General features: G+C 43.5%; 1 protein-coding gene across 2 annotated transcripts; it reads right to left on the minus strand.

Moving 5' to 3' along the window:
• Window positions 1-4611: 4611 nt before the first annotated feature.
• runx3 (RUNX family transcription factor 3) lies at window positions 4612-54057 on the minus strand. 2 transcript variants are annotated; one of them, XM_041060488.1, is made up of 8 exons: window positions 53795-54050; window positions 53333-53443; window positions 34605-34846; window positions 33658-33814; window positions 32093-32197; window positions 18877-19023; window positions 12793-12867; window positions 4612-7911 (listed from the first exon to the last, which is right to left on the minus strand). In XM_041060488.1, exons 2-8 carry the CDS (start codon window positions 53388-53390, stop codon window positions 7430-7432), a joined length of 1266 nt encoding a protein of 421 aa, XP_040916422.1. In that variant the 5' UTR covers window positions 53391-53443; window positions 53795-54050; the 3' UTR covers window positions 4612-7429. The 2 variants fall into 2 exon arrangements, with proteins under 2 accessions (XP_040916422.1, XP_040916423.1); XM_041060489.1 differs by lacking the exon at window positions 18877-19023 and having other exon boundaries at window positions 53795-54057.
• Between the last annotated feature and the right edge of the window lie 18032 nt (window positions 54058-72089).

The raw sequence follows: 72089 nt of genomic DNA on the forward strand, positions 1-72089 counted from the left end.
CTGGCTTTGATTATCTCCATGGCAGCGTTTGATGTTTCAAAGTGCCAAAATGCCAACAAAAATAAAACTGCTTGTTTTGGAGTGATGATATAAGAGAGATGACGACAGACTTTTATAAAGCTCTTGTGTTTGGTGACACTTGAGAGGATGAGGGAAAAGATGTTTTTAATGTGTCGTGTGGCTGTCAGTTTATGGGTCAGATGAGGCTGTAGGTCTGTGGCGCTTCAGCGGTTCTCGCTGATTTCTTTACAGCCATGTGAGCCCTTACTGCTGAAAGGACATTAGTCATGTAGTTAGATAGTCAGTCCCAGAATGACCTTAGTTTTTAGAGGGACATAGTGTTAGGAAACAAAGAAACTGGCTGCCAGCAACTGAACATTGAATGTGTTTGACTTTGCTGCTTTAAGAGTAGATAGTGGGAACAAAAAGGTCTGTACGTTTGTAATGACCATCCACGTTCCCACATGATTCAAAACAGACTTGAGCAATCATCCTCATTTTGCTCACTGCTTGCGCAGATGGATGAAAAAAGTAAGGAAGATAGAAAGATAGCCAGTGTGTATGTGAACTGCCAATTTAGCGTGTTCCCCTGCTCAAGCAGGAAGTGAAAAGAGACCTGGTCCACAGGGATTCCTGTTTCCCTTTCTTGCCTTCTTGCCCCCCCTCACTCAGGACCCCACCGTGATAGGGAAAGCCTGGCAGAGATCTACATTGTGTGGTGTTTATGGTCTGTGTGTGTGTATGTGTGTGTGTTTTAATTTCCTGTTTTATAGAGGAAGCACTATCCACATGTACAGATCGTTATTCAGAATTTGTCTGTGAGAAAAAAAGGACAGAAAAAAAGACGTGTGAATTCTCATGAATCTGTATGGGAAATAACTTGCATTGTTTCTGGGAAACTCTCCTACTCTTAGTAAAAACATATTTTGGTTCACTGGTAAAGTGCAAATGCAATGTCAGTTGAATCTATGAAAGGCAAAGTAATTTAATTTATTCCAGTCAACAAAAAATCGTAAAAAAACACTACAAGCTATTATCCTCTCGGATCATATGTTCTGTCTTTCCTTAACTAAAAACTAACTAATCAAATTAAATGCAGATTGGTTAGACACAGAAAGCTGTGGTCATTGTGCAATGACAAGAATCTAAATCCAAGCCATTAGGGCATCTAAATGAAAGTTAGCTGCTGTGGTCTTAGCCAGAATACCCTCTAACCATGGTCCGGGCCACAGGTCCACCATGCAGTGGTCTGTTGGGTTTCCATAAAGGCCTTCTTCTGGTTTTGACTCATTTACATGTCTTGGGTTCCTATGACGAAATGAGAGAATAGGACGACTCAGCATAAGGCCAGTTATTTGTGTTAGTGCTTCCCAGTTAATGACAGTTCCTGTGAAATTCTTTGAGTCTCAGCTTAAGAAAAAAGCACCTTCAAGCTGCATAGTTAAAAAAAAACTACTCTTGCTTGGAATAATAATTTGTAATTGAAATGTTTTTTTCCCGCACAGTTCTAAAGTTTCTATGTCAATTTAAAAATAAATCTTCAGTGTATATACATTGGAGGCTTCAGGTTTCCATATCACACACTGCAAATTGGACCATGGGCTTTCAAAAGGCACAAAATCTTGAACTTAAACTGAGTTTTAAGCTGAGAAAATTTCCACACTTCATCATATGAATGTAAAAAAAGTCTTCTAGGGTCAATCCCAGCTCATATGCCTTTCACAACGTTGCACTCTAAGAAGAGAATATTTGCGTGAAAAATTAATGATCAAAGTCAGTTCATTTTAAATGGTTTCAGATCTCTTTTAGAGTGCTGTATTTTTCAGTGCTGCTGTGGAGAAACGACATTATGGTAGCTCTGCGTTTGGTGCTTTGAGATCATCTGACATCTGATCATTTAGGAGTTGCACAGGCAGTCTCAGTCACACGATGGTGACCTTAAATTTATGGTGGCAGCTCTCTAGATCGATCTGATAGTGAGACTGTTTCTGCGAGTGCCTCATGAAAGCTTTTCAGAGATCCTCTGGGTCTGAGCGGGAACGGAGTCCTGGGCCCATAGAGAGGTGCTCCACTGTGGGAACTGGGAGCTGCCTGGTCTATCGTAACACAGAGCGGTCTCTGTAGACCCACCATGGATGAGAAACTACCTTCACTGGGATCCCTCTGAACTGGGAGAGCCCTCTTTCCCTCTCTTTCTTCATCTCTCCCTCTCTCTCTCTATCTCCCGCTCCCTGTCAGCAAGGCAGCGCTAGTCATCAGTGTGAGAATGGTTGCATCACAGCTCTCGCGGTTTCTTAGCCCCTGGCCCCTGTGTTTCTCGGTCAATCTGTGGGAACCCTGATTTTGGACGGCAGCCTCTGTTCCCACCACCAGTCTGGTTAGAAAATAGACTTCTGGTCATGTTGCAGGCACCCAAACCAAGCCGGTTCTAGCCCGCTCCTTCTCACGGGTTCGGGGGAGGAGAGGTCAGCGGCTGCAGAAGAGGCCCTAATGGGTTTCGTATGCAGGTACCACAGAAGCGACGCGGGATACTGTGTTCATGAGAAATGAGAGGGCTTTAACGATTCTGTGCTTTTTCCAAAACACTCCCTCTCTCCCTTCCCTCCTTCTGTTTTTCTCTCTGTCCCCTGCAAATCTCTCTGTGTCTGTTTTTCATTTGGATCTATAAATAGTGCCTTTTCTCTCCTCTTTCTGATTAATTGAACATAAAATCGTATGAGGGACAAGGCTAAATTTTGAAAAAGAGAGAAAAATCTCTTAAGTGATTCTCATCGCTTTAGTTTTTCTTACGTGTGACCTTCACAATCATGCCTCCAGCCATCTTTATATTTCATCCACTTAAAAAGCGATTTTCTATGTCATCTTATAAACCAATTCATCATGCTTTTGACTACAATTATCTCCAGACAAGCAGCTTCATCCAGGCAAACACTTCCCCTCTTTTTCCTGGAGAGTTACAATTTTCGGAAGAGCAGCGTAGCGGGAACAGAGGGAAGATGAAAAAAGCAGTTCGGCTGATGTACATCCATGACAAAGACCGAGCCAGATGAGAGCTCCTCTGCTCCCCACATGTGGACGAGAGAGTCGGGTCTCACAGAGTGTGTGAAGACAGCTGGAAAATTCCCCTGAGCCCGGTCTAATTGAAAGCTTATCATCTTCTCTTTGTGCTTCCTGAGTGGTGGGGGATCAGCGAGGAGCGACGGAGAGAGCCGCTCTGTGATGAGACCTGGAAGAAATAGTTGGGAATGTTTTAAGATGGTGCAGATCTGTCATACACTCACACTGTGAAGTGGAGCTCAGACTGTCTGGGTGGAGGCTGGTGTGAGATCTATCAGCAGGGGATTGTGTGTATGAGGTTCTTGTGCGTGCATGGCAGTGCTTTGAGTGAGCAGAGTTAATTGAATACAGTGTGTATCAAGGCTGCGTGTGTGCGTCCTAGGGCTTTGTTGTTGTGCCAACACTGCCCCCATAGAAGGCCTGACGCACACACAGCAGAAAGCATACAGACGGAAAGAAAGAAAGGAGAGAATTGAATGAGAAGAAAGGATAAAAGAGAAAGGAAAGAGCATAGATACAGGAGCGTGTAAACAGGGGAGAATAAAAGAGTGCAAAATTGAAGCAGAAAAACAAAGCGTTTAGAAGTGAAAGCCCTTTCATGGTACATCAACAGGTGGCATTAGTTTAAGAGTGAGGAATTGTGGGTGTTGCATTTCAGGTTAACCACATGAGACATCTAAAGTCAGACCACCCCACAAGGTAGCATCTCAAGTGTTTAATCTTGTGGCTCGGCTTCAAATGGACCAAACAGATGCCATCAGCGCCGCATAAATTAACAACCACGTAACTGGTAAGATAGAGGGCTGACATTCCAAACTTCTCCTGTATTGTTTTTAACAAGTGACAACTTGCCGACATGTGCTAACATGGAGGCTGCCAGGGCAGCGCTGGATTCCTGAGCTGCGCTTTTATTGACGCTCTGGGTACCACCGTGTTGACAGCTGAGGCATTTTCGATTCTCTGAGAAGTGAGGGTAATTGTCAGTGAGAGTCTCACTAATGGGAGAGAAGAGTATAATTATTAAAAGTGGTTATTGGGAATGAAGTACCAGTGATCTGACAGGGTTGTGAGATGGAGGCAGTGGCATGTTTGGTATTTACTGTGTGAGGCCAAAGAAGAAGTTAGAAGAACAGAATTTGTTGGATCAGAATGTGCTGGCACCAAATTGAGTCCCATGAATGTTTATGGTGTTTTTTTTTTTTTTTTTCCCTGCTCGTTTATCAGCTGATGTGACGGTGTCTGGGTTTCTGGAGATGAATTATACCCTGTCCCTCCGTGCTTAATGTATTCACTCTTTACACCTCCCTCTGTTAAACCGTAAAAGACCTCACCATCCAGACTTTTGAGCATTGAGTTTCAAAATTAGAGACCTCTTATACTAAAGAACTGTTTTTATAGTAACATGAATAATGTTGAAGAATGTGATCGTGAACACTTGAACCTAAATCTAATGTGAATGTGAGTAGCTGGGACCTTTTTAATTAAAATTTATTTCAAATAACAAATGACATTATTTTTTTAAATGAAATGAACAGCGGTTGTGAAGGCAAAAAGTGAGACACATTTTTTAATTAAAATGATTAAAAACTACATTATCCGCAAATTGTACAAGCACTCAATATGGAAGCATTAACATTATAATTATATGTTGATGAGATTCTTAAATTAACATCACTGTCAGATGTACATGCTTTGAGCATAAAGAGAAAGGAAGACAGCAAGATGACTTAACATTTTGGTAAATGAAAAGGAGAGGGGGATTCTGTTAGAAAGAAATAAAAGAAAATGTAACATTGTGCTCTTTAATCCAATATACAATCAAGTACAATTCACTTGTACATTTCGGCGTTCTAGTTTTGCATAAAGAATGTTATTAGAGATCAATCAAGACATGATTCAGTTACCATACATCTTTCCCATCACTGACAGCTGTGTTATAGTCAAAGGCAATTGTGAAGATCTTTGTTTTTTTTTTTCTTTTTTTGAAGTAACCACACAAATATAACTACATATTTGGTTTCTCTAGCTGCATGATTTTTTTTCTTGTTTGCCCATAGTACAGTAAGGTCTTCTACCATATAAAGGCTCCAGAGGAGAGCGCAGGAAACTTGTATTCCTCCAAATCATAAGGGAAATAGGAATGAGACATTGTTACCGATAGTTAAACAATAGGAATAAGGCAGAGGGGCTTTATATTGGATCGACAAAACACCTTGCATAACATATTTGTACCTGAGCTGCAAATGCTAGCTTTGGATCACTTTGAAATTAAATCCCACTTGTGTAGCATCTTTCAGAGCCATGAATGCAAATCATCTTCCTTCTTTTGGCGGACTTTCCAGGTAAACACCGGACACCTGATACCTGCCGTAAATGCCTCAGTGTGGCTCATACCACCGTGATCTGTGCAGGTGTATGAAATATTTAGCTGTGAGCCCCTGGCACTGATGATCAGTAAATTAGACCAGCAAAGACAGAATCAGGGCCATAAAGGCTTCAAAGCACTCACTGATTATTCAGAACAAAGGGACCTGTGCACAACAGGGGAAGTTTTTTTTCTTTCTCTCTTTCTCTCTTTGCATAACCACGCTAGGCGTTGGTAAGAAGATACTTCTCTGACCCCGCTGCCTCCTTCTGTCCCTTCATCCTCACACTCGTCCCCTCCAGGGATAGAGGGATCACATGCGTAACTGCAGGGGAAAAACACCCTCAGGACAGGGGGAATGTGCACACACACCTGTGGTGCAGGAATGTGTATGTGTGTCTAATCATGAAATCATTAATTATTTGGTAAAGTTTTGTTAAAAGGACACTTTAAGGAATCTTTTTTTTTTTTTTTTTTAATATTTAGCTCTGCTGACTTTCCAATAGTTGTAAATGCAAAACCATAAAAGAGATAAAAGTTCAAACATAGTGCAAACAATAAGCAAATGATTCATTTAGCGCAGGAAAGCAATTTGGAAGTTTGTTTTTTTTTTTTTTTTTTTTTTTTTTTTAAAGATTATGGCTCTAGATACACCATCTCACTCACAGAATCTGTTGGGTGTGGTTCATAAGGAATAAAAGTTCTTAGTGCATCAAAGCTACATTGGAAGACAAAATAATTACACTGTTTTTTTTTTATAATTTAGTAACAATATATTACACAAATTCCAAATTTATACTTAACAACAAAACATGGTATATATACTGTATATATATTTATATAAAAAAAAGGAAAGGTAGCGAGAAATGCTCAAAGATTTGGGGTATATGCGTACATTTCCTCACAATTTGGCTCAAATAAATATCAAAAGTAAACCATGTCATCCAGTTGAAAAATACCAGACTAGGACTTCTTGTTTTCTTTTTTTCAGAAAAGGGCTTGAATAAGGAAAAAGTAGACACAACAGGACTCAAATATTCCTGGGGGAAAAAGAAACCAATAAACACTCTTCTGCGTTAGTCTTTTACATTCCTCAAAATATCAGCCATTGTCCTGTTGAAACTTGACACACTGATGACACAGCAGAGGAGAATTCATTTCTTAAACACGTGAGTCCTGACAGATAAAATGTCTTTTCTTTCAAATATGCAGCGATTGTCGAACCTGCATACCATAGCACCAAAGGCTAATAATTCTCATTTGGATAATAAATTAGGCAATAAGGTACTGCATATGTGCTGTGAGCACATGAAACAGCTCTGGATGCATCTGGGGATGTTTCCACAACTGACAATATCTTTTTTGATATTTAAATTTTGCAGAAATTAAAGCTTAAGAGAACCGATTGCTACAGCAGTGCAGCCGTGGAAGGATGTCGACGTCACTCGGTGGAGTAAAACATCCAGTCCGACTGCTCTCCTCCACCTACCAGGTGAGTTGAATCAGTATAAACAGTCTGCTTGATGAATGTCTGCTGTGGCTTTTCAGTTCATCAGCTGTAGTCATTGATTGTACCTCCATTGTATTTTGTTCTTATGTCTTTGAGTGCCAGTTTGCACCAGACAAATGATCCTGAAACGTTACCATGGCTTCTCTGGTTTTTACTCTCACTTCTATTTACAGTCTCAGCTGAACATCATCTCACTTTTATATGGCTTTTATAGTCCCTTAAGAGTACGTGTTTTAGCACAGTGCAGGAGTTCACTCAAAATTTACAAAATACATGGAAGTTTTGGGAGAGTTGGTAAAACACAGAAAGTCTGTAAAGCAAGTGCCAGAGAAATAAAAGGCAAACATGCAGCATTTCTTCTTTTTTTTTGTATTTTTTTTTTTTTTTTTTACTTTCAGTGTTCAGCTTTTGTTTTTGATTTTTTTTTTGTTCATCGTCCTCTTTGCTTTTCCTCCCTCACTTCTCCCGCACCCTCTGATTGTCTAGCTGTCTGTCAGTCAGTAAGGCCTCCAGACGGACTCATCCAAGCGGCCCGAAGCGCTCATGGCTGTGGGGGAGTTGCTGTGGCTGCCATCGGCCTCCACGCCCTCGCTCTGGGTGTTCAGGCCAGGGTTCATCAGACTGTTGGTCCCTCCGGTGCCCCCGGCCCCCGAGCAGGACAGCAGGCGGGTAGGGGAGCGCTCGCCCCCGGTGTTCCCTGGCGCCACCATGGAGAACTGGTAGGATCCGGAGCCTGTGCCATAATACAGGTAGGAGTTGGACTGGAAGTTCTGGGATTGGTTGTTTGAGTAGGGTGGTGGCAGATAGGTGTGGTATCTAGAAGAGGCTGACATGCTGAGGCCGCTGATGCCAGTGCTGGAGGTGTTGGTGGAGTAAGGGAAGGCCCCGGGGTAATGCATGCGGGGGTCTGAGAAGCGAGGGTCAGTCAGCGGCGACAGAGATGGGAAGGGGGTCCTCGGTTGGAAGAGCTCTGTAGTCCCTGTTGGCAGAAGCAAAGAACAAAAGGTTGGAAAAAGTCGACAAATGTTCGAATATGAATGAAAACTGCCGTTGTGATTATGAAACAAGGGGTTCAGAGATTTCTCATTTTCTATTACTCCCAAAAAACAACCCACATCTCAACAACAGGAAACCTCTCCAAACCCCCAGTTCTGAGCTCAGATTTCTTGCGATATGCCTGTCCATGGAAATGTTTGCTCAAAGTAATGAACTGAGACATTTTTTTGCTTAATAACAGCCATCAAGCACTGACAGCACATCATCCCACAGCCCCATGCACAAGACTGAACTTATGAAAAGGCCCCCTCGACACAGCCCTCCTACCACTCCTTCAGCAAAAGAGAGCAACGCACAGTGTTCTGTCTTTCTCAGAACAATGAAAAGAGGCATTGTCAGTGGCGAGGGGTGCTTTGTATAAACAGCGATGGCTTGTTGCGCCGTTGTGCAACTCATCATAAATCATACTGGGGCGACAGAGGCAGACGATCACATTCAGAGACAGAGAGACAGAAAGGGAAAATGAAAGGAAAGAGGGTTGAGGAGGATGAGAGAGAAAGTGTGTTTCTGTGTGAGAATCCTCTAATGTGTATCACAGTCCAGGACCTGTCAGAATTAACTGCTGAGTGTAATCTCACAGGTAACAGAGCCCCGTTGAGCCCAGCTGTTAGGACTTCAGTTTCACTGCACACTTACTAATTTATTCAGCTGACAAAAGGGAAATAGAAATATTGCTTGGGGGGGTTGACTTGGCAGTTTGCTTCTCTGAGATTTGGGGCCACTACTGTCACCAACTTAGGCCCTTAAGTCAAACACCATATTGCTTCTCTCACCTAACTGAAGAGTGTTGCTGGCTGATTTTACATCCTGAGCTTCAGATATGAACCCGTTCACAGTCCTGAAGTCATGTAGGACTTCTGAACACTGCACATCAGTTTGATGAGTATTAAGCCACTTCTATAGTATTTACCCTCCCTGTTAATTTCTCACGTCGGTTTGTAGCTCATATATATGTGTGTGTGTGTGTGTGTGTGTGTGTGTGTGTGTGTGTGTGTGTCGCTAAAAAGCAAAAGTCAGGAACGTCACGCTGGCATCATGGCTCCTCAAAGATTGCATGATAATTCTCAGGTAGAAGTCTTGGCTGATACCGTAAGTTAAGCATGAGTCAGCTTGAGTCCATGGCACTCAGATATTTTGGAAGAAGGTCAGGTGGCCGACGGCCAGGCCGAAATACTCTGCAACTGTAAACGCCCTTCATTTGGTTGAACTCCACAATGACTAGGGAGAGTTCCTCATACCTGATGTCAACAGCACACTCCATCCACACCTGCCGCTTGTACACACACCCCCCACACACACACATACACACACACACCTCAATCCACGGTTATTTGTTTGTCCGCATGTGGCTTTCATGGGTCCAATGTGCCCACATGACTGCAAGTGTAAAATGTGGATTTGGATGGCAGAGAAAAGAGAGCTTGTGTTTGTGAAATAGCAAGCGCTTGCACGCCACAGCCCTGAGGGGGGAGAATGCCAAACTTGCGTGCCACAGTCTTGTTGAAATGTCTTTTCCCTATGTCTGGAGAACTGGGTCCGTTTTCAGCTACAAAAAAATCTGTTCCTTTGTAATTTCCATGGCCCCTGCTAGACTCTTTTTTTTTTTTCATCAACACACTTCTGCAGTTGAATTTCCTCTTCTTTTTGGGATGAGGGAGTTTGGCGGTGGGGGGGCTGTTTCTTTTTCCAGAGTCTACCAGGCACTGGAGTCAGACTCCATATCTGATTTCACGCAAGGAAAATCCAAGCCTTCAGCTGCTGTTGATTCGGGTGAAGTGGAGTCGGCCCAGTAATTCCTACTGGACTCCCCAGAAGCCTTTGCTCTCACTCCCTCTCTCCCTCTCTCTCTGTCCCTTCATCTCTCTCTCTCTGTCTGTGCTAAATTTAGGCTTCAGGGTGAAGCTGAGGAGGGGATGTGTGGCGTGGGGACTTGATGGCTGTGGCGGCTGCGGCCCACCCCGCTCATGATCTCCATTTAATTGGAGTCGGTGGAAAAGTGTTGGCTAAACTGCGGTGGGGATCGACTCCTGTGTTCTGTCAGCGGAAACTGGACTGGACACTTATCACAACACCTTAATGGGCTTGTGCGGTACCAGCCTCTTGGCCGTGAGCCAGAGGAAGCCTGCTACCACCCTAAACTCTCTATAGTACAGTAGCTCCCTCTGGAGGAGAGGGCTAAACAAACTGTTCTGTAATTGAGAAGCAAAGTTTTGCAGTCTGCTTTTTCTCCCTCTTAACCATGTTGCATACCTTACTCCATCCCCACCCTCCCCCACCCAGTATAAGTACAGGCTTCACTGTTGTGGCTGTGGTAACAGTGGTGTATCTTTGGCAGAGAGGGTCTTCCTAACTGAGCCGAGTAGTAGCTGCCTGTAACCTCTGCGGCCCAAAACCACACATGATCTCCATTAGGCTCATCTGAAACGTGTTGACTAAATTGCAGGGACAGGAGAGGGGATGGACCCCAGAGGGCTAGCTGGCACAGTCTGCCGTCTGTGATGTTCCCAGTCTATGAAGCGGGTAGCTGGGAATCAGGGTTTTTATAGAGAACATAGTGTTCCAGTGCTCTCTCTTTCTCTTTTCTCCTCTAGCTCTGAAGGCATAGTGCAACTTAATTCTGTAGCACCAAGGGTGGAGTCCTCCTCCTCCTCCTTTTTGCTTAGCTCAAGAAGTCCACTAGTCCACAGTCAAGCGTGTAACCCAGATATGACAGGAGGTTTGCCTCATTTGCTTATGGGAGAAACTGATTTTGGTTGTTAACATAAGGGCCGGCTTGAGGCGGCCATGTCTGTATGTGTTATTGTGCACAGGGTTGTGTGTGTGTGTGCGTGTGTTTCCACATGTGGTGGCTGGCAATGGGGAGATGCAAATCCAGGCGCTCACCTGTGAAATGTTTACTCAGGCTTGATGCAAACTGTGACGGCCAGCGCCCAGGGAATGGTGTCTCAGGCAAATAAGTGGAGGAAAGGAAAAGGGAGAGCGAAACCCCCAGGCTCGTCCAGCTACACGTAAAAGACGCACTGTGCTGTGCCGTGCGATTGTTTCCTAATTTTCTCCCTCATATCATCCCTAAGGGGACTCTGCTGTGCAGCACTATGGATTTTATAACTCCTCTCAGTGGTAGAGAGTGTCTGTTTGATTTACTGACTGGTTTGGGTGGTTTGAACGGATGCCATGGAATGCCATGAGGATGAGTAGTCACAGTTGATAACAGGGCGATGATGACAAAGCAGTCTAATGCCAGAGCAAGAGCTGCTGCGGCGCAGGCCAAAGAATAGGAGACCCAAATGAACACAAATGATCTCCAGGTGTTTGTTTAAGCACCAAGGCCTTGGGGCCGGAACATCATGTCGAATGCAAATGATAATCACCTCTGTACTGTGACACCATGGTCAACAGCCCCAAAGCCTCATCCACGTTAGGCACTTTATTATGTGAGTGCGGAGGATTTTGCATGTCCCTAACTTGTGACATGCAATACAAGCAAGGGTGAAGGAAGTTTGTGATTACAGAAAAACCGGAGATTTTCCCTAATGCATCAACAAATAAGGTGACATGATTAATTTGTTTGTTTGTTAAGTAAATTCCTGTCTATGACAGATGATACTGCCTTGCAAAGCCAAAGACTTGTGTTTTGCTGACCATAGACCATGTATGCTGTTGTTATAAGGATAAAGGTGTATGAACACAAGCATCATCATTACTCCTTATGCTTTCTACATCGCTGTCACATTCTCTTTACTGTTGAGACTGTTGGACTGGAATTTCAAGTTTAGGCTTTAAAATCTTTAACATATCCTTTTACTAACTATCACTGTCACTCAATCACATTTTTCACACCATCATGAATGACTTGCTCTGCAGTGAAACAGCGAGACAGCAGTGGCTAGAAAAGGCCTTGTACGAGCAGCAGCACATGTAAATGTGTAGTCCCTGGTTCTACCACTCAAACTGTCACATTTCTGTTTTCAGCTTCAGGCATTGTATCCTATCTGATAAACCGTAGAGTGTGTGTGTGTGTCTTAATGTCTGTCCTCATCACAGTGTGAGTGGATGAGTCAGCATGTCTGGTGTGGTGTGGTGGTTTCTGGGTAGAAGACTGAGGGGGCTGTTAGACAGCAGCAAAGATCCAAATCACCAAGAAATAAATGAAAGAAAGATGGAGTGGGAGGGGAGGAATAAGAAGAAGAAGAAGAAGTAGGAGGCAGGCAGGCAGGCAGAGTGGTGGCGTTCTAGGAATGTTCTGGGATGTAGTAGGGCCCTACGGGCAAAATGAGCTAGACTCCAAAATTGTCACAATGAATGGCACACCCTGGCTTATGCCTGCCTTTCAAGCTTCTCCGCTTCAGTATGGTGTATTTCAAAGGCGGTTAATGTCAACTAATTAAAATAAACTAGTTTGGAAATTTTCAGTTTGCTCTGAGATATTCTTAAAGAATTTCCCATTTGAAAGGTGTGAACTGTCTTTGGCAGCCCACAATGCCTCAGTTCTCTTTAGCCTGTTGGCTCACTCTTAGTAATTACGGCCATTACTACTAGGGACCTCACCCCTCTTGCTGCTTGTTATTCACATTATGATTATTTCTCAGTAATTAGCAAGCACCCTTGGAAACAGTTTTCTCATAAGCAAACACAAAAGCACAGACATGCACATCCTCAAGGTCACATGAAATTTGGGATCAAATCAGAAGAGCTGAGTTTTATGTGAGGACAAGTTTCAGGCTTAAAAGCGTAACCAAAAGCATAGTTACACAGAACAACATGGCACAGTAAAGTTAGGAAGAAAGGGATTGCAGTGTCTCACCTGGCCATGATCTCAGGTCCTCCTCCACCTTGCATGTCTTCAGAGCAGGGGTGTCCATTTGCTCCTGCCACAGGGCTGGTGTAACACAAAAAATGAAGAGTAGGTGAACACTCGGATCTACATATTATAAAGAAGTCAGTGGAGATACACCGTTTGTGCAGGAAGTTTTACTATTTTGTGAAATGCAGAGAAATGTGTGGGTTGTATATGTGTGAAAGTGAGGAAGTCACAGCCTGGGTCATAAAAAATCTTAAGCATGTTCCAAAAACACCCTCCATGACAGACTTGTCAAAACTGTCTTGACATCTGGCAGTTTGGAGATGTGTCTTCCTGTCACAGGTTGGCCTCTGCTGACTGAGCAGTGAAGACTGGGAAGAGGAGGGGCAGTTTTCTCACCAGAGTGAGACCAGGCTTGGAAAAACATGCTTGGTGGGTGCATGGGAGATATTTTTGGGTCTTTCAGGCGAGACACTAGAGAGGCAGCGGAGACCTGTGAAGCACAGGACACTCGCTAGCCTGTCCAGCCAAGCTGTCAGGAAACGAAGGAGGGTCAAGGACCTGCTGGCCCAACGCGTGGGACCCTGCTTCACACTCAACGGCCACACCGCAGGAGGCCTGACACAAACAGGGCCTGTTTGCTCTAGGTCTGAGACGGTGCAGTTGTTACAAGACAACTTGCACGGAGCTCTGTGGACATGGGCAGTCTCTGCACAATGGTTGTACAGGAATCTAGTCTACATGCCGCTGAACAGTGTTAAATACTGTTATAAGCTTTTTTCCTCAAATGCACATAATATTGTCATCATAAAGACAGAAACCCGCGTAGTATGTAACCACATTTTTTCTTATAGCACTCTATTAATGACAGCAGCAGTCGACCATGTGTTATCACTATGACTCTGACCTCCGCTGTCGAGATACCGCAATATAGTAAACTCCAAATCTCCTGTAGTGGCAATTAGGATGGAGAAGGATGCCAGAAGCAGAGAGAGGGGTGGGGGGGTGGTGCTGGGCTGTTCACCTATAGCCGAACTGGGCTCAGCATGTGTAAGATCTTTGCTTCCCCTGGAGCTCCTCCGCTTCCTTTGCAAAGGCCCAAATCAGCACTCAGTCAACGAGAGGTCCTGCACTATGCCTCACAATGGCAAATTCTTACACATAAATGGTCTTATTCAGAAAGGCTTGCAAGCAGCTGGTACGATTCGCTCAAGAAAATAAACATTTCCTTCAAATATTTTGATTGGCCAGCAGACAACATCAATACCAGAGGCACAGATTACCCCTGTTAATAAGAGGACCAACCCCCTGGGTGGAGCTGAGGAGTGGGGAAGGAAGGGGCTGAAATGGGAAGAAGTGGCGACTGCGTCACTAATAAGTAGCTTTGGGGTGGTGCCAGCGTAGTTTAGTGCAGGACACAAATAAACACATGCGCTGCTTTTAAAGTGCATGGGTAGATGAAAGGGATGCCTGAGAAGATGTTTGAGCCAAAATGGCGTCCATCCTCGTGACTCCGGATCCAGCAACGCCTCTGAGACATGTAATGCGGCTGCCGTAATGAAGCGTGTCATTGAGACACAGTGAATGCCGGTCCTTGTGCTGGCTTCCTGCTTCGCTTAGGCCTTAGGCGTCGCATCGGGGAGAGAATGTGAGAGAGCAAGCAAGAGAGAAAGAAAGACGCCAGCAAAGGGAAGGAGAGAGAAAGAGAGCGTGTTAGAGAGGGGAGGAACACGGCCTTGGCTCAGCTATGTGGGACATTTGATATGTCTTTTGAGCCCTCACTTATAACGTGAGCAAAAACAAACACATGGGCTGAAAAATCCTATGTTCTCTTTGAGAGCTCGTCGTCCTCCCGCCCTTCCCCTCTCCCCAGACTCAATAGAGACTGTTCATGGCACACATGTAGTTTCTGTAATTGCTGAAATGTAAAACTCAGCCTGACTCTGATGTGAAATTATAACTTAGACAAACAGTTGAGTCTGGTAAAAAACAACTTGCTCTCACTTCTCTTTTTTTTTCTTCTTTTTTTCCACCAAGGAGGCAGCTTCAAAAGATTCTTTTTTTTTTTGTTGGAGAACAGAAACATTTTCAGTTTGAATTATTCATCTCAGGGTCACAAAAAGAGAGTAACCACAAGTGAAGCTTTCAGGCACCATAACAAATAAACTCCTTGGCGGCCATTGACATATTATGTAAATAGTGGAGTGTAGAAGTAAAACAGAGTGTCTAAAGGACTGGTCCAGAATCCTGCTCATTTTGGTTGTATTGGCCTCAGAGGGCCAGCTTCCTGCTTGGGTTTGGCAGAAATCAGCATGAAACCCAACTAGCGTGACGGCTATACTCAAAAGTCCACACCACAGCTACCTGACGGTGCTAATTTCCTGTCTCGCTCTTGCTTCTAATTGGCTGATCATGTCATTCTGGATGTGTGAATTAGTGTGAGCGGCAGTAGCAGAGTGCTGCCTCGAACCTGGGGGGCCGGCCAGCTTGTTTATGTGGAGTAAACAGTGTGGTCACTGTGGACGAGGCGGGAGGGGCACGGCCGCATCGGGCTGGTCCTCCATCAAACGGAACTTTCTCAAGTTAAGTCCAGTCCAGAGGCCGCAGCCTGAACATACTGAACAAGAGGGCCACAGCTGCAGCAGATGTGTGCCAGTTGTGCAGGAGGAAGCCAGAGATACCAGCATTTGTGGAAGTGTCATTAACAGACAGGTTTGCTCCTTTTAAACAGAATTTGCAGTATGTTTAAATATGAAGTGTGTAATATATTATTTCTGCAAGACTTTACTGACATTTTTAGTAACATTAACACATGGGTCACACATTCAGACAGACAGGCACACACACATTCACAAAGACATGCACACACACACACTTTTGGGCCCTCATCAAAGCATTGAGCACTTGACTTGATGGCGGAACGTTATGCTAGTATCTGATATTCATCTTCAGAGAGGAACACACAGGTGTTGGAACAAATAACATGTTAAATGATACCACCTCAAAAGTGCCAGGACTTTCTTTTTGGATGATTAAATTGCTGCTGTATTTCTTTTTCCCCCCTCTCTCTCCCTCTCTCTTCTCTCACTGTTAAAACACATTTAAGTTAAAAGAGCCGCTTTCGTCTCGGCTGTCTGTTAGAGGCTGTGCCAGAGACTTGTTGAGTTCTGTCTGCATTTAAAATGGAACAAGGTAAAAGTGGAATCTGTTTTCCGCTTTACAGTTTGAGGGAAATGGAGTTTTCTATCAGCTTTTTGCTCTTCTTTAGACTGGAAATAACTGTGTATAGATTATAAATGCAGTGCCACAGTGAGATGCTACAGGATGAACTACGTTCTGTATCTGAGAAAGGAAAAAAAAAAACTGCCACCCACAGATACATATAGTATACACATGTACCTCACTTGAGGTTTTGAAAACCAGAATAACAATTTAGTGCTTGATTGTCTGAGTGTCAGATTTGCTTGACTGCACTAGTTGAACCACGCATTTTCAACTACACACACACACACTCCCTCCTCCCTCTCAGAGAATCATTCCACATGTCTAGCAGGCTCACCTGTGGCCACTGAAGAACAAAAACAAGCAGCGAATGCAACGTCTGCCAGCGTGCAGGAATCCTGTCACTGCATGCACTGTAATGAGCTCTTAATTACCCTGTCTGTCTGGGGCACTAACAGAGAACTTGCAACACAAACACGGAACTGTATGTGTGTGTGTGTGTGTGTGCATGTTTTGTATTTTCAATGTGCCTATGTTGCAATCGTCTGTGTGTGTGTGTGTGTGTGTGTGTGTGTGTGTGTGTGTGTATATGATTTAAGAATCCAGGGTAGCGTTGAGAAGATGTCTGAAGACATGTCCTGTTGACAACAAAACTGAGACAGTATTTCATGGCTCAGACAACAAAATGAAGCAAGGAGGCTTTAGGAGGAGATGACACCGTATTCTCTTATTTAGTTGTCTTCAAGGGGAAAATGCAAGGTCCCAGCCCTGGATAATGGAAAACATCTTTTGTAATAGCGAGACGGGAATCCACTTAATTATAACGTGTTGATGGGCGATCTATCACCCGGCAATTCTCAAACAAACAGGCCCCGGGATTTAAAGTATCTGCAAAATACAACAGTGTCTGGCAGAGCTGCCAAAAGCAGAGACGTGTGTGCTGTTGATATGTAAACATCTCGCTGTGTCTCTGAATGGGATATATTACAACAGGTCTATTTTTGTTTGAGCTTTGCTTGTAATACTGTAGTGTTGTTGTCTGTGCATGATTCCTACACGTACAGGAGCGCTCTGTGTGATCTGCGCAGCGACACACATCTCCAGTCTGCCGCTCAGACGCTCCAACAGATAGACGAGGTGGGAGGGAGAAGGGCCCTCTGCTCTGTTATTTAATTATTTTACCACTCTTGCCCTGCGGTATGCCGTCATGATGGTAATACCACAGATTAAGGTGTGTGGTTTTTACAGCCCTTCCCCTTCTCTGTCTCACTCACAGACACACATACACACTTCTTATAGACGGCCTCCAGTCACTGGCAGCTGTAACGTGAAGCTCAAGGCCTTTACAGTCTGTGACAGTTCCAACTGATGTTAATGTGTTGTGTCTGCTCAGTGTATGTACTGTACGTGTGTGTGTTGCAACATCGCAGCCCTTTGAAGCCTGACAAGCCTATGACGCTCTAATTCCTGCCCTAATCCTGTGTGAGGCAGACAAGAGCAGAGCAAAGAGCTGCTCTTCGTCTACTGTCTGGACCAAGTCTGTACACCTCTCCCTGCCGACTGGAGTAAAACCCCCCCCCATATTCAAGTCAGCCCTCAGAAACCTAAAGCTCCCAGTAAAAGCTTAGCTGCAGGGGGCTTTTTATTGGCAGACAGCGTACAGAGCTCACGCCAAACTCTAAACCATCAGAAAATTATCATCACAGTGGCTGTATTGTGTTGAAGCTCCACAGTTTATTTTCGGCGTAACCGGTCGGCGGTGTTTCTAAAATGGCTGACATGTTTTCTGCTCAGTACAGGCTGTGCGAGGGAACAAAATCAACATCAACAGTAAGTAAGGACATGGGGAGTGGGGTAAAAGACCCTGTGTTCTCCTCAGTCAGCTGTTAGATAGGACCATACTGGTGACTCAGCGCTGGCTAAGCTAAGCACAAGGCCAAACACTGGTGTATGGCTGTGATACACACTGATAGAGTTCCACCCACACACGGCCCAGCGCTCCCAAACAAGCCCTCCTGTACACAGCAACATGCTGATACAAAGGTAATGAGATTCATTAGCTAGCATGAGAACTCAAGAGTAGGCGGGAGAGAGAAGGCATACTGTGTGTGTGTGTGTGCATGCGTGTGCGTTCGTGTGTGTGTGTTTAGTCTGCATGTTTCCAGACATGGCATCCTGTTAAAGAGGCTCTGACATATGATGGAGAGTGAACACTCATCCTCACTCCAGCCGTCACCCACGCAGCTGTCCACAGCACACACATATGCTTGAAACAACCCCCCTCCCCTCCATCGCACCACCTCAGTCTGAGTCTCAGCCCGCCCCCGCACATTCGACCAGTCTGAGAGTGACGTGATTGCCAAGGTAGCGGGAGGCTGTTACATTCCTGAGGCTGTAGTGTGTGGTGTGCGGAGGCCAGCCTCAGCACCCAGGCCAAGCTCGGTTGGCAGCACCCGCCATGCCACCTGGCCACAGACTCAACCCTGCTTGCTGTGGGGCCCGGACCCACCAACGCAGGGCATCCGGGGACAGAGCTGACATGAGCTTCCCCTTGGACGGCCAACACATATAACAGCTCCCAGATTAGCGGAACAGAACTCAAAAACCCCCCGTGGAGGAAACTCACATGAAGGGCACTTGGCTTAGTTTAATTCTGGGCAAATGACATGTACTGTGTTGCCGTGGAACAGATTTTTATTCCAGAGTACTTACCTGCTGGCCAAATAAAACTAAATATGTTTGTTTTATTAAAGGATGTATTTATTTCCAGGTAACAGCAGCTCATATGAGTTGAATTTATAGTGTTGTGGTGATTTTGAGGATGTTGGTTGTTTGGTTGTGGTTGCATGGATCAGTGGTCCTCACCTTGTGTGGTGCTGAGGTGGGTTTGGTGGATGGGGCGGGGATTATTGTTCACTTGGCCTATTCGCATAGACCTCTGGTAGCGCTCGATCTCTGACAGTCTGTCCGAGAACTGCATCTTCTGGGGGTCTTCTATCTTCACTCTGTGCCCTGAAACAGCGACATGAGGTGGACGGGTAAGAGAGAAATCAAGGACTTGCCAATTTACCACCTACACAACCAGGAAAATGGCACAAAATGGCACTTTATATTTCCAGAGTTGTACAAAAATAGCAAAAACAATAACAAGAGTCCTTTTGGAAAACAACTTCTTCTTCTCCCTAATTTCTTAATAGCTCTGGGCAGTTTGACATGTCCAGGCAAAACAGCCCGTCTTTGCCTGTCTAAACTGTAATTCAGGTGAAATTGACTTGGACTGTGGAGACCATCAATATCCTCCATAGCAATTCACACACACTCACACAGGATGAAATTATATAAGGGGGGAGAGAGAGAGAGACTGTCACTGTGTTTTCAGCTTCCAAATACAAAAATATTATTAGAATGTTAGCAGACCTTGAAATACATTGGCTAGACACTAAGTGTTACCCAAGCTGCACCTGCTGCCGCGTCATCCACAGATAACGATGGCATACGTGGTTGAAAATAATTGCTTGAGGAATGTTGTTTTCCCTGAACCTAAAGTCTAAGAAAGAATAAACTATGAATTGTTACCATAGGCATTTCTGTGAACTGATGAAGTTAAGTGATGTTTATCTAACCATCTCACTTGAAAAAAAAAAAAAAACAACAACAAAAAAAACAAGAAATAGTGAGTAGATCTACCCGCCTCACACACACCCACCCACACACGCACATTCAGGTCTGACTGACACAGCGCTTAGTCAGAAGGAAACACCCAGACCGGCCTACCAAACCATATAGTCATCAGTCTTAAACATAACGGACAGAAAAGAGAAACTGAAAGAGCCACTGTAGGTGTATGTGTCTGTGTGTGTGTCTTAGTGTGTGTGCAGGAGGTGAGAATTAATTATAAGTGAAGCATATCAGCTGCATCTGTTTCATCCAGGCCCAGAAACCTAACCAACACACTTAGCGCCCTTATCACACTTAGCGCCCTTGTACAAATACATGCGTATTTCTACACTCTGATGGCCCGTTCAGGGACACGTTCACACGCACACGTATGTGCACGTGCTCCACATGTGAACACACCTTAAATGTCAGACGTGAGTCCGGATGAGGGCTTTGCCTCTAATGGGAGGAAGAGATTTTAATGTAACTATCAATGCGCCAAAACCGTGTGCGCACCAGCATGTATACATTCTGTGGTTTTCTCCCTGGCATCTCTACAGAGTAGCCTAATGTGAAGTAATGGCTGGATTTGAATATTTTATCACTATATAAAGGGGGCAAGGCAGACGGACCAATATGGATTTTGCCCGTCCTTTCTCTCCACTGACCCATGGGCAATATATCTTCCCTCGGAGGCTGACCCATGGGTAAAGTTTCCTCTCGTTTACCGCTCTGTCCATTTGTTTGTGCCCATCACCACTGCCTCCCCTCCACCCTCTCTTTACGAACTATATAGAAATTTCTAGCTTTAACGTCCCCCATCACCACCACACACACACACACACGTGCATACAGAAACAAACAGGGCACACGGTCGCACATAGATGCACAGGCACAATGTCTGAACAGAGGCAGGCATTGAAACCAAACTCCCTGCTTGTCAGAGTGCAGCACAGAATAGTTTGGTACTTTTTTATTCACACCCACTGATCAACAGTTATGTTGCCCTTTTCTTGTGTGTAAAAGAGAAAGAGACTCAGTCATGACTAATCTGTCTGAGCAGAGACAGCAGTTCTGTTGCTGCTCTCCAGCTGTTTGTTTTCCTGAGTATTAGGACATGGGACGCCAAAGAAAAGGACGGGGTGGGTGTCTGTGTGTGTGTGTGTGTGTGTGATTCCACCCACCGGCCCACCAGTTTGCTCCGTGCTGTTACTCAGGAACATATCCTGGGCGGACACACACCCCCCTTACACGCTCCGTAACATCTTTTTCATTCACGCTCACATGTATGCGGCCAGTCTGCCTTCTCTGTAAACCGTGGTGGAAGGAATGAAGGCCAGCGTTTTCACTCTCCCTTACTGTCTCACTCTCACATACACACACACAGCGCCAGGTCCAGGCTCCATCACCCACATAGACACTGTGGCTACTGTCTGTTCCAGGCCAGAGCAGGGGCGGCCAGGGGAAGCAGCCCTCCAAATATAGCCCCTATATGTGTCCTTGTGTAGTTATTAAGAGATTTACACCACCTCAAATGGCTGAGGTCAGGGAAATGATACATCCCACTGCTCTCTGGTTGGAAAAAAAAAAAAAAAGACAGACAGGCAGGAAAAAAAATGATAATTGGTCAGTTTTTCTGTGGCCAATGGTGGTCTAAGATGAATTGGCTGGCTCTTTAGGGATGAAAGTGATCATTCAGCCGGCCACAAACATACACACACACACATACTCACACTCATAAGCCTAGCTGTGGATCCTGTGGCACAATTCCAGCTGGCAAGGACACTGTGTTTGGTGACACACTGTTCATAGCGTCCAGTAGGGGGTTTAGTGGGCTGCGAGAGGGTGATTTTTTTTTTTTTTTTTTTAGGGGAGCAGAGTCTTCATTAGACCAAGGCCTGGAGCTCATTAACCCACGGCCCACAGTTGCTGTTAACACTACTAATCAACTGAGAGGCAGCTCAAAACTTTCTTTTCCCCTTCTCCTGTTTTTCCCTCTGCCTTTGTCTCTTGGATACTTGTAAAATAAGCTATCAGGAGGGCAGCACACTCACACTTTAATTCCTCTCATCTTTTTTTTTTAAGACACCTTGTTTTAATTTTATTAATTAATTTAATTTATTAATTTTGCAAGGCACCTTTTTCTTTTAAAACTTTGTGGCTACCATAGGAATTGTTCTAAGACTCCATATCTCTTTCTACTGTATGTGCAGTGCCTATTAGATAAGTTAAGAGGCTTGCTGTGGTAATACTGAATGAAAGGAGAGCTATTTAATCATTATTTTTTTCTTATTTAAAAAATAAAAACTCCTGATCAGAACTTGGATTTTGGCCATACAGGAGCTCTTTGATTCTGAGTTAAACTGTTTGTTTATCATTAACATATGCCCATAGGCTACCTCCCTGTATGTGGTTTAAATCATGTGACAGCCCTGCTTTAAACTTGATTTCTACCCTGCACATCGAGTCTCACTGAAAGAAAACAGCTATTCACTGTAGAAAAAGTTTTAACGACTATCTAAATCATTACAGTCACAGCCGGGGAAACAGAACCTACATCCTCCAGTTAAACCTCGTGTTAATACGCTCTCTTTGGCCAGTTTGACCCTGACTGTAGCCGCAGTGTGTCTGCTCCGACCGCCAACATTTGACTTCTATGTGCTCTACAGGGCCGGGGGCCAGAGGGGTGCGAGCGCTCCACACCAGCCCCATTTCAGAGGGGTTTCTGTGGTCGGATGAATATTTAATGTGTCAGGGTGCACTTAGGAGAGAATGCCCTTGTTTTTCTCTCTATGATATCATAACCACAAGATAGAGCTGGGAGATGGGGGCCAGTGCACACATGAGGCCTAAACAGCAGCGCTCAATACGCACCCAGAGCCGAAATGGATGCTAAAGGTTGTAGATTTACTTGCCTCCTCTCAGAGCAGCGGTCGCATCATCTGAAAGCATTATGGAAGTCTATGAAGAACAAATAAAATGCTCGATATAAAATGTCTGGTATTAACGATGTACTGAAAGGCGATGGCTGTGTTTTGAAGAGATGGGTGTGCCGTTCTCAGCCCCGCTTTGTTTTCTGTCAGTGTGTTTGCCTGTGTCTTTTTATTTCCTGATTGTGTTTCATATTTGCTGCAGAATAACTTGAGATGTTGCTTTGCTCTTTTACCCCCGTGCTTTGAAGCGCATGGAAATGGGTTCAAGTGTAAGTGATTTGAAAAGTGTGAAGTTTTTTCTTTTCTTTTCTTTTTTCATGAGATTGCACCCAGACCACATGAACGGCAAACTCCACTGAGCCTTGCCCAGCCTTCCACCCACAAAGCCCATATCAGCTCAACACAGAGACAGTGTTTGCTCAGTAAGGTGACAGCCAGGCCTTAAACATTGACGCCAAAGCCAAATGGTCACCCAATATGACCTGTTTCCTTCCTTCATCCCGTACTTTTTCTCTACTTCTCCTTTCTTTCTCTGTCTGTCTCCGTCTCCATTGAAAGAAAGAAACATATGTTCCCATCCAAAGGGAGACACATTAGACACAAGCTCTTTTTAGTGAAGGGCTGGGTGCTTTTTCAGGGGCAAAGTGAAACTCTATCTGGATGGCAAAGGGCAATACGTGCTTTGGCTGCGGCCCAAGTCTGCTCTGAATATATTTGAAGTGTAAATATTTGTATTTGACGTATAAATGGACTTGATAGGCCCCTGATAACAGACTAGAATTGATTTGGAGTGCATGTATCACACTTAACACTGAAAACTATGTCTGGACTGCAGAGTCTGTGTAAGTATGGTATAGGATTACATACAAAAAAAAATGTCTGGGCAGTGTAAGAAGCTTTTCTGATTCAAACATGAGGACTACAAAATGGCAGCTGATTGTGATATTTTTCCTTTAGCTTTTAGCTTTTTTGCTGTGTTGTTTTAATTCGGTATTGGCACGACTTGAAATGCATCTAGCTTTCCCTTTCAGTCAGGGAAGCCCATGCTGTACGCATTTATGTATTGAAAGCGAAGTGCTGAAAAGACGTGAACTCAGGCAACATCCTTGAACTTCTGAAAACCCACAGTGCGATGTGGGGCGACAGTTGAACATATGTTGCAGCGAGGCCTACTTGCCTGCAAGCAAACTTCCGTTTGCCCTCAACAGACACTGGGGACGTTTCAACATCTGTTGAGCAAAGCCTTGTACACCTGTCTTCCTCTTCCTCCTCTCTAGCGGACCTGAACCCCCTATATTCTCGTTCCCACCCTGGTTCTTTCCACCACGCTCTGTTATACTTCCCCTTTCATTCTATTACTACCGTCACCGCACAGCTTAAGAAGCATCCCTGCAGCAAATGTATCTGGCACAGTGTTTCCCAAGGCCACCAATCACACATTTGGGTATTTACAGATTTACAGTGGGGCGAATCAAAGTTCTTGTTTTGAGGCTGACCCTGTAGGATGTGGGTTTTACCCTTGGCTGGTGATTGTGGCTGTCTCGTCTAGGCCTAAATGAGTCGATGCTAGCCACACGCAGGCATTACACTACTTTACACTCATTTACATAACACTCTCATAACACTTTCAATATGAATGCATTCATTTTTACGACTCTTATCATTACCATGGATTGGATGCACAGACTGTTTACTTCTGTGAACATAAACTAGGTGTGAGTTAAAGTGTCGTGAATAAGTTGTTTTTGTTTTTTTGTTTTTTGTGGAAACATTATTTTCATCTAAACCTTCAGGAGGAGGTCAGCATAAGTTTTGGCACACTTTTATCTGTAGTTTACCCTCTGTGGCAACAGCTGCGGGATCATCTGGTCCCTTAGGCACATGCATCAGCCTCTCTCTGGGGACATCAGCAGTGTGAAAATCCCCCTCACAGGCCTGAAAACAAGCTGCTCACAGCGGAAGTTGCTACATGAGACTGTTTGAGCAAAGAGCGCAGCCTTCCTTTTCTGATAAGGGGATAAAGTGCTTTGCGTGTCTATTTGTGTGTGTGTGTGTGTGTGTGTGTTTTTTGAACAGAAGCAGTGCCACACAAGGACAGCCCTGCAGCCAGGCAGGTTGAGACAGGCAAGCAGAGTGAAGGGGTGCCAAAATGAGGCCCAGTGCACCCGGATTCTCTAACAATACAATAAGGCCCGTAGCACGTTGAGAGCAATCATCTCTCCTTTGTCCCGCCATTCTATACTTTGTGTGCGTGTGATTAACTGTGTAACTCGGGAGTTGAGACATGTTGGGGGTGATATGAGTGGGGCTGTTTTCAGGCCTTTTTGGCTGCCTGCCTGCAGACTTCATAGATAGATTTCCCAGTGCTGCTGCTGCTGCTGCTGTTGCTTTGCCCTTGTTGAGCACAGAAGGCCTATTTGGCTGCGGTGACAGATCATATTAAAGCAATAAGCTGCTTTGAGTGTGTTATTTTAGCTCTAATGGTAAATGGGGTTGTTGTGCGTGTCTGTGTGTGTGCGTGCGTTTGTGTATACATGGTAGTCAGGTTGTTCTAAGCAGCGAGATGCTGGGGGAAAGGTGGGGGCCTCACAACATTGTGGGAAAGGAAAGCAAGCTGCCGCTGTCACGTACATCAATGCAACGCCAGCAAGATGTGTCAAACGGCTTTGCGTTCACACCTCCGTGCATACTAGCTCACACACAATAATGTGCAACAAGCACACATTTGCCCCTACACACGCACACACAGTTCCACAGAATAACAACTGATATTCCAGGTGGGTCAGAGTAAAATGTGCGAAATGTGAAGTGTGATTATTTTCCACAGAGCAGACGTCCACATATTCACACTTTTAGTGCTTTCTCTAATGTTATCATGCTGTTAGTGGATTGCTGCAATAATGCTGAGGTTCTAAAGACTGACCTTTTCTGTGATGTTTCCAGCCTATTTTGAGGAGCTGAGGCTTCCCCCTGTGTTTACCCAGAGGATTGCAACCTTCTTCGCTCCTGGAAGCAAAAGAAAGAGCTTGCTACACCTATTATTTGCTCACTGTTCCTAACCATTAAGGCCTAAAGAAATAAATATCCAAACCGCAGGGTGGTGGTACACGCCGTCTTTTCCAGTAACCAGCAGGTGCCTTCTTCCCACAAACCCCCCCCCCCCCCCCCCTCCTCTACACCCCTGTCCCAACTGCCCCAACACAGAAAACGGTTTATTGTCATAATGCAGCGGGGGAGAAAATATTCCTCCACTCATGGGCCATTTATTTTTCTAAATGCAGATCGGAACTTTTATTGAATTACGGCTGAAAGGTCGTAATGGCTCCCTCCTGTATGGGTCAGTGTAAATAAGGAAGAGTGAGCACATACAGAGTGGGCATTTTACTTCCCTTCATAGGTAGGTAAACAGGAAAGACGCTTGGCTGGTGAGTTTAGAGGGGAGTGGGTAGGGAGTAGGTGGAGAGACAGAGCAGGAGAGAGCCGGGTAGCGATGTTGGCCGAGCTCCTCGGTTGATTCTGAGAAAATGTTTTCTACTTGCATCATCAGACTGAATTAAAAGCGCTGTCTGGGGCCCTCTGTAAATAATTTGGTAATTCAAAGTGTGTCTTGCTGTTCTTTCTGGCGTCAGCAAGTATAGGGTGGAAATTTTTGTCTGAGTGGAAAAAGAAAGGGCATTTCACCCCGAAGCTATTGTGTGTCCGTCTTGTGCAGCCAACAACTGGCCCGAGGAGTAGACATCGCACTGTTTCAAAATGTTAGACAATGTTCTTCTTTTTTCCTGTTTCTCGTAGAAGCTTGTGCGTTGACACTGCAGCAACAGAGCAAACAGAGGTAGCGAGGGGAGAAGAAGAAGAAAAAAAAGTGGCAGTAATAGACCAATGGGTATATTTTCTTTGTTTATATCTCAGTTTAGTCGAGGTATTTAGACTAATTAGCTCTGCTTTCACAGGAAAGCTGAAGTAAAAAAAAAAAAAAAAAAAAAAAAAGCCTAAGTAGGATTACCAACAGCTGTGTGCGTGTGTGTGGCCTTCAAAGGGAGTTGGCCTCAAAGCTTCTAGATGTGGTTAAGGTGGCAACAGTGGTCAAATAGCTTCCATCTCAGTCCTTTATTTACCCTCCCACAACAAAATTTGATTGTATTACGGATGCTTTCATTATCTGTGCTATCACACTTCAATGACTCTGAGAGCAGCAGTTCTGCATTCATTCATATGCCATGAAAAGACATAAAAATGCCTCGCAAAATAATTAACAATGGAGCGTGTTTGGCTGTCTGTAATGTGTAGACATCCTGCCCGACTACTGGAGGATACTGTCCTCATCCGTCACCAATCACAAGCCTCAGACCTCAGAATGTGGCGAATGTTTTGTCCCAACACACAAGTTCCTCTCTGTAATCAGTCCAAACCTATTCAATATGCACTGCTGCATTCCAGTGGATTTATCAGTTGACCAATATTTGCTCTACTTCTAATCACTGAGGCCAAGTATGACGCGTCTGGAGTGACCCCAGGGCGGAGGAACGCCACAGTCGACAGCCTCCAGTCAGTGCAGACGCCAACGAGTGTAATTTCTATCAAGAAGACATAAAATCTGCCCTTATCTGTTTCTATCTGTCTATGAGTGGTATTGAAGCAGACTGTCCTCTCTAACAAATCATAAATTTAGGTGGTCATGAGTTTGATTGTTGAGGCTAGTGACTATTTGCTTGTGTGTGTGCGTGCATGTTTTTGTGTGTGTGTGTGTGTGTGTGTGATTATGTGCGTAGGCCACTATGTCTTCAGGTTATACATCTGGGAGTCATGGTGAGCCATTAGCAGTCAGGAAAGCACCCAGCGTCAGACATGCCACTGTTTTTCACCCTCCCCTGGCACTGATACACCTGTAGGCCTTTCTTTCAAAGACACCCATCTCCATTTTCAAACATCAAAGTTGCCTTTGAGAGAGCAATTCGCACTGAGGGTGAGCCTTTCATGTGATTTGTGGAGCATGGGCGTGGCCCGTGGGGGCCGACTTAAAGAGATGGACGCACCTGGCAGGTGCATGAGCTGAGCACCCACACACGCAAATGTACACACAACAACGTGCATGCTATCTTTTTGTTTACTTTACAGAGAGACTGCAATATCACAGGAAAAATAACACAGCAAATGTCATTGTTTGTCTATTTGCATACTTTGTACAGTCTGTGTGCCAAATGCAAATAGAATCAACCCGCCAACTCCAACAAGCGCCCCCACTGCCGCGACTCCCCCCCCCTCTCCCCCACCCCCACGCCTGCCTTTCTCCTCCTGGAGCTGTGAACACACCCAGCCAAGCAAATAGAGGCAACAAAACACGACAGCACTTTGTGTGATTTTGGTGGATGTGTGGGCCTATGGGTGGGAAAGTGTGGGAGCTCTATCCGAATGTATGCAGTCATTAGTCGTGCACTAATTGCGTTAGCAGTTAGGGTGTATTTATAAGTAGCATTTTAAAGTCTCATCAGACAAATTTCTACTTTGACCTTAATGAAGTACAACAGGCTTCTGCATCCTTAAACATTCAGCACAACTACAACTGTCTCTCATTTCTATTTCTCTCTACTTCCTATGAGGAAGACCGACCTCTGGGTGGGGTCTAAAGGAATTTGATTTTTAAGAAAATTTTTGAATAAATAATAAACACCTACCAGAAGGATTTTCTGATTTGTCTGGACAGTGTGGCTTAATTTTAAAATGTAGTTTTCTGATTGATAGAGTAACTTCAGTGTCTCACACACAGATAACAGCTTTGAATCTGTCCTCAGATATTTGTAAAAACTTTTTTCTAACCTCAATTTTGTAATCACTCATGCGCAGATTTTATTTCCACATTCTTAATCTTTTGTTTGTTTGCTTTTTATCTTAAGATCATTTCTGCACATCTGCACAAAGTATGTTTCTACAAAAACAAAATTTTATGGTCACAAACTTGACTTTCAGTGAGAATGTTTTATTTGCATGGTCTCACATTCAAATACTTTAATGCTAATTATTTCTTCAAGTTCAAAAAGCTTACACCCACCATTCCATAAAATTATTTCTGAAGAGTATTTCACAAGCTCAAAGTATTTCTGATCTTTTTTTTTAATCTCTTTGACCTGCAGTGAGTTCTTCTTTTCTTCCCGGGGATTGATTTTCTTTTGTTTTTTTCAGGTCGAGAGATACAGAAATACAAACGGCCCCTCCCCGTGGGTAAATAGGCAGCGCCTGATGTCATATATAAGTGAGGGAGTGAGAAGGGCACCAAAAATAAAGTTGTGGGATTAATTGAGACTAACCAAGCAGGGTGCATCTAGTGTGTGAGCAGTGCTGCACAGGCATCTGATATCAGCAACAAACAGGGAGGGTTTAACACTTAAGTCATCTGCTCTCCTTTTCTTTTTTCTTTTTTTTTTTTTCTCTTTTTACATTTCTACCTCAGCATGCTCTCGCTTGTTGTTGGATGTGGCGCATTGTTAAAGCTGCTGCTCACAAGAGAATTTTCATCAACAGTTGCAGCAGTTGTTTCCAGTTTGGCGTCGACAGAAGTTTGATAATAAAGAATGAAAGACAGAACGGGAGGGGGGTATGGTGACGAATGCCGGATGTGTGATGAGGAAATCAGCAGTGAGGAAGACAAAAATACTTAGCTGAACATTTAGCCTACTTTCTGTTCAGGAACAGAATGCTGTCAGTGTGTGCGTGTGCATGTGTGTGGGCATGTAAAAATACATTAGTGTACATATGCTTGCTCATCTATCTGTCAGTTTTACGGCTCAAGTATTTTCAGAAAGCATGGTGTTCTTTGTTACATTGCCGAAGGCGAGCAGCCGCTGCAGTCCTGTCCATCAGGTTCTCCTGACTGGATCAGTAAACATTAATAAAACCTCCTCCCCCTCAGTGCCAGCTCCCGCCGCTGCTCGGCTGGCAGCCATGCAAATGCAGGCCCTGCACAAACAGCCTGTAAAGCCCCGTGCAGGCCAGCCCCGCAGCCTGCCAGCCTGCGGACAGGTGAACGCAGCACAGCCAAGTCTGGCTTCAGGCTGTCTGCACTCAATGAAAGCTCAAGCTTAGATGTACAGGCATCATTGTGCAGCATTGTCAATGAAAAATAGAAAGGCATCAAAGCAGCGTTGGAATATATAACTGTCTCTGAGGATGAGATTTTCTAATGAAAAAATGCTGTTAGTTTTATGTGTTGGCAGTGGTGCCGCTCTGCCTTGGCTTCGAACATTGTACAGCCGATATAATGTGGTGCCTTGTGGTTAGAGAAGAATCTGATTATTTTTATGGTCCTAATAATGTCTGAATGGTGGTGTGTGTTCCTGTGCTTTTACTGTGCTGTGACATGACTGACACTGTACTCTCAGAATGTGCCTCTTGTTAAAATGAGAGATCCTTTATCTCATCTCACCAGTGCTTTCTATTTAGACACTACAAGTCCTCCAATACGCTAACTTGAACTGAAAACTCATCTCAGCCTCAGATCTAACAGCTCATTCAAACCAATACAATGAACAATATAAATATGCTGTGCTTCAAAATTCTTATTCAATTAATTGTGATCAGCTGTTTGGATTTCCTGGTATATGCTGGTTCTGTTTTCTCTGCAAGAGTGACTGGAGGTATTATTCATATTTCAGATAGGCTTTGACTCAGTGTTTCAGCCATATTAACATTTGCACACGGGGGGTTGGGGGGTTTGATCTGAAGGAGGCTGTAGCTGGTGCATATTGAAATCATAGTCTGATACATTCTTTAAAATCAGCCTTCGCAGAAGTTTATTTTCTGTCATTCTACGAATTCCCTCTCAGTGCCTCGTAATAGAGTTTAATGGAGCCCTAAATTCCTTCTGCCCTATATTAAACAGTGTCACTTTATAGCACCCACAGTGCCGGTGTAAAAGTAGCACGGCCACACTGACGCCTCAGCTGAGGCTGTAACATGTTGACAGACAGACAGGAGACAATCTCATTGTACAGTTATTTCAAGCCAAGACTCTTGCAGACGCACATGAGACTGCATTTATGCACAGGCACACACGTTCCGTTTTTTTTTCTTCCTTTAAACAAAAGAAAATCAAATTGAAGCCATCCACACACACACACACACAGTGTTTATTATTATCTCAGCCCTCCGTCCTTTGCAGTCACTGTTCTCTTTTATACCTCTGCAAATAGCCTGGCAGAGGGGTGATGTCCCCTTTCTCTGTGCCCCTCGGCTCTCTCTCTGCCAGCCACAACCCTCCTCATGTGGCACTTGCTACCACTCTCTTTCCCTGCTGTGGTCTGTTTTGACTGGGCTGAATCCTCCCCGTCCCAAATAAACCACCCCCCCCCCCCCCCCCCCCCCCCCCCTTCCACCACCAGCTATCCGCCCGTTCAGAGACCTCTAAAACCCTGCACTCTGGAACCATTATAAACACCATCCCTCCATAGGTAGATCGTGAAATCCTACCCATCTCGTCCGTCCCACCTTGAGCTCACGAAAAATTCATGAACGTGCGCGGCCCTCAGCAGCTGACTCATCTGAGTAACACAACTCTCCACCATCCCTCACACCAGCAGCATTAAACCACACGAGAATGTAGCTGCGGCTGGGTGGTGGCGCTAACAGCTTTAGGACGCGAGCCTCCCTGCCAGGGCTAGCAGTGGCCAGAGTCTGCCCTGTGTTAAATCAACGAGCCACTTATGTGGTCGGGCAGGTAAGACCCCTCTGACCAGCGCTGGGGAAGGTAGAGGTGAGGGGTGGGTGAGGAGGAAGAGAGGGAGGAGGAGGAGGGTTCCACTGAGCTGAGCCACCTGTGGCTTGGAGACTCACTCAGCTCCTCTTAGTGGTCTTGAGTTATGCCTTAATATGCTTTACAGTTTCCTCTGACTAGGCCCGTCCCTGTGCCCATGCTGCACACACACACACACACACACACACACACACACACACACACACCAGCACTACCATACTTGTGAGGACAATATACTGTGCTACATTCAGTCTCTTAGAGGCTTACCATAACCACGACGTGCCTAACCCCAGACTTCACCTAGTCTTAATTCTAATCTTAACCCCAAAACCAAGTCTTAACCTCAAAATAAATCTAGTGGAAGCTGTATTTTTGCACATGTGATCTCGTGAACTGATTTTTTTTTCCCCCACAATGTGATGAATACAAAGCGCACACACACACACACACACACACACACACGCTACCAGTCTTCCTCACAGTGTCACACATTAAAATATCACCTGCATACGGCTCATGCAGTTCTTTAAGCATGTAGAGATACTGACACCCCCGCTTTCAGAACCAGGAATAGCAGCTCTAACTGGGCGGTTGCGCTGCGTTCACATCACACCACAATGCATTTTAGCAATAACGAGAGTAGTGTTGGGGTGTGTGTGTGTGTGTGAGAGAGAGAAAGATAGAAAGAGAGAGGGTGTGTGTGTGTGTGTGTGTGTGCGCGTATGCGTGTGCGTGTGCATCAACTCACTGCGCGGTTCCCGGGGTCCATCCACGGTGACTTTGATGGCGCGGTGGTAGGTGGCCACTTGTGGCGGTCCGGTGAACACGGTGATGGTCAGAGTGAAGCTCTTTCCTGCAGCACAGCAACATGTCCGTTAGATTTATAAGGGAGACATTTCACTTCATGAATGTCCCCTTTCAGATTATCTTTAAAACAAATTTTCCTCGTTTGTAACAATACCTCGCTTGTTCAACCTCAGATCATCATTGTCCCGCTCCAGTCTTTGATTTAAAAGTATAAGAAAAAAATTGTGGGGGGGGGGGGGGGGGGGGGGCAGGGACCACCGCTTTTGATGGCCCCGACTGCGGGTATGATTTAGATTATTGAAAGAATGTGTTCCAGATTGTTCTTACAGCGGTAGTTTATTGTTCAACAAGACAGGATCTTGCTCCCATCTGCATCACAGTCCGTGTGGGGGGGGGCTGCATCGTGCAGCGGGTCCGGTGCTCGTCCCCAGCTCTGAGAAAGGCATCCCTTGTTAAAAAGAGAATGCGTGGGAGGAAAGAAGAATCCTCGGGTGGGGTAATTGACTACAGAAATGAAAGGTACCGGGTACTTTTTTTTTTTTTTAATTCGGAGACCCATTTTCCATAGAGATATTTTAACATTAAAGGGAAATTTAAAAAGGCCGGACCGAGGCCAGGAATGGTGCTCTGAGGGGAATGACATGAAGTTGTTTGTGAACAATCAGGCCTTTAAAGTTATCTGTACTTATGTTACTTTACTTATGTTTGAAAATTGAGATGTTTTGATTTACCAAATATAGTACCGACTTTTTGCAGCAGGCTCATACATTAACCACAACATCATGCAAACTGGCCTGTTGAAAGATTTATTTTTATTTATTTACAACAATAAAACACAGTACTTATGAAAATACTGTGAGCTGTTTGGTGGCAGGGACTGTTTGACAGACTGCCTCGGGGCAGGCATTACGAGGTGTTGTTTTTTTTTTTTTTTTTTCCCATCCATCCCTCAGATTTACGCCACGTGGATAATTCTTTATATTCCCTTGGATTAAGATAATTAGGCTGTAGTCACATCGCCCCTGTGCACCGTGACGCAGGCCACATGTTTCGGATGACACCCATGGACGTCAGTTGGTAAAATGTGGGCACTCGTCGTGCCCACACCTAAATGTTTCCACATTTGCGGTTTTTATCTTTGTAGTAGGCAACAGAGATCAGGCCAGAAGTGACAGAAAAATACTGAAAAGCTATATTTTAAAGGGGCATAATGGGTAACAGTTTCCTATGCGTGCGTCTGTGCAACGTATTTGGTGATCTAGACGTTTAATATTTTTTCACATTCTCTAAAAAATAATAATACGCTGTCAGTTGTCAGTTGTTCCTCCGCTTAGACCCAGAAATATGATCCATTATTATTATTATTATAAGCGCGTTTCCAAATGTTGCTGCAAATGGCATTACAAGCTGAGACTCTCTCATACTGTATGTGTGTGCGTGTGTGTGTGTGTGTGTGTCCATGTGTATGTGTATGTGTGAGAAAGACACACACAGCTTCCAGCTCACCTCGTCCGCTCCTGCCCACGAAACGCAGGTCGTTGAAGCGGGCCACCTGGTTTTTCATCACGGCTGAGGCGTTCCTCAGCTCGGCCGAGTAGTTCTCGTCGTTCCCGGCCATCACGGTGACCAGAGTCCCATCGGGAACATCACCGAGAGCCACGACCTGTGCACGGGGGGAAAGCAAGCGGTCACTCTGGGTCACCAAACCAAATGTACACAGCTGCCCGCGTAAAAAACCGCATCCGCCTCCCATAATATTAAACACGAATATCGCTACAGTTTCACCACAATGTCAACAATAAACCAAACAGTATAGCTGAGAGATTTCCTAAAGTAGACACCTCAAGCACAGCCTGTCAACGTTTACATCTCAATTTTCTAAACATTTGTATGATATGCATTTCATTACCTGCTCTGTTACTGTTATTTATTTTCCTTATGCTCTCATCGGATCTCATCCAAACACATGATTTACGCAAAACAAGGCTTAATGTTGACACAGGCCACAGATGTTTACCTTTAAAGCATCAAAATAAAACATAATACAGAAAAATAAAATAATAATAATTTAAAAAAAAAATAGAGTTCAGATCTCTTTGCTCAGACCTCATGTAATTTCAGACCTCTTTTTCTGCAGTAATTCCTGACCCGATTTAGGATGTTATTATTCTGGATGATGCAGTTCAAAGCTAATAAAAGCAAAGCTTATCTTTTAATAACTTAACATCTTGCACAAACGCAATTTGCAGAAAGAGCACAGCTTCCAGAGGCCAGTCTTATTTATAAATAAATGCAATTAAATTACCTCCTTCAATTTTTTTTTTCAGGGTGGTCTTAAATCAGTTTTGAACGTCTTTTCACGCATATTTCCTACAGTTAGAAAACCACAGTATGCGTCATTAAAATAAAAATAAAATAAAATAAAATAAATAAGTAAAAGGCTTGGGTCTTGCCTTGAAAGCCACGGGGAGCGTCTTGTTGCACCTCCAGTGAGACGGGAGGACAGAGCAGAGGAAGTTGGGGCTGTCGGTCCGGACCAGCTCGCCGGCGTGGTCAGCCAAGACGTCCACCACGTTCCTGGTGTCCGGTCTTGACCTGAGGGGCCCCGCGGTGGACATGGCCCCGTTGCCGTCTCCAATCTTACTGCAGGGGAAGGACGTGGAGGGCGGCGTGAACCGTCTGGTGGTGGGCGGCTCTACGGGAATATGCATCACAACAGCTTGGGTCAGTGCCACCTGACTGGGTTGTATCAGAGGAGCGGGACTCTTTGGGAGAAAAACAGTTTTTATTTCTCCCTTTTTCCTCCAGACGCTGACGGTCTCAGGAGTCCACCGTCTGAGCGCAAAGGATGGAGGCGAGAGCGCACGAAGTCTGAGTGAACAGAGCCTCGCTACCTTAACAGAAACTGCAAACTGTGATGACTATGTGCTAGATCATCTGCACAGGATGTGTCAGCCAGAGAAGCCTCACTAACTTCAAGAAAGAATAGAAAGAGAGAAAAAGACCACACCAACGAAAGCTCTCCAAAGTCTCTCACTGCTGAATCTGTCTTATATCGCTGATCTTATCTGTCGAACACTTGACGGACAATACCAGACGCGTGTGTACAATAAATCAACAACACAAACTACTTGAGCTTTCACTTTGAACTCGCGAATCAGTCAGTGAATCCCATAAACAAGTTAGTGGCGATCAGTGATCGGGTGGCAGTTGTCAGATAATCCAAACTCGATGCATAAAGTTAGGCAATCCTGCTGACTGCCTTTCTCGGCTAAAGTTTTTTTTTTTCCCTAAAGATGATCGTGACTAAACAGTCAGACTTTACCAGACGCCTCTCACCAAACTCCACTTAAAAAAAAAAAAAAAAAACAGTAAAACTGAAATTCTCAAACCCGAATATCTACAGTCAAACTGAAGCTTAAGTGTCTCAGTGTCCTTTTTCGTGCGTAGAAGTTCTTGCAACTTTATCCTCGTTGGATCTTCCCACAAAAGAAAAATTTTTAAAAAGCAACAACAACGTTATTCTGGGATAAAAGGAAGTGTCCTGTCGCTCCAGTCGGATTTCCTTTAAAGTTATCCTTTATCGCAGGGTTTACTGGGCGCAAGAAAGAGCCGTGAGGCTGAACGCAGTGCAGAGTGCCGCGATATTATTTTACCCGAGTCATTTTAGTGTTTAGTGGTTGGGAGTGTGGGGATGATTTCCACCAATGAATCTGCTGGGTTGGGCTTTCACCAGACCAATCAAACTCTCCGCTGCTCCTTCTGCAGCCCTGTACTGTTGTCACACACGAGCTGAATTATTGATACATATCTGTGCTTTTCTCTCTGCTTGTGTTTTTACATGCTGTATAGACAGACCTTTACACGACAGACAAAAAATCAGGTGACATTATAGTTTGTAGGAGACATGCTTTTTTTTGTTGCTGAAATGACACTTGGTTTAATAGAACTGCGTAAAAATAAATTGACATAATATGGTTTTACATTATAGTGAATAATCACAACGCGAGATGAAGCAAATGCAAATGTGTTAGACATTAAATTTGATGGATTTGAAGATGTAAAAAAAAAATCCTGCTGTTGTGCAGAAGAACTTTTGTGTGGAGATTCTGAATTATTAGTCATATAGGGAAGGGTTTTAAACCAATAATAATCCTGATAATAGATAAGATGAAAGATCTGCACCTTTATCCCAGTGGCATTGCTTTTATCACAGCACCTTCTCCAACCTTTGTTAATTCGAGCTGTTCATTTTTTTTTTCTAAAGAGGGATTCAGACTGCAGAGGCCTGTGGTTTTTATTCTCATTTATTCCCTTTGAAAAGCTATTATATGTGGCGGCTTCACACCTTCTCTCCAGGTAAATGAATTTTTCATCAGGTGAAATTATGGGTTTGAGACAGATTCCTATCACTTTAATTGACTGCACCGAATTCAATAAGAAAATTAAAGCAAACAGGCAAATGTGTTTTTTTTTTTCCCTCTCCACATCAAACGACACAACAGAGTAATAAGTGCGTGCGCCAGAGGCTGAATTCATTAGAAGCCTGAAATGTTGAGGGTTACTTCAAATGACGGCACACCCTGCGCAGCCTCCGCCGTGCTGCTTTCTGACACTAGTTGGCGCATTTGCCTTTTCAATCGCTGTCAGCTCAGACAGTCACAGGCAGACATTTCACATCTGCAGAGGAGAGGAAACTTTTGATGTGTGCTCTGACAGGGTCGGAAATCTGAATTAATTTCAACTGTAGTCGAATAAGCTCAACGAATTACATTTGTGAGGCGTTTTTTTGTCGTTTAAAGACGCGCAGGAGACAAATATGACAGCCCCCCCCCCCCTCACCCAACACCTACATTTATGTTTTTGCCTGAATCATAATAAACTTAATAATTATTGAGAAATGAAATTTTTATAAAGGCACTGACAGTTATTCGTTTGATGACCGCACACTGAAGCCACGCGATGGATTACAGTTAACATCTCCATCTCTAAATACAGCATTCAGAGATTTGGTTTACTCGCTGGTTTTTGTCTTTTACTGTAAATGCATGAGTGTTTTCTTAAACATAAAATATATGTTTTATAAGTTTAGCTTGCTAGATGAGCACTGATAGTTTATTATTGATTAGGATCGTTTACATTATTATTTTTTTTTTGGAAAGATTTTGCGACCTGATTGGTGCAGAAATTAATTTAAAAAATTCAGTTTGATTAAAAGAAAAATAGACAAACAAATAAAACGGCGCAAAACATTATAAAATAAACAGTGAGTCAGGGACATTGGTTATTTTTAAAAATATGAACAAATATTGAACAAGTCATCTGGATTTTCATTTAAGCGCATTTTTAAAATTTTATTTATGTATTTTTTTGCTTTCAATCAATCGATGTCTCATTTTCATAATAACACGTATGCGCGTGCCCCTGCGTGTGTGTGGCGGTTTTGAAGTTGTTTACTTGCATGAGAATAAATGAAATGCAGTTAAGTGGCGCAACGAGTCATCGGAGTGGCTTCAGATTTTCCCACAGTTTCCCCCTAACGCACTGATCCAAGTCAGAGAGACTGAGAAGGATGAAGAGGAGAGATTTTAAAAAAATGAATGAATGAATGAAGTAATTAATTACTAATAGATAGATAGATAGATGTTATAGCTGTGGGATCAAACCTGGCCACAAAAATCAAGATGTCATATGTGATGTGTCAGAGCAGCATGAATCCTTAAAGAAAAAAAATCTTTTTATAAACAGTTTATATTTAGTATATCATACCTGTATCAAAATGATCTGCTCTGGGAAAAATAGGCTAAACATTAGTTCTATAAACCAAAAAAATCAAATCTACATAAAACTTCTGTTTCTCTCTTGAATTTTTTTTTTAGTTTCATCTTTCTTTTTCTTTCTTTTTTTTTTTTTTTGGAGTGCCTCCTTCCTTTGTGGCCACAGAAATATTCACCTATAAGCTTGTTTAACACGCTGACACTCCTCCTTTGTGTTTGCTTGTGTTTCTGGCTGGTGATCTAAGACAGTTGTTCAGTGGGTTGTGGGGACTCAAGGGAGTCAACAGCAATTTAAAAAATAAATAAATAAATCTCGCTATTTAATTTCTACAAATTAGAAATTAGACCAGTCAAAGAAAGAAAGAATATTCAAATCATAAAAGTAAAGGCAATTCAGAGCAGACAACCACAGAAATCTTCCTTTGCAAGGTCCCCAGGGCAGAACTACCTAACCTGTGTCATTTTTCGTGTTTTTGACTTGAAAATGCAGGACAGCCCCAAAATCGTCCCATCGCTCCATGTCCCAGCAGCAGCTGAATCTCTACAATCCTAACTACAAAAAAAAAATCACCTCTGATCAGATCACCTATCATGCAGCCTCTATTTTGAGTAAAGCTCAACTGGGACAGTGACAATGCCAGTGATATTTTAGTCGTCCTCCTGCCCTAGTTCATTATTAATATGTGACCACACGCCCCAGCCATACCCCGCTCAGCTGTAATGTGCGCCCCGGGCGCCTGTCACATTTAGACCTCTGCATTTCAACATGCAGTTTCTACAGTTTCAGCCGCACAGGCATTGAGGACAGAGCCCGTCGTGCCCCTGAACGATTTTTAATGATCCGGGTGGGTTGAGCCTGAAATCAAGACAGAACTCCTGGAGGACATGTGAAACCCCGGACCCACCTCAAATAGGCCTCAGCATATGATTCTTACCACTCAAGAATGAAAAGAAAACGGATCCTTCAGATATAAATCAAGAAATCACATCGTTGTTTACTGATGGGTTACTCTGTGAAAGCTTGTGATTGATATACCCCTATGTTCACTGTGGTACCAGAAAATGTCCTTAAAGAAACTTTTCTACAGCACCTATCACTTCTAAATGGGCCATTTATGACTCAAGAGAAACCAAAATGAATCTACAAAATGAAGTTTAACTAATCACAAAGCTCCCTGAAGCCGTTACCAAAGAACTATAAAGATCCTTCCTCTGTGTGTATGAAACTTTAAGTGGAGGCTTAAAGTTTTACTTTAAGTTTCAGGTGTAATGAGTCAGATTGTAAAGACTAAGACTAAGAGTGTGATCTCCATTAGCAGAGGAACCAGTGGAAGCCTTTGGGGTCTGTAAACGTATACCTGTTTCTAAATGCCACCCACACTGCTTTCAGTGCCACTTAAAAGTCACTTTGAAGACAGGGACAGTCTCAGATACATTGAGATCTCTTTAAGGTTTTTGATTTTTTTTTTTTTTTTTTAACTGAATATGATCTATTAGCCTGTGTAAACTCCCCAGCTATTTTCAGACATGCACACATAAGCCCTTGGATGGGTAGCTATTCATTTGGAAAAGGGGGCTATGGGGGCAATTAGAAATAGTTTGAGGTTCAGCTATGACATAAGACAAAGATTTCTATCTTTAGAGGAGCTGTGGTGGTCACACATTTCTGTACATTCACAAATTACAGGGCAAGCTTTGGCCCTCAACCCACCGAATGCATTCCTTCCGAAAAGTGTCTGCTCGAATTTCAGCCGGGGGTTTCTGCTCAGTGGAAATATGAGTGTTCTGAATGGACGACTTCTATGAAATGGAGTTTTATTCCTCTCGGATTAAATTAGCTCTACTTTGGGGCTTGGGGTATTTTTTTGTATGAATGATGAATTCTGCGGTGGCTGTGGAACGCTGGGCTTGTTTACCGTTCCCTCCCTTTTTTTTTTTTTTTTTTTTTGGAAACATAGCTTGCTATGAAATGGACTTTTTCTGCTTGATATGACAGGAGTGTCTGTGATTAGACTTCCAAGCATGATGTAAGTCACCAAAGCCATTTGTGCCAGTCCCCTCAAAGCCAAATCATATTCTAGCGTCGAGAGTGTTTATATACACAAGTATATGGAGAAACTTTTAAACAACAGTGAGTGGGTACAGACTGTTTGGGTTTTGGGCTCCTGCTGCTCTGATGCCTGATTCTCTCTCAAATTTTGATTACATAATGTGTCAGCACATCACAATTGGTGGTCATTTTTGTCCATTTTGATGTTCAGACAAGAAAATAGGAAACACATTGAACAATTTTGATCACATAAATTCACGTTAGTTTTTCTCCATCAAGGCTGTCTGTGTTAGTTTTAATGAGCACTGGAATTCATTTGGGCACTCCTGCTTTGTTTTAGCTCCTAATGACCCTAAAAAAAACTTTATTTTTATTTTAACTTTTGCGGTTTACTTTTAAAGTTTCCCTCATGTAGTGTTTTAGATATTCAGTAACTCATGAGAGTGTCAGGTCCCAATTTCAGATCCTTGAAGGCGTTTAGAGTATACATTATCCTAAAAGTGATGAAGAGGATGGTGACATTTCCAAACCCAGCAGCTAATTACTATGTAAGTGCGATGAGCTGAGATGCGGCAGTCACCAGAGGAGACAATAAGCACATTCATTTCATGCATCTTTAATACACTGCTTACATTTTATAAAAGGTGCGGAGCGGAGCCAAGGCTTATTAAAGCCCTGTGAATCAATTGAGCACCACAATGGCTGTTGGGGGACGACTCCAACTATGTTTTTATTTCTGTCTGCTGCATGTTAATGGGCTTCTTAAAGACGGCGTTCATTTTCAAACATGCCAAGCGTGTATTTGTCTATTCAACACATTTTATAGTGAATATGTTATGGGATTTGCTTGGCTGTGATGTTTCCCAATCCACTAGAGTACAATTGAAAACCTACTTTTCTTGAGTTTTCCCTATTTATGCTATTTTACACTTTAATTTCACTAAATATCAGAAGGAAATAATGTACCATATATGCTGCTACATTTATTTGACAGTGTTGTTTTTCAGATTAAGATTTTACATAAAAAATTGATAAATCTTTAAAAAACAATGAATTATTAAAGATTAAACTATTTTTAGCTTTTGGAGTCACTATCTATGAGCTCAGGTGTCTTATTAATATCTGTTCCACCAAAAAAGGCGGTTCCCCTGTAAACTTCTCAGACGGTTTCATGTATTTGACCGTCCAAAAACAATGCATAAAAAACTGTGTTGCAGACTGCAGTTTTTCTTTTCTTACAGCCCTCAGATTTATCTTGTGACCTACTGGAGGGTGGTCGAACACCAGGTTGGAAACTGTTTGACCATGCGAATTGTTAACTAACTCCAAAATGACAAGCCACAACTTTGAAATACTTCTCGCACATTGATTAATCAGCATTAACAGTGTAATAAGATCATATATTGTTTGTTAGTGACGGGGCAATCTTTCTGTGCACAGAGTACTTATGAGTCTTTAAAGCAACACTATTGTTGATAGTAGAAATAACACAGTCTTCCTCTTGCCAATTAAAAGTTGAATTCTCCACACTTCATAATTCACTACACTCAGCCTTTGAGCTTGTTACACTGTGTTTCATCAGCACTTTCAGTGGCCACTGTTCAGTGAGCTACTCAGTTTGTGTACATTTTGCTGATAATTTCAATTTTTTACTTACTCCACCACTGCTCTTCAGATTTGCTGTGTGAGCATAAAACAACTGCATAATCATGACCAAACATACCTCAATTTTTAATACCAAAATTCAGGACTCACTTCTGTCTTGTTAACAATGACCCCAAAAGTCATGAAAGGCGCAGTGAGACGCTCCAGTGGGTTCACTGTGTTTGGGGGTTGAGTGTGGTTGGGCCCCCTCCCTGTCCTTTCAGTGGCGGTTCAATGGCACACACCACACCCGAGGCAGGCAGGGGGGAACTCGCCGTAAACCCCAGTGTCACGGTCGCTCCGCCCTCACATCATCCATCGGGTACACTCACCCAACGATGACAGTCAGCAGCCTGTGATGTGGTTCTCAGGCCTGTTTATTCTTTGGAAACCCACTAAAAGTAGCATTGGATGGTAGGCTCACCAAACGGCCCCAGTGCTATTATAGGAGCACTTTGGGTTGAGTTTTGATCTGGTGGGATTGTAAATAGGGCCCTGCCTTGCTGCGGAGCACCACTTTTGGGCTATATTGTTTAGTGTGACCTGAAGGAAGCTTTTTGATATTCAGGGTGATTTGTAACCTGGAACAAAATGTAAAGTCCGAAAATTGATATGACTTGTGGCATTCAGGGTTGTGTACTTCACAAGGATATCAGTATATGTTTTTCATAATGTTGACGATGATGGACAAAGGCCTAAAAAATGTACCCCATTCTAACTTTTCTTCATTTTGCTGAAGGAAAGATTGTATTTTTTTTTTCCAGGGTCTTTATTTACCCCAGAAAGTCAGTATAACTTTTAAATCTAAATGAGTCCCATAAATACGTCAACTCCCCCATTTTTTTCAGTTGTGGTTTTTAGTGTGAGCTATAATCATTTCTCATCTTTCTTTGTCTCTGTGTCTGACTGTCTATTTGTGTGTAACGACACACACACACACACACACACACACACACAGATCCACATACACACACAGATCCACATACACACACAAATGCACAGTGTTTCTCTTTCTGGCGAGAGCTTCTGATGCAAGGACGGCAATCTGTAATCTGTAGTAATTGCATGTTGCAGAAAAACATTTTTCCGCTGTGGTAATCGCTGCAATATGTGCAGTTGCGTTGCCAAAGTGACAGCACCCCCACCCCCTACAGACACACACATGCACACACAGAAGTGCACACACACACGCACACAGTATCCTGACTCACTTGGACTCTACCAAATGTGTCCAGCAAAAAATTTGGGAGACTGCTCCCACAGGAGTGACAAAGACAAACTGTTGTACTGTGACAAGCTTGCGACTGCTAAGCAGCATACAACACACACACCCAACACACACACCTGTGGTGCTGTCATGCTGCATTCACCTTGTGCAAAAGATTTACAGTTCCTGCCAGTGACAGTTTAACTGCCAGGCAGCCCCGATGCCAGAGCCCTGCCAGAGCCCAGCTGCCACACACAGATCAGGAGACGAATCTTTCACAGGAGCCACATCAGTTCACTCTCCATGCTCCTGTCTAACAGCCATCGCACATTGCAAGCAGGTGATGAAATTCCCCTGAGCATGTCTAATACTAATTCCCTAATAATGCTCATTAAATGAGTCTCAGAGAATTGAGATTTGTCAGAGTTCCTCCTGGTTTGTGGAAGTCGTGGCCACATTAAATGCAGGGAGTCTAGCGACGGTCTGTGGCTGAACCATTGGTGCATATTTATCAAACCGTCGTCTACCATTTCACCACTCTGACACCAGCATGTACTCTACTCTGTTGGACAGCGGCGCAGGTTTGTGAGGTCATCACCACCGTGAGACTGAGGGCAAACTATGGTGTGTAAAAAACTCTTCTCACTGCCTCAGCAAATAAGCTCTCTCTCTCTCTCTCTCTCTCTCTCTCTCTCTCTCTCTCTCTCTCTCTCTCTCTCTCTCTCTCTCTCTCTCTCTCTCTCTCTCTCTCTCTCTCACTGTCATTGCAGCTCAGCAGCGCCGCACATTAATGATATCATTACCCACTGCGTCATCACCCCCTTGCTCAACAGAGCCCCAAAATATGTCAGCCCAGTTTGGCTTTCTTACGCTGCCCTCGTCTACGTGTAACCACACACACCTAGCATAAGGACAAGTAATGCTCAGAGACATTTATAGATACACAGCACAGACACCAAGATTGCAACCAGACTGTGTGTGCAAACCTTTTCCTCTCTGGGCTGCTACTCTGACTGCTGAAGCCATCCAACCTCCCAGCAGTTGAACTTCCCTGTGTCTCTAATGGAGTCTCTCTGTCAGATCAAACAGCTCACACTGACGAGGAGAGGAGACAGATCGCAGCGCTGGAAGCCGTTCAGTCTGACAGCCCGAACACGTTTGACTGGCAACGCAGTCTGTGTCTGCTCTTCCATCGCTAGAGATCCCACACAAATATAGTAGCGCCACCAGAGAGGGGAAGAGGGGGCGAAGAGCAGGGAGGGGGTAAGGGAGCCCGAGCCTGTCGGCTCAGAAAATAAGTTGTGAGGCGTCCCTCTCACACAAAAGCAAAGCCCCATAGCTCAAGTCTTTTCTCAAAATGAAATCGCATGTGAGCCGAATATTAGGAAGTACGCATGGCTTCCAGCAACCACCAAGCCATTATAGCAGAGCCTGTAAACCACATTTTCACCAGCAGACAATGCCCCTTTGTGCTTGTTGTGTGGCTGTCCCCTCTCTCTGGAACCCAAGGAGAAGCCCTGCACGTTTAAAATCACCGAGCAGATTAGAGTGAAGATGTGAGGGAAAGTGATGAAGAGGAAGTGTCAGTTTTAGATCTCTGGTTAATTAGTGGCAGTCATGTCAGGAGGGGCGAGCAGGACAGTCTGCCCTCATTTAGCCCCATGGTGAGTGGGACCTTTGATGTGGTTGCATATGGAATGCTGTTGTTCATTCCTCCCTGCAACAAAAGCCACATGTTTTTATTTTTTGAGACTAGGTCCCTGTTACTGTGAAGGAGCACGGTGAGGTATGTAACGTATGAAATGAATGACATGAACGTTAACCAACAAAACACAAGTCAGAGAGGACCCTGCCAAGTAGGCACAGGGCCAAATGCATTGTTCTTAGCAGCATTGTGTGTTTATATTCAAATGGTTTTGAGGAGACAAACTTTCCTTTCTCATCCCTGTTGCTTTTTTTTTTTTTTTTGCATGTATACTGTATATATACTGCTGCTGTACATACACATTCAAGCATAGGCTTTTGTGAACACACACAGTACACACATTTCCAGCTTTTCAACCATTGTCATCAGTGTTTGTCCCTTTCAACTCCTTTCATCACAGTTAAGGGACTCTTTCAACAGGGGTCATTCCAGGTTCTGTCACACTCATTCAAGTGCAAATGGACTTCAAAGAGCCCCCAAATATTGAATTTGCATTTATTTCCCTCTTCAGAGGGGTTCAGCCTCCCGAGCACCATCTGACTCACCGCAAAATCCAAGCAGATTTGAGCAGGAACCCAGCGCTGGTTTCCTGACAAGTGTCCATGCCACTTTCCTCTGCAGACGTGAGACAACTCTTGGAAAGTGCTCAGCTGGCCCTCAGGGCTTTTCGTCGTAAGGAAACAAGGGTGTGGCGACTCTCAGCCTGCAAGCCAAGGAGCTCAGGAGAGCACTTAGACACGTATTGTCATCCCTCATAAATTTAATCTTTTTGCACAGTAAGTGATTACTGTCATTCATCCCAGTTGATTAGAAATTAAATCAAAAGGAAATTAATCATCTTCAAATGTCACAGAGCCTTTCTGCAGCAACTGCAGAGAGTCTGCATTGCATGCAGCTCTGTTTCTGTGATTTCTTTGGGCTCGACTCCCAGTTCTAGATTAAGCAAACCTAATTGGAGGCTAAAACTTATTTTCAATGGAGTCCCTCCATTCAAATCATTGCTTGAGTCAAAGACTTGGCTTAATTGGAGTCCGGGAAACCACCCCTGTGTCCGAAGTGACTGAATGTTTCCTCTCATCATCCCCATTGCTAATCAGTAGTGGCGTTGCCCATGTACAGTTAGCACCCTGGCCACGTGGAGCTTGCATAGTAAGGCAGGACTTTCTCCTCTTTGACTCATAGCCTGAGGCGTCCATTGAGGCTTTGCTGTAACTGCACACTAATCCCCTGATTGCTGTGTTTAGGCCCAGCACGTCGCTGCTCCACGTCAAGGCGGCCGCGGCTAACGACGAGCTAATGACACAACGATGACAAGGAGTGTTTGTAAACCCAATCAGAAGCCTGGAGTCTGGCTGCCTGGTGATTAGGTTAATCAAACTCTATACTGACTGAATGACTGGCTCGCTGTCTGCCTCCTATGTCATCACACTGATTAAAGGGGAAAAGTTGTGCTCACGTCCGTCAGGCACTTCTAACACAAACGTCTTTCTGCCAGGTTGGCAGTGTTAGCACGGCTAGCTGTCAGGCTATAAAGCGGAGACTTGAGGGGGACTCCCTGTTTAATTGAGGACTAACTTAATTTCAGTGTTATTTTACTTTCACATGACAGAATGTGCAAGGATGCTGTTAGGCTCATGTTACCCTCGCTCCTAGAAGAATACATAATTCTGTAACAACTCACGTCTAACACCAGAAACCAAGCTTCTTAGTGCAGTAGATGTCCCTTAACATTTCTACCATTTCTATGTTAAACTTTTCCCTTTGCAGACAGTGAAGTCAAGCTGTATCTCACAGAGAAGGCTCACTGGTTAGAAACTCTCAGTCCTGTCAGTACAGGTGTTTTTTTTTTTAGCATGAGACACAAAGTGGCACTTTATAAAATCAAGAAAGCAGTCACTGATATTTTTCAGCTAAGTCCTTTTGCTGTTTAGTCACCATGTGGGTAAATCTGCTGGACTAAGGTATCCGGAGACCATATGTTAGTCCTGACCAGCTATTACAGTTAGGTCAGACAGCATTTAGAGGGGGGAAAACGTCACGGTCATCATGTTGACATGCACTGGTCCTCTCTGACTCAGCAAGGGGAAGAACTCAGGCGGTGTGTGTGTGTGTGTGTGTGTGTGTGTGTAGCCTGTATGTAACAGCAGCAGTGGTGTGTGTGTATACCGTAAAGTTCCCTGTGCATCTGTGCTCGTGACAGCAGTGCATGCGACCGTGAGAACGGCATTTGCAGCAGACAGAGTGACCTCACAGCAGACAGGCTGTGGAGAAGAGATGGAAGGGACACTTCTGCTGCACAGCTGAGGGGGAATCCCTGGCATAGTGTTTCCTACCGAGCCAATACAGAAGTGAGCAGCTGTAGAGAAAGCTCCCTAAAGTTTACTTGAGGGCAAAATCTGATGCAACACAGGGATAATAAATCATCTTTATTTACCACAAATATCATTTTAATTCTTGAATATTTTACTTAAAGGAGTAGTTCGGCATTCTGGGAAACATTCATATTTGGGACAAAATCTGAAGTGTTAACCAATTTTATTGGCGGCGGGGGGTTGTGTGTGGGCTTATTTCTTGGCCAGGCAGACACATAAATAGTCAGACGCATAACCACTCATAAAACTGCAAATTGTCATTTTAACTTTTCAGTTTTTGTGCAGATTGAACAAACAAAATGTGATGTGTTAAACTGTGAGCTTTAGAGGCGCTGCTGGCCAGAATTTTGTTTCCCTTGGACAGAGCAAGGCCAGCTGTTTACCACTGTTTGCACTCTTTATGCTACTGCTAACTGTCTGGTAGCTGGTTCATATTCAAAGAACAGCAACACCAAATGATATAACTATTCTTTCACTTATCTTTTAGTCAAAACATAAATGATGATGCCAAACTCCCACTGCAGTGTTGAGGAGAATAGCACAATTAGGTGGCCCATTACCGATGCAGTTAGCAGCACTGTCAGTTATTTGTACCCCCCAATGAATAGTCTAAGAGAAAACTAAAATCCCATTTTTGAAATGCTGTCTCCACAAAAATCAATTCCCTGTGGTTAAAGTTATGTTTTAGGGGAGGGAAGAAGCAACCCAAAAACATGTTTTATTGCAGCAACGACAATTAACTGTATGTAAACAAGCTGAAGAGAAAAAAAAAATTCTGGGAAAATAGAGGAAAATAGAGAATCAGAAAACATTTCATAGCCTGCAGCATCTCACATCCTATCATTATCTGCATTTTTCCTCCACCGTAATTAAGTTTTTTCTTTATTGCTTATGGGAAGAGGGATAGGCTATAAGGATGTTTTGAGCATGATTAAAGTTGCTCATAATGAAGTGAAGATTCAGTCTGGAGGATAGATATTTTGTCTGTGAAAAACATTCCTTTTAATCCTTTGATGGTGACAGAATGAGTTCCTCTGGGCCTTAGATCTTTGCTAAACTTTCACACATGATAAAATAAAGCCCTCCATTCCTCCTGTGTTCCATCTTATAATATAAAAAAAGAGGAGTTGCTGTCTGCTGATATGTTTCTGAACATGTGGGATCTCCATAAGTTTGAGTCATTTTATGTGCTGCCAACCAGACCCATGCCCGCCCATTAAAGTAATTTGTGGGTTAGAATGCAACTGTAATGTTAAAAACAAAAGTGCACAGCAATCGACGTTGTGCTTAGTCACAGGCAATTTTTGCCTTTTCCTTCTTACAGCGACCGAAAGGATGTTGTTGACAACATCTGTTTAACGACACAGGGAGGGGTCTAAACAATAAGTCTTCTTCATCTGAGTCAAACCCAGGTCACAGCTCTCGAACTGCAGCCAAAGTTACTGAAAACAAATCAAACCTGTGATGAAACAAACATTTTATTTCAAGTTTTTTGTTTGAATTGTTTGTCTTATTCCAGTTTTGACGAAAACTGCAAGAAAACTCCATATACCAGAGTAATTGCTGCATAAATTTAGGTTAATAATACATAAATTAGCTTACAATAGTACTTATGTTTTTTTTCTACGATCCCAGCCTTACCATGTAATAAGCTGTGGGGCTGGCCTGTGGTTTAGGGCGTAGGTTTAAAACAAAATTAAGAAACAGAAAATTGCGAGAAAGGCTTTTCCTTAATTTAGTCGTCCACCGTGCAGGATGAATGAGATCATGACGAGTCTAATAACAGTGATGTGGATTTAATCATTTTAACGTAAGGGGTTTATATGAAATATTATCAGCTCGTAAGTGAAGCAAATTAACCGTTAAGAGATGAGTCATAGAAACAGAGGAGCCTCATCCGGTATAAGCATTACTTTAAAAAAAAAAAAAAAATCAAGCTAAAGAATTTTATATTGTGATCATTTCCACCTCGTTAGTCAATTATAAAAGCATTTTCAAAGTCTGCATATTTTCCTGCCAATATGTAGTTTGCTCTTGTTGTGATTCCTTTTTCACGTCAGATGGTCCCATTTAAAGAACATGGCAAATTTCTTTGACATCACTTGCATCCTATCTGGACATTTGTGTCTCTCATGCCAATTATTTTCAACCACCGCTCTTTAATAATCAAGACTGTAGTACATATCCACTCCTTTTCATCTGAGGATGACCTCAGTGAATCTGTTCAGCACACATCCACCGAGTTCACTGCTCGCACAGCTGCCATGCACAATCAGATCACAGAGTTTAACATGCAGACCAACTCTGGATGAACTGCGTTAAAGGAGGCTGAGACACCAAGCCGAGTCTTCTTCCTGCCCGCTTGGCTCGGCCCCAGCCTCAGATCACATTCGCTCCTCGCCGGATGCTGCCTCAGAGCCGACGCACCTCCAGTTTTCTTTCCTGAAGAATTACAGAAACCCCCTCCAGGAATGTTTGTTGATACAAGTTGCTCAACCTTTCAAAGCACTTTTTTTTTTCCTCGTCACAGAAACCTTTACAACATAAATCCATATTATCAGATTGGCTGAAAAGAATCTGGCCCCTGTGGTTGCTTGCCGACCACCAGAAAATTGTATTTACTACTACACTTAGCACAACTTTAACCTTGACCAACGCAACGCTGAGCACGGTGGTTTGAGCCTGAACTGTACAAGGGCGGAGGCAGGCTTGGGATTAGTCGACCACATAATCAGCACGCCCCTCTGTGTGTTCTACCTGGAAGCCATTTTACTGGCAACCCCTGAAAGTGTTCCCCATAAAGTCGTGTTGACAGACGGTGAAAACGGCGAGACGGACCAAAAAGTAAATAAGTACCTCCAAAAACGTTTACAGCCCTAATCAAGTCCAGAGCGTTTCTTCTATCCAATATGCCTTCAGAGTTTTATAAATAGATATTATACTCAGCTAAATTGGAGACAGGATTTCGCCGCTCTGTGGCTGTCATGCGTTTTCTATTATTTGCTTTCACTTTAGAATATTGAAACTCTTAATATCTGGTTACAGATTTCAGCCCGCTCAGCCAGTCTTCATGTTTTGGCGTCACTGTGGGGCCTCACACTCAGCAGGATTTTGAATGAGCTCCAATCAAGCATGTTAATTTAAGAGAAGAGAAAAAAAAATCTTCACCATATGACTTTGTTATTAATAAATTCACCAGAGACCAGCCATGTGTTCTGTTAAATTTATAGTCTTTTTCTTTTTTGAGCTACTGTATAGTGCCTTTTTATTTGTCAGTGGTACTGATCTTGAAATTCGTCTTGAGTTTTATCCCCTGTGAATGATTCATTTCAGCCCTGCATACGTTTAAAGTGTCTTTTTCTCACACTGTGCATGTGTCTCAGGCTTTTCCCTCTGCAACGCTTGTAGAACAAACCAGACCACCTCCCAGAATCCTCCAAAATAACCTTGCTACAACTGTGGTGATGCATGGCGCGTTTCTCACACACAAGCCCTGACTTCCATTCATGCAGCGCAATAAGCCAAACATATAAAACCATTCCCATACTAATAAACCAGAGCCTTTTTCTCTGCCACAAAGGGAGCTGGCTCTGAGGAGCGTAACATTCTAAAAAACGGACCCCTGTATAAAACAGCCTGCAGGCAACACGGCGGCCCTTCCAAGCGGAGGGAAATGCGGTGACAGAAACCGAGCCAAGGATATGACCCACCAAACAGCCCCAATCACAGCTGCAATAAACCAGGTACCCCACCTGATGCAAACACTGCCAATATGTCAGGATCGGAAAACTCAGTAAAGTTTATAGAATTCTGCTTCACAGGGGGAAAGTCCGGTGCTTTTTTTGGAGCCTGTTTTTTTTTCCTTTTTGTGTGTTTTTTTTGTTGTTGTTGTTTTTTCTAAGTTTAAAAGTGTCGCAAATGCTGCTTTCAGATTAAATAGTGGTGCCTCTGTATGAGGGTTAGCAGGTGTTGTAGCCTCATTGTGGTTATTATCAGTGAACTGCAGCAGCACTATGAGTCTGCATCAGATTAACGCCTCCTTCATGCAAAACTCTCCATCTGTTTTTTTCTCACAGCAGCTAACTGTCAGACTGTTAGCTTTTTCTTGTCCCTTATTCTGAGTTAGACGCCATGAGAATGACAGCTGCTTTGTCTGTACTCTTTGTGACTTGGTGTGCATTTGTCATATATTTTATGTGTGTGTGTGTGTGTGTGCTGGAGTGTTTGTGTGTGTCTCCCTGAACTTTAGCGGAGAAGTGAGGTTTCTGAGGTGAGGCATCCTCTCGTTTCTCACGCGAAGTGCATCTGATGTTGCACATCACATGCTTACATGTGTCTGCACTGTAAGACAGACTAAAATATATAAGGTACCAGTAGAACACCTACAGACTGAAAGTTTGTATAGCGTTACTATAGATAGTGCTTTTTCTTCTTTAATTCAAATATAATGATAAGGTTGTACGCCAAGAAGAGATATTAAAGATCTAAATCTTTTTTTTTTTGTTTTTTACTTTTTTCCCCAATTCAGAAACATAATGAGTAGAGTTTCTTTTTGTGTCATTTTTCAAAGGAGATGTTTCTCTATGAGTATTTCCTGACTTCTGAAGAGATGAATATATTATTTCCATAAGCTTCATGTCGTGTGGTATTAAAGTCAGAGCTCGGGAAGCCAAACATTTAACAGTCTCCTTGATTTTCTGTAACTGTTCCTCTTAATTTCAGTTTGATTTGAATCTAAAAAAGAGAACCTTGGCCAAATTGCTTTTCCTGTGTAATGCAAGTTGTTAAACTAACCACTGGGGTATTTTGCTTACATGAGGTAGTCCCGATTTGAAAGGCTTTCAGATTGAACTGGAGGATTTAATGACTCTTGGCCTTTGTTCTCTCGCAGTTCAGTTTCTGTCTCCTGACAGAATGAATTGTAAAAGGATATTGCATATTCGCTAATGATTTCCAATGGATGATTACGGCTTTAAATGCTTGTCTCTTTTTTTCCCCCTCTTGACCCTACTGTCTCGCATCCCGTCTCGCTGCTCCGGTAGGGCTCAAAATCAAAATCAGGCACCCAAAATCACATTACGTTAGAGGTTAAAATGTCTCGAAGGCCTGATAGATGGCATGCGTGAAACGGTGACACTCTGATCTGTAAACAGTGAGGAGATAAAGGGATGCAGATCCAGCGGTTATAGAGAAGAAAAGAGGGGAAGGCCTCAGCCTTGTCAGGAGGAAATTATAAATGCCTGGGTGTCTGTAGAAGCTGTGAGAACACTGGAACATCATCCCCTGTCACTGCGGTTCCACTGAGGATATCAGAGGATTGTTCTCATGTGAGACGCAGATGTACTGAGTTTGAGTATGTGTGTGTTTGACTGTCTGTGTCTGACTGTGTGTGTGTGAGACAGAGAAAGAGGCTCCAGAGATTTTAAGATATACTCTGCAAACAATTAGGAGCTGGTAGTGCTTCTCCTGTGGCTGTCTCTAATTAACACTGCAACGAGGCCTTAATTGGGAAGGAGATTTTGTTTTTTTCTGCTGCCTTTCGGTGGCTGTCTCAGTGGTTGTGTGAGGAACAGTGGGAACAACCTAACCCCCCCCCCGCCCCAACCCACCCAGGCCGCCATCAGATTAACAACTTCTCTGTCAAAACTGACAACTCTGTGTTTGTGCTGTAGCATCACTTATAGTAATAAACACAACAATTATTCTTATTAAATCAGGTAAAACTTTCAACCTTCTTCTACTTCTCGTACACTCAAGAGCTTCCCTGTTTGCAAGTAAAAGCCGTCTGATTGGAATTACCATGGCAACAAATGGCTTCTTCATTGAGGCTAGCGTTTAGCGTCTCCAAGTATAGTGCACTCACCTCACCACACAGACCAAAAGTACCTCCTGGAAGTAAAGCAGAGTGAGAGAGACTAATATGTTTTTTTTTTCTCTTTGCTCTTTTATTGTATTGCCATGTTCCAGTAAAGGGCCCAGTCACATGGAGCCTCGAGCTCGTATTCTCACAGAGAGAGCGCCGACTTTCACTTGATAATGAATGTCTGTGGTGAGAATCCCATTATGGCGGCACTCCATCAAGCCTACAGAAAACACAGGAGCGGACAGGCAGAGGCCTTTAAGGGCCATATCAGTCAACTAGATGAGGGCTACCGTGCAAATCAGATCCTCCTAACCTCACTGAGTACACGTCTGAGTGTGTGTGGACAGAGAGATGGATCCATTCACGCGCTACAAGAAGCACCCAACGCTCACACTGAAAGATGCTAATATCAGTGTTTTCTTTGTCAAAATAAATAAAAACAATCAGATGGATAAAGCTGCACCTTCAAAACAACTGGACAGAAAGTGGGGTGGTGGTGGGAGGGAGGGAGGGATGGAGTGGAGTGGAAAGGGGGAGAGAGAGAGGGGAGGATCAGCACTCACCTCTGAGCAGGCTGCTGCTGTAGTTGGAGAAGGAGTCAAAGATGCTGTTTGATGCCATGACAGGGAAGCCAGAACAGCGTGGAGCCCTCGCTGCAGTCGATCTCCACCGACCTTGCAGAGGAAGAAAGGAGGATTGAGACACAGAAACCAAAGACTATGAGGGAGAGAAGAGAGCGAAGGAAGGAGAGCAGGAGAAGACAAAACTCCTGGAGCTCTGCGCCCGTTTGCAACCAAGAATCTAGGGTTTGTGACTACCGCAGGAATCCCAAGCCACAAGCTTGCAGAGAGAGCAGCAGCATGTGTTAGCAAGAGCACCAGGAGACGTTTGAGAGAGAAGTGAAGAGAAAAGGGTCAGAGGGAGAAAGAGAAGAAAAAGCAGAAGGAGAATGTATTTGAGAGAGAAGCACTGTACAAAGAGGCAACAAAAAAAGTTTGTGTCACCAGGTGTCGAGGTGGACTCACCAGGGCTGGAGATGAGAGGGGGCCCACCTAACGAAGCCCGGGTGGTGGGAGTGGGCCGGCGTGGAGGGCTGGGTTTGTGGTCCTCTGTCACGCAGCGGGTTGAGGGTCTGAGGTTAGCCAGTTGGCTTGATAGCGTGGTCTGTCTCTTTCTTTCTCTGCCACGATGGTGGTGGCCTGAGTGGAGCGTCAGTGCTAGTAAAAGGCTAAAAGCCACAGTCTATCTGCATCCTTCTCGCCATCCTCCACACAGAGACACACACACACTCCCCTCCGTGAGTGGTGGAGCCCACGTCACATGTCACGTGAGGTCACCGGGCCTCTCCCTCCCACCCTCTCACCCTCCCTCCCCTCTTCTCCTATCGTCTTTGCTTTTTTCTCTGGTTTCTCTGCTTTGGTTTTTCACTTTCCATGCTTCTCCTTCTCTGACTTGCCGTCCTCACTCTCACTTTTCATTGGTCGTCCAAGTTTTGGAAACATTCTATTTTCTTTTGAGTTCAAACCAGGCAGCGGCCTGCGCCACTGTGGCTCACTGAGGTTTACAGAGAGCACTGAAACCACTGTAGAAGAACTGGAGAGGTATTAAAATGTATTAAGCCCAAACACAAACACAGGAGAGAGAGAAAAAAACAGGACCGAATGAGATGAAGAGAAAGAGAAAATGAGAGATAGCTGTGGCTTTTGCCACTGCTGAGACAGGAAAGTGTTGTGTCTCTAACTGACGAGCAACACTGAGCGTGTTGTTCTTGACTGCGTATGTATGTCCTGTGCTAGTTTTATGTTTGTCTGACTCACAGCACATCTGTGTTTGTAGGAACCAGTGGTTTGGGCCTAAACCTCCACCCTCACTTACCACTTGATAGTATCACAATCTTAGTCTCATTAGAAGCAGCACTGCAAGTTGCAGAGCTCTGCTCAGCTCCTCTCCTCGTTCTCACCCTCCTGTCCCTTTTTTACTTTAGATTTTTCCACACCTGAGCATAAACACACCTCCTAATGCATAGATTTGAGCACAAGTTTACTGAGCTTTGTGTGAGAAAACATTTAGTATGTGTTTCAGATTCTTTTTTTTTTTTTTTACCTGAGTTTCCTTGTGCACTATAAAAAAGAAAAAAAAAAAACCTTTAGTATTTGCGGGCTCGTTGCGTGGTGTAGTCTCTTTCCCCCTCTGAAAGTGCAAAGCGATTTAACCTGATTGTGGTTTTCACACTTTTTCATTTTCTAGGTTAAATTTAAGAACGGAAAAGTTTTCACTGATGTGGCTACTTGTACGTCTTATACAGTATGAGCCTGAGATATGATTTGAGCCCAGCATCAGCTTTTCTTTTTCTGTAATTTTTATGCTGTTTATTTGAAAGTTTCTTCTGCAGTTATGTGGAAAACAGGAAATGATTCATATTGCCTCAGATTCATACAGAAATGAACTGACGAGCAAAGTGACAAATGTGCAGTCAGAGAGAAACACCAACTGTTTGCTAGAGCACTGTTAACCTGACAATCTTGCAGTACAACGTGTGCATGTGTGTGTTTCTGTCTGTTTGTGCATGCGTGTGTGTGTCTGTGTGTGTGTGTGTGTGTGTGTGAGTGAGCAAATCACTGGCATTTGCAAACCTGTGGTATCCACACTTCCTCTCTCCTTTCTCCTGTGTCTCTGTGACACACTGGCCATGTCTGGCCACGGGACAACAGACCCAAACCACCGTCTGGTCACTCATGTGACCCAATTGCTTTCCCTGGAAACCTGTGTGTGTGAGTGTGTGTGTGTGTGTGTGTGTGTGTGTGTGAGTGTGTGTGTGTTGTTGCATGAATGTTTCTGTTCTGTGTCTGTTTCACACTGCTTTGTGTACGGTTGTCAGCCCACATTGTCGTCTGCTAATTGCTGGACAGGACTGTTGCATGGACCACAGGATGTGTTTGTATGTGTATATACAGTACCATGTTCTGAGTGTGTGTGTGAGAGAGAGAGAGAGAAAGAGGGAGAGCTTGCCGCTCTTCCTGGTAGCCCGCACTGCCCTGTAAATGAGCAGTTGCCGTTGAGTTAGGCGGCAGCGCGGGCTAAATGACACGGCGTGTCGGCAAGTGTGGCCGAATGCTGAGGCCACAGCCGCGGCCCCAGGGCTTTTATCAGTCCGTCCATGCGGCCACTACAGGCCTTTGACTTAACCTCACACACAGCGAGGCTTCCTCTTCTAACACCTCTGCTGCCTCCCGACATGGCCTCGGCCCTGGCCTGCCAGCCCAGGGACAGATTACAGTTCTGTGCGTCTCTGCTGAAACAAGAGGTACAACTGCTGCGTACAGGCCCACAGGGAAACACTAGTCTCTGCGAGGCCACAGGCTTGAAGGATGAACCTCTGTGTTAAAATGTTCTTTAGCTTATGAAAAAATGAGGAAGCTCTTAATATTTGCAACTTTGTTTTTTTGTTTTGTTTTGTTTTGTTTTGCTTTTCTTTTCTTTTCTTCAGGTCTGGTACATTTGAGGTGGAAGGTCTCTGCAGGGCCCTGGTCTCATCTGCGTTTGTTTTGAGAAGGGTACGAACAAAAGTATTGGTTTCATAGCACAGGGGTTTGTGGTTGTTTCAGTTTATAATCATTTTACATGCATGTATTTGTACAAGTGAGACCTGTTGCTGGTAATAATTCATGTTGTTTTGTTTTTCAGATTTCATTTAAGTGAGAAATATAGTTTTCTTGTAGTTGTTTTCACAAGGGGAGGCTGTTTCAGATTATTGTCAATTTCCTTATTTTTGTCCACTTGTGGAAAGAACGACATTGCATCTGGATTTCCAATGAGGAATAGAGAAAAGCAAAACAAATATAGGACCGTCCCACAACATTGTGCAAGAACGGGAATTGGCTCTATTGTAGTGCAGGCCAAACTTGACATTTGAAGAAAGCTCTGGAGTCAAGGCCTTTTCCTTAGTGCTCAGTCTGCTCTGTGTTTTTTCTTCTTTGTCTAGGTAAACATCTGCTTCATGTTTTGAAATCTATCTCATGGCTTTGCACTGCCCATGACCGTGAGGGGAAAATAGTCTGAGGATCATTGTGGCCGTCTTTCACTCAATTCTTTTTTTCCCCTGCCCAGGCCTTGTTTATCAAGCCCCTGTATTTAAGCTTAATATAACTCCTGTTTTGCTGAGAAAACTGTGGTGGTTTAATCACTGTCAGTGGTCCTACGCCTCTCGGGTGTGGCTCGCGAAGCAAAAAGGACCCAGTGCGGTCGTGCGTCCAGCTGCAAAGGGGCTTATTTTGTGGTCTAAAAATTGCAGGCTTCCCCATATGTTCCCCATAAACGTGGAATGCAGCGTGGGACTTGAGGAGGCTTTTATAATGAAGTGGCCGTCATTGCATCAAACACCATGGTCCTGCCTGCCTTTAGGATAGGCCATGGGAGCCCGTTTTAGGGCTGCATACACAGGTCCAATGTCCTGACTGCTCACTCACACCTCATACTGGCCATTTTCTTCTAATTATATTACACTGCTCTTTCCACTGACTGATATTCGTGTCCACTTTCAGCACAGCATGCCCATAGTCTATTCTTATCATTTAAACATTGCATAGATTTGATGTACAAACAGATGAAACATGGCACATGGAAGTTTCATCTGTAACTTAAATTGATACAAGACACTTTTAAGAGTGAGAGACAGACGTCTTCTGGAAGTTCAGGCTACCGGTAATTCAAAGTATTTTTAGAACCACTGGCAACTCCAAAGAGGAAAGTGCCACAAGACAGTGAAAGAAACAAAAATATAAAACGTGTAAAAATTCCTAACTTGTCACATTTTAAATAAACTGCTGGCAAAGCACATCTGCAGCCAAACAGTTGAAACCATTTGTTTTTCTTTTTTTTTTTTGAAGAGATCAGAGTTCTTAGAAAGTTGTATGAGAAATGAGTTTACTGCTACCAGCTCAGCATTAATCTGTGTGAGTGTGTGTCCACATGTGTGCGTCAGTGTTGTTGTTGTCATTGTAAACGAGGCACTCCCAGATGCAGTGGTTTTAGCGTGCAGTATCACGGTTGGAAGTGATCACCGGGCCCATTATTTATTTATTGGCTCCAGCAGACATGGAGACTCTGGTAACCACACAGAGGGGGGAGGGGGGTGGGGGAGTTGGGGGGGGCGCCGTGTCGCCACACACTGAGAAGACCGTATCCCACAGTTCCCGAGGAGCGCTACATGTATACAGTAACCTGTGGCAGGACTAAGACAACAGAAAGTCTATGATGGCCCGTAACAGTAGGAGAGCAAGGTCACTGCAACGTGGATATTTATGGAGAAAGGCGACACTGCAGAGATCACTGTCAGGAACGATGATCACTAAAATAAGCTGTGTGAGGACAGATGAGATTGAGGATCGTGATTAAAGGCAGCAAACATCATTACATCTGCTGGGGGAGTCAGCTATCTGTGTTCAGACAGTGCAGTTCAGTGCACCTCGGGCACCTGCTGCAACTCTGTAAGACAAATGTACCATGTTTACAGGTAGTAAACCCTCCGTCCAACCCCCTTCACGACCTCTTCCTGTTATTCAGAAACTGTGCCAACGCAAAGACCAAGCATCCAGCTTCCTTTACAGCAGGTTCTATTCAAAACCCTTGCAACCACTGGCAATGAGCTGTGTAGGCTAATTCGATAATTTATGGCTGTCAAACTGTTCCTCCTGTGTACCTTGTAAAATACAGTACAAAATAAATACATGTCGTCACAACAATCACATCACATCAGTCCTCACTGATAGTGATTTAAATGTTCACATTAAGGTTTTTAAAGAGGAACAAGAGGAGTTAAATTTGAAGTTGTAATCATGTGATCATTGTGATAATGTAGTGGTAGTTGATAAATGGAAATACTGTGTATGTTTCTATATTAATGGGCATAGCAATGGTGCATAAGAAGAAAGTTCCCTTAATGCCAGTATGCCTGTATGACAGTATGCCTGTCATGTGACACACTGTGAAAACATATTATTATTAAGTTCATAATAATTTGTATTCATTTATGTCAATTTTGTGGTATTTAAAATGATTAGTCAGAGTGATGTAGCTGTTTAAAATAAGTTTTGAGAATTGAGTCAGTCAATTATATATATATATATGTAGCCTCACATCTATGTATATAAGCTCTTCTTTTTATTCTAACCAGTTGTTTATTCAGTAGATGCGTAGATGCATTTATTTATTTATTTTCATTTATTTATTTATTTATAAATGTTGGCAATAATTTAATATATTGTCATGCACAACACATACACTTTTTCTTACCTTAGACAGAGAAAATGTGTGAAATTTAGGGTCTTGGATCCAAAGATCAGTTTTGGGATTTACACTGCGTCTTTATCCTAGTATCTGGTTTTTAGATACAACATAATGCTGCTTTCAAGTGCTGGTGATAAGAAACAACACGTGTGATATGTTGGCTGCCAAACGCTCCTCATGTTCAGTTGCTATTACACTTTGAAAATCCACTCAAGAAGATGAGCAGTAAAACAAACTAAACACTCTGCTGAGCGCCAACAAGTTTTATCATGTTTTGGTTCACAATGCTTATCACATTGTGCCTGTGTGTTTTGTGAACCACTTGTCTTCACCAGAGTGGTAAATTTACACTCGGCTTTGAGGTACACAGAGGCACCACATCATGGCAACAGAGCAGCTGGAGGGTGAAGTGCTGCAGCCTCACATAAAAGCACCCGTAAACCCGAGACCTCAGTTACCCCAAATGCCCCAACGCTCAGCACACACACAGCTCAGCCCCAGCCAGACCAGAATAGAGCAGACCATGGTGTTGCCACAAACCCAACTGATCCCACTGACCTCAGTGCATCATCAGGATCTTCTGAGCTAACACAGGTGGAATGCTGCGACGTTGCAGTGTCTTTTTCTTTTTTTTTTTTTTTTTTTTTCTTGTCACTGTTTGATGTTTGCCACTGAAATGGAACTCATATGGAAATGCATACTCTGCGTAGCTGAGGGTTTCGCTTTGCAGGGATGCAGTTACTATGTCAGAGAGTAACTTACCATGTTTTATTACCTGTGCGTGCATTCATGCATGTGTTTGTGTCTATGTGTGTGCATTCAGATTTCCTGTGGTCCAGACATGGGTTTTGGATGTGACAGACGAGCTTGCAAGTATGCTAGTTTGTTTTGGGGCAGGATGTTCCTCTATAGCAGATGCACAGTGGTTTTTACTTAGACGCTGTATGCGTGTGAGCTTGGGTGCGCTGCATTGCTGCATGAAAGAGTCACTTCAGTCCAACAACTTGTTTAAGAAAATTTCAAAGGCAATGTGTCCAGCGTGCGTGCAAAGGCCTTTATTCACAGTGACACAGTAAAAAGTGACAGAGCTTCCCCTCACTTAAAAGTAGTTCTGTAGCAGTTGAAGATGTACTTCAGTTCTCAGCTGCCTAGTTACAGTTAAATGAGACATATTTAGAAAATCTACTCAAGTAAAAAAATATGGTGTACCATAATGTAAAAATACTCCTTTAGAAGTTAAAGCCTTTCATTTATAAATAATAAAAGAACAGAAGTATTATCTGCAAAATGTGTTTCACTAGTGTCTCATTATACAGGAAGAATTCCTATGTTCATAGTTAAATTAATTATACATAATAAAATGTAGTTTATGTATAATCGCCATTTTATTATTTTAATTAGTTAATATAAAACAATCACATTTCAACTGTTTTACAAACTGTAGGGTAGTTTAACTGATAACAACGTTTTGAGTTATACCGCCTGATCGTATGTTTTGTATGTGAAATAATTTTTACATCATAGAGCATAAAGAGTTTGACAGCTCCTACCTGATGCCGTGTTTGTTATTCAGTCTTATTCAACTCCAGCATGTGAGAGATAACGTGAAAGGCCGTGGCATAATAACACATGACTGTGTGTGTGTGCGTCTTTGAGACAGACAAGTAAATACATCTGGTTTAACCAAATTAGCAGTGTGGTTTATGACTTGCTCACGTCTGAAACTAAATACAAATTATCTTGAATATTTATGTATTTTGTATTTTACAGGTATTCTTTAAAAGACAACATGAGAAATGTTTATCTGTTAAAAGTTTGTGATTGTGTGGCAAAGGGTTTCACATGACTCTACTTGTTAAAAATGGATGAATATGCCAAACCTTACTTCACCTAATCAATATTGAGCAGTGTCTTTTTAATCATACATCATACTGGATAAGTGTTTAAGGTGATTTAGCTGTAATGCTGTTAAAGACAAATCTACCTGATGTGATGTTTATCACATTTAAAAAAAACCCATAGTGGCTTGAAAGCTGTTTCCATTACATTTGACCACAAGTAAACAAGTTTATCAGTAAATTAGAATCAAAAGGGGGCAGGTTTGTCTTAGGAGGAATTTTGTTTTTAGGTGTAATGGGCTGCATCGAAACCATATATCTCACATCACTCTGCCCCTGATTTCACTCTGTGTGTGTGCATGCGTGTGTGTGTGTGTGTGTGAGAAAGAGAGATAGTGTGTGTAGCTGTGACCTGCTTTCATATGACAGCCCACACATTTCAGTACCTCGTGGCTTTTGCTGACCTAGAATGAGGGAAGGGGGCTCAGGAAATCCATGCTTGTGTGTGTGCTTGTGTCTGTGTGTGTCCGTGTAACTGTAAATGTAGGCATATGTGCATAAGGCTTTTATAGTCTTTTGAAAGCCAGTAACATAATAGCGCACACCATTTTTCTCCAAAATGTCATTCTCACTTTCTCTTTCTCCCCTCCCTCGCTCTGCCTCTCTTTCATTTGTCTCTCTCTTTGACAAATAGGAGCGACGTCCATTAGGATGCTTTATGAGGTGATGGTGACACAGGGCACTCTTGACAGCCCTTTACACTGTCTCAACTCCCCAAACACACACACACACACTCTCTCTCTCTCAAATCTCCCTGTCTCTCTCTGCCTCCCTGTTCATCCTCTGTGCTCTTTAATATCAGAGCTCATTGGTCTTTGTCATCCATTGCAGCGCATTCCTGCGCTGTCTCCTTGTGTGTGTGTGTGTGCGCGCGCGTGTGTGTGTGTTGTGTGTAGCTGAATCCCTCAGCTCTGGCAGGCCCTCCTTGCTGGTCGAGAACCAGGCTCAGCAGGCGCTACACATGTCTGATCTATGATCCAGGGCTGGCTTTTATTCTGAGGGAGACATACAGTGTTTCCTTTGTGGCAGGGGAGTGGTGTGTGTGTGTGTGTGTGTGTGCATGTGTGTGTGTTGGTGGTGCTGGTGGGGGGCCACTCAGGGCGGCCTCTCCCCTGGCGTCTAATGCATCCCAGGTCCCCCGGACTGGCTGGCAGGTTGGATGACTGGTGGGGCTCTGGGGTGCAGACCAGAACAGTAGGTACACTGCATAAACCTGCTGTGCTCGCCCCCCCCCCCCCAATCTAAAGATCTGTATGCTACATAGTGCCTGCAGTGTAAAAGAGCACCCTGAGACTGTCTGTAATGAATCTCCTGCTCACGCTGAGGTTTGATATGGAAGAGACGTCTCAGGCGTTTGCAGAGTGGTGTTATTCACAGGGCAGCGCAGATCAAATGAATCACTAACAGGTCTGAGCCCTGTTCGCTTTTTAGAAAACATTTAGAAATGTTAATCATATAAGAAATGAGTTATTTATAAAATAGTTGTGCTTGCTTGCTTCATAGAGACTGTACATTATAAACCACCACCTTATACAGGTTGTGATTTACATGAGGAAATGTCCCACAGTCGCTCATCATCCAAGACAACCGTAATTCTTGGTTGTTTGACGGATTCTCTCCCTGGTTCATTTCTGTAAAGACGCTTGGAGACGCTTTCAGTTATCATGAATTCATAAAAGATGCTACACCAGGCTTCAGAAACTCCTACAGCTTACAGTAGGCTAACGAAACACTTTCAGAGCTAACTCTGAACGACTCGCCTTAAGTGGACTTGAAAACACTCGCTGGCCCATCTTAAATTTTTGTACAACCCATAATGCCACACTCTCTATGGAAGGCCAGGTACAATGGTACTCGCCATTCAACAAAATCAGCTAATGATCATAATTGTCTAGTCCGCAAATATAAAATGACCCATTTTTTTCAAACTTAATTTACATGAAACTACCTTTTAAAAGGTTTAAATACATATTTGTGACCTATTTTTTAAAGATTTATGTCCTTTGTAGAAAACAGTGTTTTGAGATGTGCTCTAATTCATTGCTGGTGTTGGTCTCCTTTCATGGGATTTGTTGAGAGAAATATTACATAATGTCAGACCTTAGCAGTTACCAGAAAAGTACTGTTGCTCACAGACAGCACTCACTGGTTTCTTTTTTGGCATTATGAATAACTTAGAAACAGATATTTGTTTTTCATATATACCCCCCCCCCCCCCCCCAAACACACACACCCACACCTACACCCACAATAAAACAACAAATTGTAGTAGCCAGGCAGAGGGCTTCACTTAGTTTATAGAGTTGTCAGTATGTGTGGTTTTAACACCTCCAGCCTTGAATATAAACTAAGAAGAGGAACAATATGCAGTGATGATGCAGTACGTTCACATTGAGTCAAGTCCAGATGTGTAAGGATGAGCAATGAGTATAGAGATGGCTAAGATGTTCTGTATTCACATATATACATACTGGTTTGAGCCAGCATGTGTATGTGTGCGTTTGAGTCCTTATCTCAACCCTGGTAAACGTTTCCACTGTATCTACTGGATCTCTCTTACCATCCACCAAGTCCGTCTGAGTTTGTCTGTCTGTGCAGACATCTACATATGTGTTTGTCCATATATGGTTGTGTGTCTATAGCTGCCTGTCTGTTTCCGAAGTGTGTGACACCACAATAAGTGTGTGCATATGCCAATGAATCCTAATCTAAATGGTACATGTGATATAAAATAGAAATATGTAAATATATGTGTATTTCTAATCTAATCTAGTATATATTCACGACACATAGACATACATATATAGAAAAAGATATAAAAGATAAATATATATTTTTATATATAAATATGTATCTCTACATATATGTATATGTAGTATTTATGTTTGTGTTTGTATGTAGTATATTTATGTTTGTGTTTTGTGTTTCGTGTACATGTAACACATGGTAGTGCTTTAGTACGATCTCTCAGTTTTGAAGACAACACTTCTGATGTTGTTTCCCACGCTCATCTCTGAAAATAGGTCTAGATGCTGCTGGGTTCATCTGTAACACACACACACACACACACAAGCACATAAACATATGCACATACACATTGACAATGAAACTATGTGACTCCCACTTTAATCCATGCATTGTTCCACCTATATACATTATATGGCACGGCTTCAAAAGAAGCAGGTGCTTTTTTGCATCTTCTTCCTTAGAAGACTTAAGAAAAGCCAAAGTATGCATGTTTTGCTGCTCGTGTGCAGATTTTTGCGTGTGTGTGTGTGTGTGTGTGTGTGTGTGTCTGCTGTCTGTCTGGGAGCGGGTGTATAGCCAGGTGCTTGCTGACATACTGGGGCTTTGTGGTTGTGGTTGGTGGCTTGCTTGCTGCGCAGACAACCGAGAAGGAACTGTCTCCTTTTTTTTTGTATTTCTATGTGTATGTGCATGTGTGAGAATATATTGTGAATGTAAATTCTACTCTATATTGTTCAGTGTTCCGTGACAAGACTCGAGGGGGGGGGGGGGGGGGTTGGTTTCCGCTGTCGTGCTACTTGAGTGCATGTGAATTCGGTGCAGTCTGCCTGTTTGTGTTTGCAATTTGGTTAATGTGAGCCTTTATTCATCAGTTTTCCTAACACGCTTTTGAATTGTGAATGTGTCAATTGCAACAGCACATGATGCAAACAAACGATAGCATCATCTGTTTCATTTTCTGTAAGCAGTCTCCACAGTGAACCTCTGTGCTTGTCATTTTCAAATGTAACACTACCATATAAACACACCAGCAGGCAGGTTTAGAGGCAGCAGGTGATAGATCAGAGGATATAGTAGCACTGGCTTTATCAAAGGCCCTGTTCCAACCCACATGAGTGTCTTATTGCGGCCTCACTACAAAGGGAAACAATGGTTGGAGTGGGAGTAGATAGCGCTCTGCCATTCCCGCAGCCTTGTTCGGGACCCATGGTGGCACACCATCACATGATGCCCGAGGTAAATATGATTGTGGCCTATAGGCTTGAAAGCAGCAGTACAGATCTGTGGGCACATGACATGTGTATTATATTGTAAAGCTTGGCTAACCAAGACTAAAACACTGTGTGAAGAGCTTCTTTCATCACGTGCTAAAACGTGCTCGACTAGATTATATTAATTTGAATAATCAGGAGTGATTTTGAGTCACATGTGTCTGATTAGTAGCTTTGCCTGGGATGTTTTTTGTCCTTGTTAAATTTAGACTTTCTACTCATGAGTGATGCACCACCACACCCAGGACAGCATCTAATTACATCTCACCCACATCTTTTGATTTAATACAAGGCATGGGTTTTTTTTACAGATGATTTTACATAAACAACTTTGATCTTTGCATGTTCATTAAATACTTTCTAAACTAGTGTAACACCTTTGTATACAGGGAGAGACCTAGGACGAGGATGACGTTGCCACAGAACAGGACACAAATTGCCACATTCTCACGGTGTTGGTTAGCCAAACCTCTTTACCCAGAACTCTTGGCTAGGTTCTGCTAAGTTGAGTCATCTCGATGCAGCTAAAGGCTTCGGCTTCACCCACACACAAACCACTGTGCACTATCTGAGTCACAGACATGAAGGCCTTAAACCTGCACACATAAACATTAAATACACAGATTTAGCCATTGTCATAGTCCTGATTTTACCTCAAGGCAGTTGTTCATTGGTTGATTGGAAAATGTATTTTTCCTTCCAGATAAAATCATTAGTACCATTGCTACGTTACTAACGGCTGCACAAACCCCCACACACATGCACACTTTCCACTTCAACGTCAGCCTATTAGACATCACCTGATATCTCAGTAAGCTGTCACTGTTGTGATTCATGAGCGTATGGAAATGACTTGCCCTGTTGCATCACTGGCTGTGTGTGAGCCACTGTTCTTCACAGAAGATGCTGTTAAAGTTGGCCAACTGCAGCACACATTAAAAACACTGTTTGTTTTTTTGATAGTTTTTGATTCCAAAGAGAATTAAGAAGCAAATGAATAAAACAGGTTTTAAATAAAGAAAATTGAGACGAACTCTTAAACTATTTGCAAAAAGGTCCAACTCCACTAGTTCTGTTTTTAAGAACCATGACTTCCTTGAGTGTGTGAGGCTGAATAAGTAATGTCATGCTAAGTATAGTCGAATAAACAAAATGAGCTGTAGTAATAAAAAAAGAAGCTGCAATAATGATCTCTTTCCTGTTGGCTTTAAGTTTCCTAAAACTGAGACACGGACAGTCTCCGTCATATCAGTAGCTACTGAGAGGCACAGTCTGTTAAACACGCAAAAAGTTGCACCTCACATTATGTTTGAGCCCTAATTCTTAAAACTATAAGGTCTGTGTCCATAATCTATTTGCTGCATTTCAAAGTTCATGGCTCTTTTGTGTCCGTGCCCTAAGCTGCTGCCGTTCCACTAGTGATACAGCTGCTTTATATAAAAAAAAAAAAAAAAGAAAAGAAAGAAATATGCATTTTTATTTTCAGTTAGACTGAGAAATTCATCATTTGAAACCTGAATCCTCTTTCAAAATAATCCATAATATAAAATACTCATGAAGGAATGTGGGCGACCTTTCACAGCTTGAAACTTTGGCTTATAAAACAGAAATATGTTGAAGGGTACAGTTTCTTTTCTGACGTGATTTTAAAGTTTGCTGAAAGGTTTCAGTGTGTGTGAATGTGTTTTAGATTTGTTTGTTATGTGCACAGTGCAGACCTGCCTGCTGTAGCTGAGTGAAATAAGAGACAGGTTGGCATGGGGAAGACTTGCCTTGGCACAGCTCAGGCCACAGGCGGGTTCCGGTATGAGTTTACAGTATAGTTTGCTTCTCTGTGGCTTGACAGCTCTGTGCTCTGAGAGAGACTTAACCATGCGACAGACATGCTGTGCACTTTCCCACAGCCACTGAGAAGCTAAGGCTACTTTTATGGTTGCTTAACATTTACATTTGGATACCTACTTGGCATCCTGATATTGCAGCAGCTTTTTTTTCTTCCTCTTAAGAAGAGAACAAACCTTATCGTGTGCTTGAACCAAGCGAGCTGTGGTTGTCTCTCATCTTTTTGGCAGACAATTTTGACACTTGAAGTGACTGACTAAAGGTCAAAGTTGATTAGTGTGGGCATATTTGTGATTGTTTTATCCTGCAGTGCCCTTTTCATATTCAAGCTGCAAGCACTGTCACTCCTTCCACTGAGAACAAATGGCCTTTGATTAGTTCAAATTAATCAGAGATAAAATGTAACTGTATTTTTCTTTTTCTTAATTTTATGGTTTCCTTCAGGTTGCACAAGAATAGTGGGGTGACTCATGGCTTACATAAGCATCGTCAAAGGCAACGGTCAACAGCCTGGAGATGACAGGCAGATATGAATCACCTCATCCAACACATGTGGTTGTCACAACTTTCACTTGTTAGCTGGATGTTTCCATTATGCTAATAAGGAAAGCAGACCAGCTTCCAAACCTACGTCTGTGATTAGATCAAGCTCAGCAACAAGTTCCCATACAGTCAGACAACGAGCAATTTCAGCACAAAAGTAGGCGATGCTCCCTCATATAATACATAAAATGATATAATAATCACATATTAATGTAATGATTAAAATTCTGCATTATGTTGATAACAGCGTTTGCAAACTCTAAAATTTCTGTTTTTAAATGCTAAACAAAGTTTTTCCCTGCATATTAGCTGAGAGTCGTTTGTTTCAGTTTGGTCAGAAGTGAATCATCACAATTACACACCATACTAGCTGTATCAGCATTAATATCACATTTTTTCAAGACAGACATTTTTTCTTCTTTTTTTTTTTTTTTTTTTTTTTTTTTACAGAAGTGGGGGTGTCTCTCTGGGGAGGAAAGGCTGTTCACAGTCACTGTGTGTTGTGTCTGCTCATCTCCCCAGCCTTCCCTAAATCAAGAAGGCAGAAGTGAGAAACGGTTGAGAAGTACGACCAGTGTCTTCCTGTTATGTGTGCGTGAAACCCCAGACGGCTGTCTAAGTTGCTCGCACGCAAACGCCGGCCCGGGAACCATGGCAACGGCAGGTCCCCACATTCAGAAGACGGAAGTGAGCCGATGCGCTGAGGAAGTTATTGGTTTTTTGATGGCCATCGCAGTGGTTTCATGAGAAAGACTGTGACTCGGCCCTTGTGTTGCGCTGACGGTCATCCGGCGTGGGAACGTAGTCCTCATAGTAACATGACAGTGGTGATACCTATGACCAGACACCACGTACTTCAGACTGATGTTCTCAGACACGTGAATTTCAACTGGAATCAGCATCAGATTAAAATATAGATCTGTCAGTCTTCAGAAAAGAGATGGCACTTGATAAATGTGTAGCAGTGTTTGCAGTCTGCAGCGTTTCCCTCGCTATCATGCACACCATTCTCAGAAACACGTTACTGCTGCAAACTGCTTAGCAGTACTGCATTGTCTGACACGTCCCCAGAAACCTACATTTACCAGCTCCTCTACCTGATGTGAGGAGAACCACCCACCAGCTCTGCCGTCACTGTGTCTGTCTGCTGTCATGGAAACAGTAGCACAGGGCTCACCTGGTCTTAGAAAACCACAGCAACCTCACCCTGTCCTTAACTCCGAAGTTCTCACCTTGTAGTTTTGCTTACGTTTTGTGGTTAGGAGTGAGGCGGGGGCATTTACAAGCAATCAGCCGTAGATGTTCAGTGGAAGTATTTGTCTGATAAATTCACCAGAACTCAGTTCGGCCAGAGAGAGAGTTTCTCACAACCACCAAGGTTTAACACTGCCTGTGAGCCCTCCCAGAGTGGTTTGTGTGGAGTCATGCTACAATGATTTGATGAATCCTAACCTCCTGTTACTTGTTTAGTGGTCACATTCACTTGGGTATCAACAGACTGCCTCATGCCAAATGGTTACTATCAAATATTGGGTACATAAGTTCCAAGTAACTGCAGAGTCACTACCGTGAATTCTCACGGCCGTCTCACAGACAGAATCTCTTACAACACAGATGAAATTTCATCATCAGCTCTGTGTTTCTCTTTTTTTCTGCAGATATTAAAGATGCTTTCTGTTTCAGATTGTATCTAATATTTTCTCACAGTTGTTAGGTGTAAGAGTTTTATAGTTTTTGAGTGTGTGGAATACGGCTCTGGTTTGTCATTTCATCTGAAAGACAAATCTGTGCAACAGTATGAAGTGAGTCATCACTAAGCGACAGCATCCCTACATCCTTTCTGTTTCTATATGTGTATTAATTATTTTCATGTCGACTGTATTGACTTGCAGAGCACAGGAGACGTTTTATCTCACAGCAGCATTGTGTGGCTGTGCATGTGGCTGTTTCCTCCCATATCCCATAGCCACACCTGCCACAGCCTGGCTTCTGCTTGGCCTCAAGCCTCCTGTGAGCTGCGCCTAGGTTGACCAAGCATGCCACCAAGCACCCTTGGGGGCAGGGCTCCCCTCAGTCAGAACTCCACAACCCCCAGGCCTCAGCCTCCCCGAGAATCAGTCTGAGGCGATGGGGTTGGGGGTGGGGTGGTGGGTTTTGTCCTCGCCTGCGGTGTCTGTTTCTGTGACGCTTAGACACCAGAGGCTGAGAGCCACACTGGGACAAAGACAAAACTGGAAACATTGCATGGAAACAAGCATCTGATGCTAACTGCGGTGCGGTGATGTGTGTGTGTGTGTGTGTGTGTGTGTGTGTGTGTGTGTGTGTGTGTGTGTGCTTGGCTGAGAGTGGTGAAGTGGAGGGGGGGAGTTTATGGGCTGCTAAATGCCAGACTCACCACAGGTGGGAGCTCCTCTGTCGACCCCATTAAAGCCAAGCAAAATGGAGGGCCTGTGTTCAACTACTCTGTGCCCTGACATCCAGCAGTGCTTCAGGCAGTGGCCACAACAACAAGTGAGCAATAAGAAAGTACACTTCATCCGTTTTGTTTTTTTTTTCTCAGTGTGTTGACACAGTTGTAAATGCCATGAAGTTTGGTTAGAGGGGGGACAGGCTGCTAGGGTCTTCTGGGAAGTCCCCTGCTGTCAGAGATGTCAATGCAGTCTTGAAGGTTGCTAGCAGGAGCATCTCCTGAATGCAAGCATACCACAGGTGACTCATTCATTTACCAAAAAAGGGAAAACCAGAGGTTGCTGACCTAAATAAGTTATACAGTTTTTCTTGGACTTCTGGAGTTTGTAAAGTCCCCTCAAAAAGTACATCTGTTCTTCACCTGAAAAGCCAATCCTGCCCGCTCAGTAGCTTACGATTTAATGCAAGCTTGCAAATTGTCAAATTTGGTGAAGAATTCGCTTGTCATGCCAAATGAAATCTTACTTTTCATAATTGCAGTCTCAAATTTGTCATATATTTTACAGAATCTTTCACACACATGTTGTGTCCGAATCTTTTCAGTGCCTGCGATTTTGTGGTAAGGTAGGCAGATCCTATTGAGGTCCATTACATTGTCCAGTAAAAGCCCACTCCTGTGCGGCCTGGTTTTAGGGCCCTGGTTAAAAACACAAAACCAAACCAGGCTTTTAGGGTTGCTGCAGAGGAAAACCACCACTCCACGACAATAAATATTTTACCTTGCTACCGGCAGTCCAGCAGCATTTAGTGACCACAGGCAGTGTTAAGTGTTCCTGACCAGAGGCGAAGGGGGCACTTAACAAATGATAATGCCCACTATCTGTCAGTGCTCCTGGCTGCCACTTCTGCCTGAGAGCTCCATGGTGGCTGGGGCCAGACCACTCTACGCCCACCACTGACCTGCCAGCTAACCACACACTCCACAGCCTCCAGCACACACACACACACCTCTACTTCCTGCTGGGAAGAGGGACTCTCTTCATCAGTCAAATGACAGATGCCACTGTGGCTAGCTGACCCCCTGACCCTCAAAAAAATGACTCTAGCCTGACCTCCTTAAGAGGCCTTTTACAACAGATAACCACGATTGCATTCAAGGAAATCGAGGTGGAGTGTAGGTTGACTCATTAATCTGATTTCATTAATCTGCTACAACAGATTTAAAGATTCAAAAGATTTAAACGTTACGCATGTTCAAGATTTTTTAGTCTCACCGCACATCTAAATGTGAAACTGAAAACGTCCCCAGTTCAAGTCACATAATGAAAATATGTAAATAAAGCCCACCGTTAAATTCCACCACGCTTTACTCAGCAGCAGCAAATGCACTGTGTACGTGGGGTATTTTCTCAAATCTGTGGAAAAGTCAGCTTTTCAGGCCAACGCGATTAGAGCAGAAGCAAATCAAATCTGCTGCGGGTGCGTTTCAGAGGTGGTTGGGACGTACAATAACGGCCTGTGTGATGCTGGGAAGAGACAGGACAGCCAGTGATAAGTCTTACCTGATTGGATTTTCCACCCGGTGGGACTTCCAATGTGAGCTAATTGTTGACTGGCAGTGCGCTAGATGCCCTCGGCCCACTTTGATGGTTTCACATGACACGATAACGGATGGGGGTCTCCGGGGGTGTGTGTGGGGGCGGGGCGGTGCCAGGATAGGATAGGCCTCTCACTGAGTGTCAGTCAAGACGTGTGTTTAAATTGTTACGATATTTTGAATGTTATATTTTGTTTAACTGTACAGTGCTGTGCATCAGGGTGCATTCTGTAACTTTACTGCCTAATTCTGAAAACAGCAGCCAACGTCACCTGAGCTGCTGTACGACGGCTGAGTCCAAAACACGCAGCTAAATAAATAAAAGTGTAGTTTTGCTGTGAAATAAAACAGAAAAAGGAAAAGGAAAAGAAAGGAGGACTGCAACAACACATCTCATTTTCATCTAACCTTTCTCCAAAGAGCCAAAGAAGAGAAGCCAAAGAAGCAATGAGAGCAGACCAAGTAGTGAGTGAGGGGAAAAGAGAAAAAAAAAAAAAAAAGAAAAAAGAAAAAAGGAGAAAGACTAGCCAGCAGGTCCTCTGTGTGGTCCTCCTTCAGACCGTGTTCTGTTTAACTCTCACTAAAGTGTTTTAAAGTGTTACAAGTGCATTAGTGCCGCGGGTCACGCCTTTGCTTGGCTAACCTCTGACCCCGAGCCCCTCCAGCAGCTCCGGGCGGGAGAGTGAGCTCATGTCGAGGGGTTAGGCCCCACTGTTTAGAGAGGGAG

This window comes from Toxotes jaculatrix, chromosome 17, assembly GCF_017976425.1.
Source record: "Toxotes jaculatrix isolate fToxJac2 chromosome 17, fToxJac2.pri, whole genome shotgun sequence".
Classification (NCBI taxonomy): Eukaryota; Metazoa; Chordata; class Actinopteri; family Toxotidae; genus Toxotes; species Toxotes jaculatrix.

Bases quoted from the DNA above. Each gene is read 5' to 3' on its own strand.
- runx3 (XM_041060488.1), bottom strand. From the start codon at position 53,390: ATGGCATCAAACAGCATCTTTGACTCCTTCTCCAACTACAGCAGCAGC. The intron at 33,815-34,604 runs GCAAGACCCAAG...CCCCGTGCACAG, and splicing joins CGCTCCCCGTGGCTTTCAAG to GTCGTGGCTCTCGGTGATGT. The intron at 7,912-12,792 runs GTGAGACACTGC...TTCTGCCAACAG, and splicing joins GGACCTGAGATCATGGCCAG to GGACTACAGAGCTCTTCCAA.